Source organism: Misgurnus anguillicaudatus, chromosome 16 (genome assembly GCF_027580225.2).
Source record: "Misgurnus anguillicaudatus chromosome 16, ASM2758022v2, whole genome shotgun sequence".
Classification (NCBI taxonomy): Eukaryota; Metazoa; Chordata; class Actinopteri; order Cypriniformes; family Cobitidae; genus Misgurnus; species Misgurnus anguillicaudatus.
The window spans coordinates 34098141-34170229 of NC_073352.2; the positions used below are offsets into that span (position 1 = coordinate 34098141).

The 72089-nt window shown below is 37.9% G+C and overlaps 1 protein-coding gene and 1 long non-coding RNA gene across 2 annotated transcripts; one reads left to right on the top strand and one right to left on the bottom strand.

Moving 5' to 3' along the window:
• The first annotated feature begins 24331 nt into the window (after positions 1 to 24331).
• Positions 24332 to 25557, top strand: LOC141350086 (uncharacterized). The gene is made up of 3 exons (XR_012358047.1): positions 24332 to 24721; positions 24815 to 24969; positions 25112 to 25557. It is a non-coding gene; the product is annotated as an uncharacterized lncRNA (long non-coding RNA).
• Positions 24981 to 30156, bottom strand: LOC141350085 (uncharacterized). The gene is made up of 11 exons (XM_073854541.1): positions 29601 to 30156; positions 29034 to 29208; positions 28594 to 28843; positions 28238 to 28505; positions 27984 to 28161; positions 27757 to 27833; positions 26594 to 26774; positions 26082 to 26330; positions 25822 to 25993; positions 25565 to 25713; positions 24981 to 25433 (listed from the first exon to the last, which is right to left on the bottom strand). Exons 1-11 carry the CDS (start codon positions 29874 to 29876, stop codon positions 25177 to 25179), a joined length of 2232 nt encoding a protein of 743 aa, XP_073710642.1. The 5' UTR covers positions 29877 to 30156; the 3' UTR covers positions 24981 to 25176.
• Positions 30157 to 72089: the final 41933 nt, after the last annotated feature.

Here is a 72089-nt window from a genome sequence, read left to right on the forward strand (position 1 = left end):
TTATACAACAGTTCTTTCTGGTTCTCGAATCTGATTGGCTAAGAGCTATGCGATATTGTCCTGATAACGGCACTGTAACCGCTTCACCTTTCGTATCATTCCGACACCTAGTGAATGGAGGTCCTAAACAGGCTCATCTCTGAATGGAAAAACACAGACGCGCTGTTTTTAAACACTCTCTGTGTGTCTTATTAGTTCACTAGCTCATAAATCAGTCTGTGAATCCCTAATCGGAAGTTATTATTCCGTCAAAGATTAGCGCTCTTGGATGTTACGTTAAACTTAATGGGATTAATGTCTTGTTTACATTCCTGGAAAGAGGAATGTAAACACTCGGTTTTTCTTCTGGAGCTATATCTCTTACCAGAACGCAAAAACACTGTGGAACTGCAGGTAAGCACCGCAGCTTTTAAATGTGGACATTGATCATTTATTTAATCGCGACGTGACTATTTAAACATGTTATGAGAATATCGCCACTGGTATATTTCTAAGCAGCATGCAAAAACATCTCTCTGACACTTATAAAAAAACGTTTAATATAGTCCTGACAAGAACAAAGTTTAATAATAATAACCGAGTGCTCGTATCGCGTTAAGAGTAAATGGGAAACCAATAGTAACATTATATAAGTATAGTTTTATTAACTTTTACCTCGCGCCAAAACAATAACAACACAAAAGACACTAAATATGAATAAGAAAACAAGTAATAGTTTTATCATGACACCAAATACTGCTGATTTGATCTCATTTTGACCATCAAAAACAAACAAGGCGAATATCAGAGCCTGGGAATCCCTGTCAGAGATGTAGCCCAGAGAGGGCGGTGCTCAGCGGGGCGAGTGAACACTGACGTCCGCTCATGCTTTGGTTCTCATACATACCAAATCTCACTAAGCAAACGTTCAAACAGGTGCTATCTTTACTAATCGACTGCAGATTTAAATATAATAAATATATATTCTCGACTGAACTAATCTTAAAACTACACTTTGTGACAAAGAAACGGTAATATAAAGAAACGGCTTTTCCGTCCATTGAGTTATTATGAGCTTCAAAGCAGCCGAAAGTTTTACCTGTCATTCTGGCCGCCCTCAAATCCGTGGCGGAAGAAGTAGTTCTCAAACAAAGAGGCTTTTAAAATAACTCCGTTGTTGTTTTCTAGTTTTCGTTTTTCAAACGTGTGCCGTCGAACTGTTGTATAAAAGCAATATCGCTTAATATATATATATATATACATTAGGTGTTACTTAGGTGTTACCTATTGAAGTATTTTTTTAAAATTGATCCAACTTTTCACTTTTTACAGGTTATGTGAGTAATTGTAATAGTGATGTCTGCTTACTAGCAAACACCACATATTAATTTAGGTAAAGTAAATAGTTATTAATAGTTTGTCTCACATTTAATGACAAAATGTAAAAATATATTTGTTGGTCCAACTTAAAATTTTAAGGCTTACTTCTTACGAAAAATATTAGTTAACTATGGAGCCCCTAAGGGGACATGGAGCAAAAATTAAACAAAGTTAAGTTTCGCGTGCGCACATGAAACTAAACTTTTGATTTTCTTTACTCCAATGTCACATTAGGGGCTCCGTAGTTAACTGAAAAAAAACCCTAAAATAAAACAAAATTGTTGTGTATTTTAAGGAAACCAGGTAACTTACTTTTTAAATTTCAACCAACTTTTTATTCAGTGTAGTACTAAAAGTTGTGTTATTCATGCCTCCGCAATGAGCAGGCGCCATTACTGCACTATATTCATAAAACCCCAGCATTACATCATAGGACAGGATGAGAAATTACAACACGCTCAGTTTCTCCCTCGGTTTGACCGTCTGATTTATCGTCATCATCAATTATGCAGCGGTACATCCAACTGGGAGTCTCCACGGGTCTCTGCTCTCTATAGCACCAAATGATGCAGTGCATACCAGAAAGGGAGTAAAAAGACTTATCGGGATGATTTCTGCCACGTCAGAGTTTCTACTTTTAAGTTCCTGACAGAATCATTTAAAGAGTTGCAGATTTTGGTAATAAGTTCTCCGTATCTCTTTCTCTCTTTGGCCAGCGGCTAGGTCCAATACAATAATTGAAGATCTTGGTGGGGCGTCTTCATTTCAGAATGTGATGTGCTGTAACTGAAATATTAATGGTCACATTATTACTTAATTTTGTTGTGACTCGAAGGAATTAATATCCATCCATTAAACGCCGCTAATTCAGCCCCCGTCTGGTGGAAAGCTACCCGTGCTGAACGCTGAATTACATTAGGCCACGAATGATCTATGGCACCAGTATGGCGTCTATTGCTGCAAACCGATTTAGTGTTTTGAGCTGACAAACTGATGAGTTCATAAGCAGTTGCTGACCAAGGAAACGATTACTTTTAATGAGATATATTGTTGCACCATCACTTGAAGTGTAATGCTAGCAGTCGTCTGATACATAACCTGACTTCCATCTGCGGGGTCTGGCTCTAATTGCAACACACGCTGATAAATGGCACTTAAAGCACTTTATAAATACTAGTTTTCTCTTTTTTTCTATGTGTGGTGCAGTATTTTTATAAGAGTTTAATCATCACATTTAGCTCGGATGAGAGTTTGTTGCATTTGAGGTAAAACTTAAGCACGCAGCATTATGCGCTCAAGGGTTATACTGCGCCCTGTTTACTAATCAGGTGACCTGATCACAAGAGTCAGATGACCTTTAGTCTCTCCTACTGATGCTCTGGGAACCATTGCAGCTTTAAATGACTGCCCAAGAGGCCACATGACTGACACGTAAAGCGACCAATCACATTTTGCGTTGTACCGCAAACAACACTATTTCATGCAATCTGACTTATTAACACAGTTTAAAGCAACACTATGTAGTTTCCATGTAAACATGACTTACAGCTCCCCCATGTGGTTGAAAAGCGCAACAGTGCTTGGTATCAGACACTCTTCTGTAGGCAGGGGGAGGGGCGGGGCTGTGTGCTCTACCCTCCACCGCCACTTTCAGAGTGTGCTTGTAGCAGCTAGGAGGCTGCTCAGGTTGCAGCAACAGTACAATTTGTCCAGTTAAAAGTTGTTCTATCACTGAAATATTTGTAGAGACATTATTTTAAGGTAAAAAAACTACATAGTGTTGCTTTAAGAGTTGTAATCCTCATGCTAAACAAATGCAAAGTGTCAAAAAAGCAGTTGGACTTGTGACAGAATGGACTTCGCAGGGTTCATACAAGTTTTTATTAAGACTCAACAATGGCATGAAAGAAGAAGTGTGTTTTTGGATGTAAGGAGAAGTAGGCCAGCATTATGGAAACAATGGATAAAGTTTGTTTATCCGGGTTTAGCAGCGTGTGTGTTTGGTCCACTCTGGATTGAAGTCCAAACCGGGTGTATGCGGTAAGTAAGACTTCTGTGTTATGTTGGAAATAGGCGCATAAATATTATATAAAAGACACGGACATGTAGTAAATCACAAGTTATTCAGTGTTGTATACAGTGCTGCCGCTCCCATCACGTGCAACACACGCTGTGCGTAGGGCATAAAGTGCTGACTGGGCACTGAGCCTTATGAAAAAAAAATTATAATGCTGATATTATTTCATTAGCCTATGGAAATATTATTAGGCACTTTTTAGCCATGTATATGTAACAAAAAAGGGGGAACAAGATAATTTAATTGCTCTGGTCTAGAAAGTATGCCCCCCTCGCTTTGGATGGTCTGTGTTGGTTGATCGCGCAGGCGCCCGATGAAGTTTGACAGACAGTAGGCAACTTTTATGGAAATGGCCCCGAAAAGACAGCAGGAGTCGAGATCTGAAAAAAGGAAACAAGAAACTGCAAGATGATGCCCGTGCATCACTTCCAGGTAAGTCCCTGTTTAATCATGGGAAATGTGCTGCTGCTTCTCGTAATGCGCATCGAACTTGCTGACGTTAATGTTAACAAACTAAAATTTATAACTTTGGTGCAAGCAAAATTGAGATTTTACTGTTAAACATTACCTATGCATTTTACAAATTACTGATGCCAGATAGCTATTACTTTCTGTTACTGTTAAATTCTGTGCATTTTTGCACCTCATTCAATTATGCTTTTATATTATATTATATTATATTAGATGTTTGAGCTGTTCTACATAGCCTGTTGTGTTTACAAAGTAAGTAAAGTTGTGACTTTTAGTCCTTTAAATCTTTGTTTTATTTAAGAAGATTGGCTATTCTTGTTTGCAATTATTGATGAAGCTAAACTGGCAAAACAAGCATTTTTTTCCTCAGGGTCAATAAAGGAATTATGCTAGGGCACCAAAATGGCTAGCAGATAAAGTGTTGCATGACTCGTGACTCGCTCCTCCCGCAGCTCGTAACTCCTCCTTCCAAATTTTTCCGTAATTTATTGGAAAGAATCTGTAAAGCTAGTCTGTCTTTTATAAATCTGATAAAACTAAAGCCTCTTCGGAGATTTGAAGGATGTAATACTGCTCTCCACATCAGATACGCAGAAACAGCTTGTGTTATGGGAGCTTTAAAGATTTGTTCGCAGTCAAACTCTTGCAGATGTTAACAGGTGTAAACGGGTCATAAACAAACACAATGGCCACCATAAATTAATGTTTACTCTCAATGTCTGGTCATCCATTTAACTATTTCTCTCTCTCTTTTTCTCTCAGCACTCTCAGGCCATCCATCTCATTCTTGTATTGATCTGTGTGACGCTACAGATTAAGTCTAATCTCTGTTGGTTACATTATTGATTGCCAACATGAGGATGATTATGGGCCCTGTTTGATAGGGAAAATGTAATCTTTCTTTTTCTTCTTACCGTGTTTGTGCAGGGCTCTTCCGCTATCGCTCCGTCGTCGAATTCGATACTGTTTTGAGGATACTAACAGCATTCACTTTCAATACTAAGGCATAAAGTGATGTGCAAATGCATAAGTCTTCCATGCCATCATTAGATGCATTGTTTTATGGTGAACAAATATAATTATTTCTGTCTCTTTATTAGTATATACTATAGCTGGAAATACAGGAAATTAAATTTAGTGAACATATTTATTGTATTTTCTGTTGTATCTAAATAGACACAAAAATATATGGGTGGTCATTAAGATTTCAAAAAATAAAGCTGCATTTGCATCTGATCAGGCTTTGGCTTCTGGTGTTATTACTTTTGCAACATTATGCTTTGGACAAACCATTAAAGGGCACCTATTATGCAAAATCCACTTTTACAAAGTGTTTGGCCATAAATGTGCATTGGTAGTGTGTGAACACAACCACCCTACGATGAGAAAAATCCACCCACTCCTTCTTTTTTAATCCCCTATAAATCAAAGCAGCCTCATTATGCTGTTTTGATTCTCTTATCAATGTGAGGTCACACTGATAAAGCCCCACCCATTACCATAGCTTTCACCCTCAGCGAGTTGTATGCTGTCCTTCATATCTGATCAGTGATATACTATTGTATTGTTTTAGATTGTATTAACAGCAATCAGATCTCTTTTAACTGAAAATAATTGCTGTTTGTTGGTAAGCGAATGAGGAACTGTAGCTCATTTGCATTTAAAGATACAAACAAAAACAGCAAATTTTTTCTCCTACCCAAAAGAAGCATGCTATAACAAATAAGTGGTGGGGTATTTTGAGCTGAAACTTTACAGACACATTCTGGGCACACCTGAGACTAATATTACATCTTGTAAAAATGAGCTTAGGTGCCTTTTAAGGCATCCCAAAATCTTCCAGTTTGCCAGTATCCCTCGATTTCAGCTCCTAGATTTTTCAATGCATGCAGAAATGCGAGTTTGTGGCATGTGCCAAGACAGCCTTTATAATTTATACCTCACCTAAAGTAGCTGATGGCATTTCACTCTTATTTGTATCTAGCATAAATCAATTTCACAGCATAAACTAATGCATTTTTACAAATAGACACTTATTTCTATCCATATTGCTGGTCGTCTGTATTAGATCCGTTTTCTGCACCATCAAGTTGTTTGCCTGCAACATTAACTAGCTTAATTTATTAGACACCACTATTTGCCCATTGTTATACAGTAGTGTTTTCCCCAGAGATGTTACTTTGTCATATTGCATGGTTAGGTGTTGTTTTGCATTCATGTCATAAACTTCTATTGTTTTCAGGAAGCAAATAATTGCCAAGCGCAGACGTCTTTCAGCTTCTCTTATGTGTGGTTTTCTGGATTCACGCCGAGCTTTGCTATCATCTCAAAGTAAACAATAACCTAAAGCGCCCAGCAGAAAAGCCTTTGAGCGTTCAATAGGCAGCTCTTAGGGTATAGAAAAGAAAACAAAGAGTTACGTGTTTACAAATCCATCATTCTCCTTGTGCAAAAGGCAGCGGTTTACAGGGATAATGCAGTCATTATTTCACCCCCTTTCAAACCTGTGTACTGTTTTATTATATGGTTATTTATAGAGATAAACACAGAGAAATATAGTGCACAGGTATGGATATAAGTGGCTTAAAGATACAGTTTCCAATGAGAAAGTAAAGCAATATGGGTGAGTTAATAATGACAGAATTTATAGAGCAAAATGTTCTTCGTCTTGATATCAAAGCCCATCTGCAGTAAGATTGTTACAGAGTATTATCTCAATGCGAGAGAGAGAGAGAGAGATTTAAATCAAATGCAAACAAATAAATGACATGCACTGGCACAACCCCAATGTCTCGTTTGCTCATATCTAAAATAATTTGCCACGTTAAATTGCATATTAGCTCCTCAGATAGCCCTTTGTAATAGCATGTGCCTGTTCTGTGCATAACCGTGGTCTTGACTAAATAATCATAACTGTCTGGGTATGTATTAAATGTGGCCAATAAAGCAAGTGGGTCGATAATAACACACAAACACACACCATTTCATTATCACACAAATCACTGAGCCTGCACATATCGGCCACGTTATTTCACAAAACAATGAAAATGAGCCGCCGTTCTCGCATGGAGCCAAAGATTTATTCTGCCGTGTTTTTTTCTAATGTGAACATTATGATGCCGATGTATGTGATTGTTTTAAATGCAAAGGTTTTCATAGACGAGTAAAGCATTTTGGTTTTCATCTCTAATCGTGCATAAATTCAAACAACAGTCTTGCCTGCTGTACTGCGGATGTCCTTAAAAAAAAAACAGCGTTCTGCCAGTCTTCACCTTTTCAATCAGTACAAGTCTCTGTTACCTGCTGCAATACTCTGTTTCTGAGAGCACAGCCATATGTTCAATAAGTTAATTAAAATGTTACGAGCTTTCCCAGCACCACAATGAAATCAGATTCCATGTAATGAAGGCTATTAATATTCCAGCGTGGCAGGGAGAGAGAAGTTGCAGACCTGGGATCAGCCGAGGGAAGCGAATTGCTGCATTACATCGACATAATCATTCATCCTTATTTTTGCTTGTCTGTGTGTGTGTGTGCGCGCGTGTTGTCTGGCTCTTGTACTGTACGTAATTACACAACTAAATGTGATGAATTCCTCTCACGCCTCAAAGCAACAGGAAGATCTCCTCACATGTCAGGTATCAGAACAAAAGTGGGTCTCAGTTCGTGGAGAAATTAAGCATAATCCTTCCTGCTGTGTTCAGACCTGTTTCAGACTTCACCTGAAAATAACTCGCAGCTGGCCCAGTTGTGTCTCTGCGAAATGAACTGTATTTAAAAGCCTGCATGGCTATTAATATTCATACTGGGTTAGGAGTTCTATAACCAATAGTAAACACTTAAAGTAAAGGTGTTTAACTCTTGAAAGTTAGAGATTTACATTTATATTCATGCATTTGTCAGACACTTTTATTCAAAAAGACTTGCAGTGCATTCAAGCTATACATTTGTACAGCCTTTAAGTTGCTAGCACAATGCTTTACCAACTGAGCTACAGGAACACTAATGGTATATTCAAACGTCAGCTATATTGCTTGATGGAGGGGGTGTCTAAAGTGCAGAAAAACACAGTTTTTTTATGATTGTTGCGGGCAAAAATCCTTGATCTTGCGGCACGTTTTCTGCGATTGAATATGTGGGATATTTATGCAATTTTATGCAATGAAATTTCAGGAACTTGCAAAAATTGCGTGAACTTGCAAAAACTTTGCAGCTTTTCATTGATGTTCACGTCGCGTAATTACGTCACTTCCTAATCGTGCATTCACACCGCCACCGGCGAGAGCGTCAATGGCTGCCCTACTATCAACGCTATAGAAAAGGTGTAGTGGACGCTCTGACGCTCGAATGCATTCTCTGGAATCCTCTCAAGCGGAGGTTGCCGCCTTCCGATTGGTTGCCGCCGAACGTTTCCGCCTGGTTGGTTGCAGCCGAGCCGCGTCATAGCTCCTTACCATAGAGTTGAGCTGATTTCAACTCTCCTCGACGCTCACGCCATACATGAGGCGCTACGCCCCTGCTCGACAGCGCTCCCCGCCGGCTCTCATTGAAAATGAATGACTTCCGGCTACTTTGACGCTCTCGCCGGTGGCGGTGTGAAGGCACAGTAACATTCCCATGACAATAGGGCACATGGCTGCACTTGTGTGAAGTAAATGCAAAAAAATTTTTAACTTTCTGCTAAGATATATATGACTTTTTGCTACAAAAATGCGAGGATTATGAAATTGGCAAACCCTGCTTATTTTACGAGCAGAAATGTGCAATTTATGCGGTGAAAGTGCGGCATATTTTTAAAAATGCGGCCCCCGCATATATATGCGGATTTTAGCTGATTATGCATTGAATCATGCGGTCGCATAATCACGTTTTTCTGGAGTGGACCGCAAAACATGCTCCTCTGTTCTCCGGTCTTGCAATAACTTAATTGGCTAGCGTCTGCACTAGGTTATTTGCAAAAGGCAATCTGATGCCCGTCTTGGCGCTCAAAGTTAAGAAATGTTAACTTCTGCCATGAGCAACGGCAGTGATGCAATGCCGACCCTTGAACTGTGCCCAAGTGCGATTGTCCCCCCTCTCCACTGCGATTAACCAAACCACGCCTGGGCACGGTACGGAGCAATCACACTAGCCAAACCAACAAGAGTTTGGATTGGAATAGTGTAAGTGCACCCTAAAAGATATGAGCTCAAATATTTACAAATGTTTAAAGAGAAACAAAGTTGATGCATAAAAAACATTTTATTGGGGGCAGGATATAACCACCTAGCAACCACCCCAACACCCTAGCAACCACCCACTCCAGCATTAAGACAGCAAATCTTAACAGGGCCAAGCACCATTCACATTTTCTTCATTTATGAGCAGTTGCATTAATACAGTATGTGTTTGCAGTTAAACAAGTACTGTTGCTGTCAGGTCTAAATTAAACCGTAACATTTATCAAGAGGTTAAATGTAAAACTTTATTCTTTTGAGCTATGGCAAGCATCCAAGTAATCTAACATTCTTTAAAGCTCAGTGCGTTTTCTAATACTCTGTTGTCAAAGCTTCTTTAAAAAATGGCCCTTGCTGTTTTTCCCTCCTGCCTTCCTCTCTCTGCTGTCCTTTAATGCATTGTTTGAATTTGCTTCAGTTAAAGCCTCACAGGGCCGCCACAATGCACCTGACACTCTCACAATGGTGCTTTTGTTACCTTGGCTTACAGAGGGACGGCAGCTAACCTTTCTCCCCCTCAATGCTTTCATCTCTCCCCCCAGAAACACCTGAGCTCCGTGTCTGGCAGCATTCACTGAGGGTCCGCTGAGTATTTCTGTAGAGATGAGGAAAGATGGCATCACGCAGCTGGGCTGGACTGCAGAAAAAACATTTCATGGGAATGCCTGAATGTTAACATTTGATCAAATTTTATACTATTTTAATATGAAGTCATTCCCAGAGACTCCGAAATGTAGTGAGCTAGCAGCACTAAAAGCAGCCCAAGTCTTGGTATGCCAATCAAACCTATCAAACCTATAATACTCATTGAGGTTTCATGATGTTGTTGATGTAATGGTGATTGTATTGTAATGTAAGTATTTCATGTGTCTTGATTTTTGTATTTGTGTTTGTCTAGTGTATATGTCTTGCTGCATAACAAATTGCCCTAAGGGGACAAATAAAGGTTTAACTAACTAACTAACTAACTAACTATCCAGCTGGTACTATATAGTTTTGGTCACTTCTCAGGATAAGAAACCAATGTAGACCAACTAAAGCCATCTTAGGCTGGCCTAAGATTGCAATGTGCTCATAATGATTTAAAATGTTACCTGCAAACTGCCATGTTTATACTAAGGTGACCAGATGTCCCCGTTTTCCGGGGATAGTCACTTTTTTTGGTTGTTGTTTTGTTCTCCACAAATAAAGAACAATAAAAGACAAAAACATTCAAAAAGGTTTTATCCCTGTTTTTTAATTTATAAATTACTACAAATAAGATTTTATTTTGACCATTGAACTAGGAAATGTCCTTGCTTCTTTATTTTAAAAATGTGGTCACCTTAGTTTATACGTCACATTTTAGTATCGGTACGGCTTCCTTGGAACCTCAACCAAGGTGATACATAGAGAAATGTATTCTGACCCTAATTAAATTTAAAATTTGATGATTTAATCCATTACAATATCGTTTTTTTTGGTTTTAATGAAAAATATTAAGTGGTAGGCATGTATTTTAAGCCCGGGATAGACCATTACCGTATCACACTGTGCAACATGGATCATTTAAATTGGTCGACAAGCATGTAGACTGTATGATCATGACACCTATTGAGTCGAAAGCATCGACGGCTGTGACATCAACGGCACGTGGTACTGGTAAACAGGTCGTAGCAACAAATACAGTGTGCGTTGATCATGCTAAATTTCTGACACTGGCAGAAAATATTGACACTAGGTTTGGATGCAAGACCTGTAAAAAGTCCGTCTGTGAACCTCTCTCTCTCTGTGTACAACAGGACCACCGATGAAGAACCACGATCATAGAAATCGCCATGATTTTTTTCACGGTGGTAATCTTTTGTCTGGGACAGCCAAAATTTGTGTAGTGTATCCCAGGTTTAAATCAACCTATGTGAAATTGACTCATTTAAGTTTGGACTACACGAATAATTTATGTTGTATTAAAGGGATATTGCTAAAACTGGGCAGGGATTTCCAGTTCCCAGCATGCTTTGCATGAGACTGAATCATGTCATGAATCATTAAAAAGTTAAACTAAATTCATACATCTAAATGTTAATAATTTAATTGCGTGCACTGTAAAAAATACTTTGCTGCCTTAAAAGTTTTTGTTGAATCAACTCGGATTTGCAAGTCATTTCAACTTACTATTATTTATCTTGACTAGAGATGAGTTGTTATAACTACAGGTGAGTTGTTATAACTTATAAATTTAAGTTGACTTTTCTCAACTATATTTTATAAGTTGTGACAACTAATTTCTGTTGACATGACTTGTAAATCATTGTTGATTTAACAAAAAAATTTTAAGGCAGCAAAGTTTTTTTTACAGTGTGCAATCACTTAGCTTAAAAAATTGGAAACCCCCAAAAGTGAGCAGTACCGGGTCGTACTATCCATACTGGAAGTTACGTTTGGACTACAAAAAGCAGTTTGTTAATGTTGTTGCTGCCATCTATAATTAAGTTTAGGAGAAACATCTGAGACTAACTTGTTATTAAAAGACACCTATTATGGTGTTTTTATCAGGTGTGCCCAGAATGTGCAGCCCAGTCTCACGAATGTTATATAGTCATGTAAATTTTTGATTTTTTTGTGATATTATCATGAATTTCCGCGTTTTTCAGGATCGTATAACAAATTCCTGTTTTCGTGTGATTATCACGTATTGGTTACTCAACTGTTTTGTCCTATTTTCTTACCATCGTCGCTTCGGTTTAGGGTTAGATTTACATAAAATGACATCCCTACCCAAACCCAACTCTAACCCTAACGCCAGGCAACATGTAAAAAAAATGTATCCGAAAAAATAGTATAAACCAATACATAAAGTGACATTCTAATGCAAGCACCAAATGTAATCCCTAAAACGAAGCAGCAATGGTTTGAAAATAGGACAAAACAGTTTAGTAACCAATACGTGATAATCACACGAAAACAGGAATTCGTTATACAATCACGAAAAAACGCATTTAATTTGTGATAATATCACAAAAAAATAATAAAAAATTTACGTGACTATATGACGAAACCTTGTGAGACAAGGTAGGAATGTGTCTGTAAAGTTTCAGCTCAAAATACCCCACAGATCATTTATTATAGCATGCATCTGATTAATACAGTCTGAGATAATAGTATCTAGTGGACAGAGTGCAACTCGCTGAGGGTGTGCAGGATTGTAAGTGGGCAGGGTTTTATCAGTGTGACCTCACATTGATAAGAAAATCAAAACAGCATGTCTAAGGAGTGGGTTGTGTTTACACACTGCCAACACACATGTTGTCCAAACACCTTGTAAAAGTGGATTTTGTATGATAGGTGCCCTTTAAATGAAACACAACTGCGAACTCTGAGCTATGAAAGAGCATCCACTGAACAAAAACATTTTCCTCACCATCACATACACCCATGCACACACGCAGGTTTGTTTTAGTTGTGACTATAATTCTCTTAATTACTTTTGTAATCCAGCAGAGAGAAACCTGACCAGTCACCTTTCACCATCATTAGTGCTGTGAGCTGTGTTTCCATCCCTAGAGCGATAACATTTAGTTACCTCTGTGTGTGTTTCATGGGCGATGTTTTAATATGCCAGTTTCTTCTGAAATCTCCATAGAAAGAGTTATTGAGTGTGTTGTGCGGTGGAGTTGTGTGTGTACTGTATAGTTTGTGTGTGTGTGTAGAGGTAGACTGCAGCTGAGCTCCATACTCATCTCTCTCTCTAATGAGGACCTTTTCCAGATGAAAGCCCTGTTACCTCCGCTGTGGCTGTCATAAGCTATTCCACCTCTCTCTCTGCCAATCAAGGCTGACTGAAAGCTCTCCAGGGCTCTGACTGTCTAACTATAACCGTTCGATTGCTTTAGCAAGACCTGTATCCCACAGCATGACTGTATGCACATGTACTTACTAATGTGTACATACAAGCTGCATGTATAATGCGCATTCAGAATTATAGATGTGAAGGTTTATTCACATGACGTCTTTTCTGAGCTTCTTTGCAATTTATTCTGGCTGTGAAACCAGTGGCGTGTTTACCATTTTGGGGGCCCTAAGCAAAGTCCAAGAACCGGGGCCCCCCATGCCCCAGCATTGCCCAAGGTTTTTTATTTGATTTGCACAACAATAATATTCAGTATATAGAATTAAGTGAGATATATATAAACCAGGTTTATTTTGTTTGACACTACTTAAAATAACACTAAATTGTTACAGTTTGGTATGACAAAAATTCTTGGTTTAAAAAAATGTTTCACGCCCCTCTCAGATATATCTTTTGCTTCCAACTGTCTTAAAGGATGTATTTAAAACAATGTAATTAATAATGCAAATTCAGTGTCTGACATCATACTAAAAAAACTAAATGAGGAAAAAGAGGAAGCATTAGATTATCATTTCAGACTGATCTAACAAATTGAACTAACAAACACCAGCAAACAACATTGTAAGTTGGTCATTGCTTGAATTTATGGATGGGAATCACATAACTCATGTTCATATTGCAAAAACAAACTTACTGTAAGATACAACAAGCAACGCTCATTCCAGCACTTGTGTGGCTGCATTTGTGCGTGCGCTGTGCATAGGTACGCTTTCCCGTAAAGTTTCGCTCATATAGTAACCTATATGTGCCCTCGCGAGGATGTGTGCAAATATTATTCTGCGTGCCTACTCGCACATCTCTCGCTTGCGCATGCTTTATACGCACCTTAGATTTGGGTCTGAATAAACATAACATACTTTCGCACACCTTGTGGCCAGTAGGGGGCCCCCCTATCCCGTGGGGCCCCACGCAATTTCGTGGTTTGCGTGGTGGGTAAACACGCCACTGTGTGAAACACCAATTTATACATTGTTACTGACATGTGAAGCAACCAATGACTGATTGTCACCATCCTCTGAGCTTCAATTATAAAAATGAACGTCGAGCAATAAAATTATGCTTCAGGACAATTTAACAACAGGAGAACATTTTTTTTATTGACAAATCATAACCAAATTATTATTGGTATTCGGACACTGTGGACTTCATTGTCGGAATTGTAACTTAGTGTTGCAATTTTATTCTCAATACTTTTACTTTTACGAGAATGATTTCAATCTCATTTCTTTATATTTTACCATGGCACTAAAACCTTCAGAGCAGGCTGTATTTCTATCTGGTCCGTTTTCTTTATCTTTCACACCCGCATTATTCTCTCTCCTGTCGTTTCTTCACCTGAATCTCCTCGCTGTCCATCACTTGTTTCGCTCCATTTAACACAACTGACGTTTTCCCCAAACATCCTCTCTTTCTCCTCGCTCCAGCAGGGCTGAATGGCTTCATTTGCTGCTGTTTTGTGCCACAGTCGGCTGATGGCATAACCACATAAGTGGCTGAGTAACATTTGACTCTTTGAGCACCTTTGTACAAGCTGTTGTTCCCAGGGAGTGAAAGAAAACTCCCACCGTTCAAGCTAATTTACCCTTCCACCTTGTTTGCTAAAAGCTCAAAGCTGTAGTGGACAAAGCCCAGGGGTATTGGGTTCGGACCAGAGCTGTTATGGGGAGAACCCGATCCGCTCAGCCACCGGACGTTCTCAGGGACAGGTTAATGTTGCCGTGGGAAACAGCAGCTGTTTTCAGATGAAGGTTTTTTTAAGCGCTCTGCTCCCGCAGGGATGGTGGAGCCACCTGCACCCAAAGCTGTCAGCCTAAATGTCCACCGGGGTGCATGCATCACGTCCAATCAGCTCACGGTAAACCGGGCAGGGAAGATGGCCTTGTTAAGAAAATTTCGATCAGTGGTGTCGGTAATAGAGATCAGATTGGTCAGAGGTCAACGGTTTAGGAATCCATAGCAGTTAATTTCAATAAATGTTATTTACAACCACGTTCTAAGTAAAACACTCCGGGGTATGCTTTAGAAATGAATTTTTATACTTTTGTTGCAGTGCTTTAGGGTAAAACATTTGGGAAATACAATCAATCAAAAATAGATGGATGCAAAAGAGTCTAAAATTTGATTGAGTTGCATTATGAGACCTCAGCAGCGACGCTTGTCAGGATTTATTTGTATTTTTATATCAATGTGCCAACTCAAAGACCATTCATGCAGACTTCAAAATAAACCTCAAAATGTTAATACAAGCATACACAGGAAGGAAAATGATTAAGAAATGAAAGGACAGATTGATGCTGATCTTGGTTTCCATGCAGAGAATATTGTCTACACCTAAAAACAGATCCATCCTCAACATTGTCAACATTACGCAAACCCTAATAAATTCTCCATATCAATCATTCTGGGGATTACGGGATACTTCATTATCATAGATGGTGATAAGCGTGGCTTTGGGCAGGATAAACCTCATTATGAGCTTTAAGCTTCACGCAATTAATTTTCTATCCGCGAGGGAATGAAAATGCCACGTGTGAGGAGACGCGTCCTGTAATTAAACGTAACCCTGGCATTAATGCTCGGACTATCACAGGCAGCGCCAGAGATGTCCAACGGTCTGATAGATCATAATAATGCAAAAAGACAGCCAGCCAATAAATCGTTGTCTCAGATATTCATAAGAAAGGCCATTTCTCCAGGATGCTGCATGCATTGTAGACACATAACGGATGTTGTGTTTGTCTGTCAGCTGTGGCAAATATTTTGCAGATGCCATGTTAGATTAGAGAGTACCGGAAAGCTCGAGCATTGTATGATGCTGGACCCAATTTTATTCAGAGATGGTTTGTTTTTCCACTGTATTTGCCTTTTCTGACACACATTGTTTTAAACAACAAGGTTGGAAAATTGGATCGCTGAAAGGTTGCTTTTACAGTATATAGGGCTGGGGATCACATGTGTCTATTAAAAGTTTACAGGAAATTTTTTTTTTTGAAAGAGTATAACTATAAAATCAATAGAAAAGTGTATTGTATGTTATATAATATGTTAGCCCAGTGGTTCCCAAACTTTTTCAGCTTGCGGCCCCCCTTGTGTACGGCGCATTCCTTCGCGGCCCCCCAAAGAAAATGTTTGACAAAACTGTTCTAAAACTCAACATTTTAATAAAAAAACCCATTACATTATACAAAAAAGTAGTGCTTTTGGTTAGTAGCCTTATTTTTTTGTTTGTTTAATTACACAGAATTCATGATAAATAAATGTATGTCATAAAATGTCATAAAAGTGGGGCCCACCTAGCACCATCTCGCGGCCCCCAGTTTGAAAACCACTGTGTTAGCCAACACAATCTAATGGCAACTCATACATATTTAACAAGGTTAATTTGTATTATTTCGATGCACGTGTACATTTTTGTGCGATTTGATTTCTACCCTGTGATGTTAGGGGAGTTAGGGGCGTGGTTTATTATTGTTTTTTTATATTTGTTCATATTTGCACAATATACTTAGTAGGACTTCATACAAATTAGCCAACTGGAAAAATTTGTATAAATATTTGTGAGATCATGCTGGTGTAGCAGGATATTTGTCACTATAATTATGCGATCTTTACAAAAAATTAACTCTTTCCCCGCCATTGATGAGTTATCTCGTCAATTGACCTATGGCTAAGCCACGCCCCCTCCACTCACTCAGACAAACAATCAACATTCGGTGACAGGCGCTATGGCAGCTGTCACAGTAGGAGACATTTCACAGGAGGCAAAAGAAGATTTTTGGAGACAGAAAGACTATATATCATCTTAAAGTCACCAAAAGGGCCTCAACTATGCATTGGAGAGTTATATTAATAATTGTATTATTGAGAAGGTCAATGAAACGCTTCAGCTCCAGGCAGAAATGTACTGGTCACAGTGTAGACGCGATAAACCGCATCTTGTTGCCATCATGATTGAATTAAATATGTACAGGTCTAAGTTGCATACAGGACAAGCCTCTATACCAAGAGTACCTCTCCGTTAGTTTGGTGCTATACAGTATTTCCATGAATCATTCAGCACAACATTACTTTTACAAATAACATTTTGTTTTCTCGTTTATTTACAGATACATCAATGAAGCTAAGTGACATGAAGTACAACGGAGCTAGAAGCTAACGTTAACGTTTTCTAATATTAGGCTAACTTTACATTAACAAATCCGTTGTTGACTTAGCTTAGAACAGATGTAGACATCCTTGTTTAATTTATCCACGTTTAGTTGGTGTTGTGGTCTACGCATAACTTAATCCAGAATAGACACTTAACGTTATCTTGGTTGAAATGTGGCTCAGGAAAGGGTAAAAAATACACAATCTCGCCCAGCCTCTCAGGACACCCCGTCCCCATGCACACCGTTTGACTATTTTAAACTTAAAATGACAAGAAAATACATATAAAAACGAATGAAAACTGACTAACTGCAATGCATTTCAAGAGACGTGTAAGCAGAGAATATCCAAGTGTATTGGGTTAGCTACGCACACTGTGAATGGCTCATTGCGTTTGGGGGAATGGCTTAAGGGCGATTTATAGTCGTGCTATCCGTAGCCTGTGCGTAGCTCTGCGTAGCCTGACGTACACCTTGCAAAAATTTTAACAGCACGTCAGATCTACGTGGACCGCAAGCACCGTGATTGGTCCACAAGAACCCCTCCCGTCAGGTAAAAACCTGCGTCATAGGTATTTCCGTTTGTGACAGTGAAAACAAAGATGAGCCAAGTTGAGGAGTGATTTAACTCAAACTGCATCAAAAGTCACTGGCTATTTACTTCCATCATTGCTGGTCTTCTCAAATCATACACAACAAGTTGCTATTTCTTCTTCGTTTGTGGGTTAACTTGCCAAGCTTTTTCTTCTCTGACGGTCGCGCTGCTACTGTGGTTACACACGTGGATACTCCCAACCAGCGGTCTGCACGTGTGTTTGCACGTTAACGCAGAGGACGACGCTAAAGTATAAATGAAAACCGACGTGGAACCTACGCCGTCGCGGCTACGGCGTAGGACCTACGCACAATTATAACGAGCCCTTTAGCCATAGGTCAATTAAGAGAAAACTTTTGCATAAAAAAGTGTTCCTGATTTACCCAATTTATGAAAAAACTGATGCTTAAAGTTATTTACTAATTTTAGACTCTGTGTATGTTTTGATAATCATTCTGAATCTGATCTCTAACAAACTTCCTTCACAAAAATGCAAATAGGCTTTCTGCCCAGCTGCACTACTTCCAGAATTTCAGCCAGCTCCTTGTTACCTGTCTGCCATCATTGGACAAACTGATCAATCCAGGTGTGCCTGACCTCAGTAGTCACAACAACAATAATCAGACACACCTGGACTAATCAGCCCGTCCAACAATGGCAGACAGGAAACAAGGAGCTCGCTGAAGTTCAGGAAGTAGTGCAGCTGCGCATAAAGCCTATTATTTCAGCTTTTTGCTATTTTTTTAAAAGAAAATACCAATATTTAAGAGTTATAGCAGAAAAAAAATGAGTTAATCATGTTTTTTAATTAAGATATATTAGATATATTTTATGCAGATGTATTTATTGCTCAAACTGCAACATTAAAACACAACAGTTGAAATCACATAATAGGACCCCTTTTATGTTGGTTTTGATATCAACTATATATGAAGAGTTTCATTGCAAAACAAGATAAATCCGTTTTTGACATTTTTGTCATAACATGTTTATTATTATGTTATCATTTTATTATTTTGTTTTATTGTGCTACTTAGCTGTATTTTTTAAGTAATGAAGGTTTAATCAAAACAAACCAACTGCAGTTGAATTGATATTAATTGGAATGCACAACCAAGAGTTATCTCGTTTTGCAACAAAACTCTTCATATGCACAATCGGAGACATTGAGATCTCTTATTTTCTAAGTATTGCAGTCTCAGAAGAAACAGGTGTTTATAAACCATAATCTTTCCATTTAATCACATTACTGCCTTAGAGAAACAATAGCCATATTACATTTGTGATTATTTTTATCCTTATAGGCATGCATCTTGCAATCACCTTTATTGCAGCAATCTGTATATCTGTTACAAGCATTAAGCAACCATCTGCCTGGCCTTGATATTTACATGAAAATGTGTTCGACATGCGCTCATTAACGCAGGTTTAATTTCCTTAAGGGATACCAGATACCAGAACATGCATTAGTTCCACCAAAATAGCGAACAAGCACTCGGTCCGTGCTAGATTTGCTTGCGATGTTGGATAATCACAACGCATCAGTCAGGTGCTCAGAAATGACATGAAAGTTGCAGAGAAAGACAGGTGTGATCCATCATCAAGACTATAGCAGCTACTGCACTGGCTCTCATTTTAGACCTTTATTGCTGGGACTTGGATCTGATTTGCACAAATATTCCTTCCCGCTGTCCTTGATTCAGTTCTGTGCTTTCCCTCAGGGTCTCCTTTTTCCCCTCCATCTCTTTCTCTTTCACACACATAAGCTCTGTTCGAAAGCATGCACTGCTGAAGAGAAAACATTAGACCAGTCTAAGTTAGTTGGCTGGTCTTAAATCATCTCTAGTCTGGTTAGGCTGAGCTGGTTTGTTGGTTACAGGGAGACATGCGTTTGGGAGAAATATTTTAACTTGCACCGACCAGCAAACCAGTTAGGTTGGATGGACGTTTTTCTCAGCAGGGTGGAGATGCCTGCTATCTACATAGGGAACAGATTGCAAAGACAGAATCCTAACCAAGTTATTTCCCTTATGAAGATTAACTACACTGTAAAAGAAAAATAACTAATGGGGCGTGTTTAGATTAATACAGGCCTTAGTTATATTAAAGGTGCCGTAGAATGTAAATCTGTATTTACGTAGGCATAGATGAATGATAAGAGTTCAGTACATGGTAACGACATATCGTTAGCCTCAAACACGATTGTTTCCTCCTTATGTAAACCTCGTGCATGCAAAAGCCAACTGTGACGTTACAGTCAAGATGTACGACCCCAAAATTAACTCATTCCTCACCATTGACGAGCTATCTCGTCAATTAAGAGAAAACAGTTACCTGAAAAACCGTGTTCCTGATGAGTTTTTATGGTTATTTGAATTTATCCAATTTATAAAAAACTGAAGGAAAAAATTATTTATTAATTTTACACTACTCTAATTTCTAACAAAATTCTTTCACAAAAAAGCGATTATTTCATCTTTATGCTCAAAATTTTGTTTTTTTGAAGAAAAATACCCATATTTAAGAGTTTATAAACAGAGAATAAAGATAGGATGAAATGTTTTTTTTCCCCCGTTTTGTTTGCTTGTTTATTGTTTGTTTGAAATCAGAGGGTCTGTTCTTTCATTTGATATATTTGTATGTTTATACATTTATAGAAGAACATTTTCCTGGAAGGCATTTTGTGAAACATTGTGAAAATCACAAAAAAAATGCTGGCGGGCAACTTTGAAAAAAAAGTCTGGCAGGGAATGAGTTAATTACACATTAAATAAAGTGCTATGTTTTTAATATGCTAAAAACAAAGTTGTGACTGCTGAGTTAGCGCTTTATACTAGTTAATGCTATATTCCAGCGTTTAGGCTGAAGTTCTACTATTAACGTTTAATTTACATTTTGGGGGTCCATACTGAAAAACACAAACTTGCTCAGAAACGTCCATTAACAATCTCAAAACAACTGATTATTCCTCAAATTCCATATCTTTGTCTGATCCAGGCTCAAACATAGGGTGGCCATTGGTGCCAGTTCCGCCGGACACATCCTGAACACGTTTTCGGATGCGTTCCCCGGAAGTTGCGTTGGTCGACCACATACGTCATCAAGGTTTAATATTTCGGGTTCAATTTCAGAAAAGCAACCGTTACATTTCAAGGTAAGAATGAAACTACAATGATTGTATGTCTGAAAAGAAATAAATCTTAATTTTTTAATGTATTTTAAATGAAATGTAACGCGACTTGAATCGAAAACATGTTCGGGATGTGTCTGGTGGAACTGGCACGAATGGCCACCCTACTCAAACATAAGGTCTGTTTGCACACACACACAGAGCTACTTAAAAGAGCTGCTCTGTGAAACAGCCAATCAGAGCAGAGCTCAACATTATTATTCATGACCCTTTCAAATAAGGTAATAATAGACCTGTTATTCTAAAGGCAAATCCTAGAGCAGTAAATGGACATGTAAAATCTTCTCTGGATCATTTTTGCACTTAATAAAGCCACATACCTTCTATGTAGATATCAGAGAACAATTTAATTTATTATTTCAATGCATTCTTTGGCACCTTTAAGACAAGTAGTTTTTACAAACAAACTGTACTGAATCTTGATACAAAACAATGGCATTGATATATATTTTAAGATATGCCAGTACAAGGTGTTCTGAAATTAAGGCAGCAATATGCATCTTAGTCTAGGACTAGGATAAGCCCTGTACGTCCGGGAAACTGCCCCTAAAAGTGGTTCACTGGCTCATAATCATATAAGGGAACCAATATGTATATCACCTTGTAAAACCGTAAGTGGTGCTATAGCACGACTACAGCACCACTTATTGTTCTACATAGCACCATGCTATGTGCTTCCCCTATATGATTGTGAGCCAGTGAACCACTTTTACTGCTATTTAGCACCATTTTTTGTATGGTTTTACTACAAAACAAACAAACAAACAATTTATGGTTATTATAGTTAAACCATTGTTACAATAACTATGGCTTTACAAATAATAATAAATATGCTAAAGAACCCATGGTTACTACACTTTTACTATGATAAAACTATGGTTAATTTTTTATAAGGGTTGGAATGCACTACATAGGCAGCTCCACAAAACAGACTAGTAATGCACCTTGCACAACCTAGATGAAAAAGTACACTTCCATAATGTACTCTTATTTTTGAGCACTAATTTTGTACATAATATACAAAAAATCTTCTTTATTACATTTTAAGATAATTTTAAGAACATCTAGGTGTACTCAACTATTTTGAGACACAATGAGAGCGTGCTCGGGCCTCCCGGCACCCCGCCCGTCACCCTGCTGGCACCGAAGGGCGGAGTGAACTACAGGGGATGGCGGCATTAGCCGTAACACAAAACCCCGGTCCACTCCAACTGGCTGATCAGGTGGGCGAGGGGGCCTTGAACGATAGTTGATGGTTTAGGCGGCACTTGTAGTAAACTTTGTATAAAAGATGGGTTTAAGTTTACTATAAGTGGTAACTAAATACATTTTTTAATACAGAGATAGTATGTTAAAAGCACATTTTAGTTCATATTCATGGTTTCTCATATTCAACAGCACAGATAAGTACATGTAGATGTTCTTGAGATTATCTTAAAGATTACCTAAAGAAGAACCTTTAGTATACATCAGTGGTTCTCAAACTTTTTCAGCGTGCGGCCCCCTTTGTGTACGGTACATTCCTTCGCAGCCCCCCCAAGAAAATTGATGACAAAAAACAGTTCTAAAACTTCACATTTTAATTAAACAAAACATTAAATTATACAAAGTAGTGCTGCCTTATTTTTTTAGGTTTAATTTCACAGAATTCATGATAAATTAATGTATTTTATAAAATGTCATAAAACTGGGGCCCACCTGGCACCATCTCGCGGCCCCCCTGGGGGCCCCGGACCCCAGTTTGAGAACCACTGGTATACATTATAGAAGTGTACTTCTTTTTCACCTAGGAGATGCCGGTCACAATATCCATAAAACTATACAGCACACGCAACTATTGGGTAAAAATTATAGTATTTTTGGCAGATATCTAAAGCAATATATTTCATGTGTACCTGGAAAACAAAACCTTTGCACTCCTCATGCAAACTCACCAATAGAGCTACAGAAACTCTGATACCCGTCTGCCATTTTTCATCTTGTTATGCTCACCAGGATGCTTACAGTAGCAGTATGGTTTTCTTTCAGAAACTCCTGCTTTATCTGACCATCTCTTCTTGATTAAAGGCAGGTGGTAAATTCATGGTGTCCGTGTAGACCTAAAATCCATTTTCCTTCAAGTCGAACATGAAAATTAAAAACCCTTGCATATTTATTTTCCAGTGCAGCTCCAAAGATGAACCGCAGCCAAGCTGATTAATGAATTAGCTCATGCATATGTATGATCTCGCTAAATGGTCTCCTCTGACACCCGTTACCGCCGTTGCACCAATCGCGCCCAGCCTATTTGAGTAGATTTGCATGAGGACATTGGAATATTAATCACGTCTGACAGAAGCGCCAGCAGTAAGGTGAAAGATTGAACGAAGTAAAGTGGTCTGCGACCGACATCATTAAGAGCAAGTTTATGTACGTATCTAACCTCCTTTATATATCTCACCTCGAAGCCATCCATCTGGCCACATTTGGGGTTTGATGATATCTGTTATTTAGCAAACCCACATCATATGTATTTATAGCTTGTAATGCAGGAATGGTAGGTTAGGTGGGGTTAAAATTAGCATTGTAGAAAAAAGCTAAACTAGGTTGCTGTTTAGTTCTCTGTATTCGTTTATGTGTTTACCGATGTAGACTCTCTCCATTGACAGCCCTGTGGAATACAACACACTACATCACTCAAAGTGTACCCGTGTCTCACAGATGACCAAGTTTACTGAGAGCCATTAAAAGATGGATTCTGGGGCAGGAACCCAATTTATTCGATGCTACCACTGTTCTCCCCAGGTGACGAGAGACACACAGAGAGAGAAAGAGGTTCTGGGGGTGGTTGTGCTAAAATTAGCAACAGGCTACAGACTGGCAGGCTTGTATCAATCACACAAGCCTGTTTGACATGAAGGTACAGGGGTGAAAGAAAGAGAGAGAGAGAGAGAGAGAGAGAGACAGAGAGAGAGAAAGAGAGAGAGAAAGAGAGAGAGGCTGGATATGGATTAAAGGGGTCATATTACCTGGCTAAAAAGCACCTTATATTGTGTATTTGGTGTAATGCAGTGTTTTTAGGTGGTGTAAAGTTAATAAAACACATTATTTTCTACATACCGTACATTGTTGTTGCTTCATTTAGCCCCGCCTCTTTCAAACGCGCCGTTTTCTACAAAGCTCATAGTCATGAATAGCGTTGTGTGCCCCTATTGGCCAACTGTCAAATGCATTGTGATTGGCCGAGAGTGTTCGGGAACAGTTACGCCCCTTACCATATTTGTAATATCCGCTTCCAAAGCCTTACTGATGATTGTCATCGTGATTGATTGATGATTGATATTGATGATTATGTCGTCAATACTACCATATCAATTCGAGCCAGAATCTGATCCTGAAACTCAAGATGACCAAGCTGATGGAGTAACATTGCCATCGCGACTTGAGCAGAACGTAACAGATTGGTAAGAATTAATTTCACAATAAAAGTACTGTTTAATAAGCTAACTATTTTACCCTACAAAAACGATGTTATTCAGATATGTCTTCAATGCATTGGTAAGAATGTATTTCACAATAAAAGTAATGTTTAATAAGCTAACTATTTTACCCTACAAAAACGATGTTATACAGATATGTCTTCAATGGATTGACTTTGACATGAAATTATAAAATATTTTAAGTTTTAAAAACATACTGTTGTGTTCTTACTTTTTTGTGTGTTTAGGTGCAAATGTGAAAACTGTAATAAAATGCCCAGTGAAGCAGAAAACATATGCTGCTTGGAAATACGCAAGGTATTTCAAATTGTTACTTTTTCATATATACATAAATGTATACAAACACTCTTTTGACTGCTTTATAAACAGTTAGTAACTTGTCTTCCACAGGTTGTAAGACGAATGACTCAGGTTTCAGACCCTCTTAAATGTATTACGCACCACCCAGGTTTCCAAGCAAACTGCTTAAATCCGTACACCCTCCAAAACATTAATAATATTTACAGAGCTGATTTTGGACCAGTAAGGCGTAGAACAGAAGAAGAGTAAGTTTTTGTTTATCATATTTCTTTACTTTCAGAATCAAAACCAAAGAATAACCAGTTAATAATTGTAAATATTTAAAAATTTTGTTAATTAAAATATTTTAAAATATTGTAAAATTATTGTTTACAATCTTCTTTACAGGCGGTACCGATATCTCGCCTATCGAAGCTTTGTAAGTTGGTGCTGGGGCTATTTAGGAAAGAGCGTCAGAGTTGTTCTCCCATCCTGTGTTGTGCTTCGGATTCGGCTGGAGTTCCCTGATCCGGATGGACAGTATGTAGGCTTTCGACCACCCCTTGACTGAAGCGTGAGATGCGGCTGCCAATAACTTCCTCCTTTGAAGGCTTTTCAAACTGAGAGGACAGTGTGGTGGGAACTGGGATGCTTTTTAGCTCATCTACAAATGTAGCAGGGTCTGGAAACACCTCTTCAAAGACAAGCTTCATCAAGTCTGATACATAATCTGTAAATAGTATAGAGGGTTTTTTTATTTATGTTGTTGATCTAAACCAACAGGTTGAGAGACATATCTGATGCATCACTATGTGTACATTTCTTTTAAAAGTATATAAAAAATAAATGTTATATTATTACCATAAGTTGGGGCTGTTTTGATTGGCTTTGCAGTACATCCACCCTTCTTTGACTTAGGAAAAACAATCCTGAACATTGGTTGCCCTGACGTGGTTGTTGCCTGTTCACGGTCTCCGTTTTCGTTGTAGTGCATTGCTGCAAGGTACAACCTTCAGTACAAGAATAACATACAAGTAAAGACATTACAGACTTTCAGTAAATCTAGCATATACATACTGAGAAAAATATAATAATCCACCCCACATAACATGTTATACCTGCACAACATCCCAATGAAAGGGAAGACAACGTTTTTGGGTGCAAACCGCAGGATCACACTGTGGAAAGCCTCTAGTGAAGATGTCTGGTGATGGTGACTGAGCTTTTCAACATCCTTTAGGACTCGCTTGTTGTTAAGCATCTTTTCCACTTTGTGTAGAGGCATTGACCCTTGAATAACATAAAAGAAACATGACTAGTTGTAAGCGGTGTCTGAATTTACCAACATTATAAAGTACATGGAAATTCTGATACGTACCTGGTTCAAACCATTTTTTGGGATCTGTAGAGACTCTGTCTGGATGTACACATTTTGGGAATAGAGGGTTATCATGGGTGTGTACGTTTTGGATGTGGTCAATCAGGGATGTCCACTTGGCAACCTTCTCAGGACCAGTAGACGACGATGTAGCACTCCAGTACACATGGTTCTTTATGCTCCGCAACCACTTCTTCAATATTTCACACTCCTTTTTTTGTGAAAGTTTGTCCAATTTTTTAGACAAACCTGTAACATAGTATTAATGTGGTGTATGAGTATACATACAGAAATGTCATAAACCAATCCAATGTGCCAAAAAAAAAAGTGGTGTATGATATACATACAGAAATGTCATAAACCAATCCAATGTGCCAAAATAAAAATGTGGTGTATGAGTATACATACAGAAATGTCATAAACCAATCCAATGTGTACCAAAAAAAAACCCACACCAAGTTTATCATTACACAGCACCATGTGTCATAAAATACAAAAAGTATATTAGTTACCTTTTTCGAAGTGCCACACATCATAGTACTGTACGATGTTGCGTTCCCTAAGAAACTTCTGGATCTGTGGATGACGATCCGTTACAATGTAATCCAATGCCAAACTGTTAGACTCTAGATGATCAAGACAACGCTTCAAGCCCTCCTTCTCCATGTGGTAGCTACCACCTACCTCGTTACTCTGCGTATAAATTAAATTACAAAAAGGCACAAACCTACAAATGAATACTTCACAATCTAATAATATAATAATTGGATTAGTGCTTCACGATAAATTGCATGCGATTGTCATTGCACATCTCGTCAGTGAAGCTGGTTTCTTGATTAGTAATAAATCGCCATCACCTGCTTTCAGATGGAGCTGCATTTAATATACAAACCCGTAGTTCACTTATAATTACGACAATTTTGCAGTAATTAAAGGGGCCATAGCATGAAAATGTTAGCATTGCCACTTTGTAGGTGTGAGCAAAAATAGGTCATTGAAATTTGGCTTTCATTATGATGTCATAAGGATATCTAATTAGAATAATACCGCCCCCTTAATCTGCACTATCCAACCACAGCACTGCCATTTAGTTCAGCGAGAAAGAGAGAGAAAAGAAGGACTTGACAGCACAATTGAGTTTGAATTACAACAAACCACCATCATTGTGATCAGTGTTTGCACTTCATCAGCTCATTTGCATTTTAAAAGACACACCCAAAACGACACATTTTTGCTCAAACCTACAAAGTGGCAATGCTAAAATTTTCATGCAATGGCCCCTTTAACTCGTACATATCGTCTGCAATAATGTATACGATTCAGTGGTTTTCAATTCCGTCCTCGGCCCCCCCTCCCAGAATGTTTTAGATGTCTCCTTATATGAAACACCTGATTTCACTCATCGGCTCCTTAATTAACACACTAACGAGCTGATGATTGGAATCAGGTGTTTTTATAAATGGAGACATCTAAAATGTTCTGGGAGGGGAGGCCCGAGGACTGGAATTGAAAACCAGCTTATAAGTGAACTTGACTTAGTAATTGTCATCACCTGCTTTCAGAGAGCGGCATTTACTACACTAATCAAGAAACTGGCTTCACTGACGAGATGCACGTGATTATCGCATGCGATTTATTGTGCAGCCCTAAATTGTATGATTTAAAATAGGTTCACCTGAACAAGCTGCATGTCAAGAATGGTGTTGCTGTCCAGATGCATCAAGGTGTAGCTGCCATACTTTGCTGAGTGCCCTGGAAAAAAAAAAGTGTGACGATTGTCACATCGTATCAACACCAATAAACATTGTTGAGTCTCGCTAGATTGTTCGGTTTAGTGTATCACCAAAAATATAATCAAAAGAACCCAGATCAAGATATCAATACCTCTACATGAAAACTTACCCGGTGTATCAGCCCTCATATCTCCAGCAACTGCCACCTTTCCCTCTTCTTGGAGCTTACGGAAAAGATTGTTCTGATCCAATTTCCACTTGTGTACTATAGCAGGCTCTAGGTAATTCCTAGCATGCCTCCTAAACGCATCATAGCGAATGATCTGAAGCTGCATGGCTTTGCAAATCTAAAAAAGTTAAAGGATAACATCATAATCTACCAATAACTGAAAAGAAATATGAACAGAAATGTTAAAAAAGTACCTTTTGAAACTGAAAGAAAGACGCCCCACTAAAGTAAATAGCAGCAGACAACATTAGGTTTCCAACAGGGGTACTTCTAATGATCGGCTGACTCTCCCACTTTCTGTAGTAACTGCATCTTGGACATAGCTGAATGAATGACACATAGGTGCCCATTCGTCTACATTGAACCTCACACTTTGTTTTGCAAAGTGGACATGTCTCAAATAGCTCTCGGAGGCAGCTTTCAAAAACAATGTATTTTGAAACATTGTATGTTGTCTGTTCACTAAAACAAGACAGACATGACATTTAAATTTTTTAAAGTCATTTAAACATGCAAAGTAAAAAAAAAAACTAAAGAGAAAACAACTTACTGCACTACAGATGCCTCCAGTACAGACGCCTCCGTAACAGCAGAGTTGTCTGGGTTATACGTTGAATCAAGTGGTTCAGCAACGCTTTGTGAAATGTCTGTGTCTTCGTCCTCTTCATCCAACTCTAGACAAGACCTTTTACGTTGTGTGAAAGTAGGGGCTTTGATGGGAGTTGAAGAAAATGGTAATAAGTGGAAACTGGGAGTAGTTTCAGTACCAACATCAAAAGAAGAAACCTTAGCCTGCATGCCTGCAATAAAAAAGGACATTATTTGTATTTGTACTCAGTCTTGTAGTAATGTAATAAAAAATTATCTAACATAAAACATAAGATCTTAACGTTTAACTTGCAACACTGTAATATAATATTACATTGTGTTTTCCATTAATAAATTACTATACTTCATGGATTTAAAAAACTATTACTGCATGTGAAATACCTTTGCTCCGCGTATGCGTGACCTTTAGTGTACCCCAAGACAGCTGTGTGCCAATGGATCGCGTCTTTGGAGAGGCTGCAGGCAGTGTATCGGTACTGTCCGTTTGACATTCAACATCATAACTTCGTGATGAAGTGGATAATTGTTCTGAACTGCGGGCCTGATGATATGTACTCTGAAATAAGTCCAAAAAGTAGTTACATCTATTGAATGTAATTCCAACCTACAGCGTTACGATTACCTCTGACATATAACCGGCATATAAATGATATGATGTACGTGTAAAAGGTAAAGGGTCGAACCAAAGCTGCGTATTATATAATAATTCACGAGCGGTGAAATATGGTAATGTTAATGGTGAAACGTTAAACAATAGACACATTAAAATACACTATAAACGAGGCATTTTTTAAATCAATAACTACTGATTATAATGACGTATACAGTCTTTACACGTTGCATCGCGCTGCGTGGGAACACGATGCTATGTAGTTATACAAAAACACTTCTCTGCAGTGCTCAAAACTCGCGTTACAATAGTCAGTATCAATATAAAAATATACTTACATGCTGGGATTCAGAAGTGCCAGACTGTAGGGGTAAAGTTGGAACTGCTCCACTTTTAACACGAAGCCTGTGTGCACATCCAGCCCTGTATTCCCCAATGTTCAGAAAGCAATCCTCCGTAAAATGTGCAGCACACAATCGAACATTTAAGCTGTATTGGTCTGGAACAGCGTTGTAAAGAAAAACTGACCACTGGTTTCTTAATGATTCCTCTATTGGAAGGCCAAACAAAGTAGTTTGCCTTTCGCAACGAAACACGCAGCGTCTACTCGACATGGCGGCAACAACAATACTACAGCGTGATTGAAAGTTACACCCTCTATCGTTGCGTGTACATTAGGGCGGTGTTATGCTGATGTTCAAACCAGTATGACGTCTAACTGCATGGGCGTGTTAAACGAGCCGTTTTAGGTGGGCGTGGACCAGGCTTCCCTTTTAAAAAGATCTCTTTGGATTTTAAACTTTAATTTTTGCAACTTTACAGATCTTCTATGTGCACAGACATCTTTTAACACTCTAAAAACAAAGGAAAACATGAAATCGGGTCATATGACTCCTTTAAGACTTATGCAACACTGCAACTATATAGCAATATACCAATCCTTATTCTAATATCTTTTTGCGATCTCATGTATCAAAATGTAAAGCTATGGACAACTACCAAAATAGCTTATGAAACAAAATCTTCTACTCTTAAAAATGAGGCAAAATTATCCAGTGCTATAATCTAAAAAGGAAAACAAAATAAGATACATTTTAGCTTGTGTGTTTATGTGACCTTGGACCACAAAACCAGTTATAAGTCATAATCAGAGATGCACCGATCGACCGGCCAGAGACCGGAATTGGCCAATTTTACGCATGACCTTTTTTGTTGCCAGTGGTGCAAGCAATAACGTCACAGCCACACGCACAATCATTGGCACTGTCCCAAATGGCACACTCCAGACTTGTGGTCCCTTGACGAGAGTCATTGAGGGCGCACGGAGTCGTATTTTGGGAACAGACTTGAGGGTCGCTCCGGAAATAGGAAGAGAAGTTGCCCATCAGTGTGAGCCCCCCTTCCGTTGTCTTATTGGCCTGATTGCTCTTTCGGGGTGTTTCTGGGTTAGTAAAGTGCGCAAAGCCTGCTCGTAGACTAAGCAAGCACGTGCAATATAAGGCCATGAGACTGAAAGTCCACATGAAGTGCGCCATTTGGGACAGGGCCGTAGTGGAAGCAGCACCTGATCCATAATCCAACAGCAGCATTGTTGCTGCAATCTTTCGGTCTCGTGGCCTTAAAATGCACATGCTTGCTTGGCCTACGAGTCCGTAGGGTGTCCCATCTATCATTTTTACACTCCAAAGTGTGCTCATCAGCTCCCCCTTTGCACCCTTGATGCCGTCTTCGGTGCAGCCCCCAATGCTGCAGACATCACGCACTTTACCAACCCAAAAGTCCTTGCGAAAGAGCAATCACACCAATCAGACAGAAGGGAGGAATTAACACTGATGGGCAACTTCTCTTCCTATTTCCGTCATGTCAAGGGTAAGGTCTGCACTACATGTGTCATCAAAGTGTGGACTCTGAGGAAGTCCATAAGTCCTGAGTGTACCATTTGGGACAGGGACAATTTATTACTGTACCCGGAAACGTGATTTGTCTACGATAATTTTGAACTACACAATGTATTGTTGGCTATTGCTACAAATATACACGTGCGACTTAAGACTGGTTTTGTGTTCCAGGGTCACAAATTGAGATCCAACTCAAGCCAAGCCAAACCTGAAGTTTAAGTTGAAATTTGATTCATTATTTACATATATTCATTTAGCAGACACTTTTATCCAAAGCATTTGGTTAGATATTTGTTAAAATATGAAAGCCTTTTTACTAAACCGTTGTGAATTACAAATTAACCACTGAAATATGGTTATATTGGGCGGCAGCGGCTCAGTGGTTCATGTAGGTTGCCTACAAACCGGAAGGTTGATGGTTCAAACCCCGGCTCCACCGGACCAAGTGTCGAAGTGTCCTTGAGCAAGACATCTAACCCCAGCTGCTCCCGACGAGCTGGATGGTGCCTTGCATGGCTTGACACCACCGTCAGTGTATGAATGTGTGAGCGAATGGATGAATGTGAGGCAACCTGTAAAGTGCTTTGGATGGCCATTACCATATAAACTGAGATGACTACACAGGCATGTGAAAAATCCACCAGGCCTGATTTTTTCCTGTTCGCCTGCTCACCTGTTTTAAATGACCCAATCTGTGCAATTCCTTTTCATTTTCACAAGGTGAAACGGGTCGAACTGGTTATTTGGACCTCCAGAAAGGTCAGAGAAGAAAGGAGCACATTGTGCCCTCACATTGATTTTGCTGATACAGACTTCTGTTCTGTCTGCAGTCGCAGTTTCGTTTAATTTACTGGTGAAGAAAGACACTGGACAAAGTAATATTAGATTTAAATACACAATCACTGGCAAGATTATAAATCCGCAAAGCCGGTTTTACCCAATTTTCCTTCAGGCTTTCACAGTGAAGTAGCCAGACAGATGGGATAGACAGACAGACAGACTCTGCAGGTGTTTGACCTCATCTTGAGTCCATTAACTGAGGATTAACATCACTTTGGCGCTTTCTGCATGTACAGCTTTCAAGCGTCCATCGTCCGCCCAACAGGAAAAGAGAGGATGTCCACTGGCCTCTTTAGTTTGATTTCGTACGTCTGTTGTTGAGCGTGATGAATGAACAGACCCAAGCAAACCAACCCTTTCGCCCCAGGGGGCGGCGTTTGATCTCTGACCAGAAGGGCTGATCGGGGAACAGGGGCATGTCAGGAGCACTGGGCCGAAGTGACAGCAGAGCATCCTGGGACCCCTAAGCCCGATTTATCCCCCGTTCTGAGGCATGTAGTCCTTGAAGGGATTGAGCATCTTAAAGTCAGTTTAAGTTGTTTTATTTCTTTGTTTGAAGGAGGAAATGAAACTGGTTTCGGGGGCGACCAAGCAGCAGGGAGTCTTTTGGGATCCTTCTGTTCGGAAAGCAATTTGAATTAGACACAAATTAGACAGCAACGTGAAAAGGCTTCCGTTTAAAACAGAAAATTTGTTTACTCCCTGAATGTTTCAAAGTATATAAAAACGTAACATCATCTCGCCCTAAGCTATTAAACTCAACTCGTCTCCAGCGAGAGCCGTTTTAGCACAAACCTGCCTGCCGCACGTATGTCTGCAATGAACTGCGGCTGTGCTTATGGAAAATCATTTGGGGTTTTTGCAGTGATCCATAACAATTTGGCAAGTTGCCATGGTTACCAAGGGGGTCTTTGTCCAAAATAGACACTCAGCAGATTTACAGAGATGACTATGGCCCTGTAATCAGTAAGGTGAATCGGTTTCTTTCTTTGCTGCAAGTAATCAGGTCAGAGACAGAAGATATGTTGGATTTAAGTTAGACGACTACACACGAAAAATGCTGGGGGGTTTTCAACCCAGCGTTGGGCGAAAAAATGATAAACCCAACCTGTTGGGTTATAATTTCACCTATGCTGGTTTGTTTTAACCCATTGTTGGATCAAAAATAAACATTTTGACCCAACGCCAGGAAATAACCCAGCGGTTTTTGAAGGATGGGATTTTGTTTTAATTTTCATTTTGTTGCATTTAATGAGTTTGTAGCGTTTATTAATATAAATTGGCCATGCTGCATTGATTGACACATATGGAGAGAGAGAGAGAGAGAGAGAGAGGGAGAGAGAATTTGTTTATTAATACGATCGACTTGCTCATGCAGTGCACATTCAATGTCACATCTGCACACATTTACCTAATCATGTCTCCAAGGTGACTATTTGCATATGTTAATTACAGAATATAAAGTAGGAGGGAAGGGCAATTCAGCGTCGAACAAAAGCCTAATCTGAATAACTCCAACACACAAAACGGGAAATGATTGTAATTTAGGGGACTGTGTGGATGGAAAGGAATTACATGCATTTGTTAACATCTGTGGGATGCTGTTTCATTCGAATCAGATGGATTTTAATATTTGTTACTAAATGCCTGAAATGACTATTAGAAATATAAAACTGATGCGCTTTACATGCATTTACAATAAAATGCAATGAATATTGATCACTCTTCAACAGAGATTCGTCAGATTAAATGGAGAGGAAATAAATTATTTTACAAAATGGTCTCTTATTGCGGTTTATGGTAGATATTAGGGCTGTGCAATTAATCGTTTTTCAATTTCACATTTTTATTTAAACAATTACAAAAACAAGATAATCGAGGTAAAACAATTATTGTGCGATTAAAATAAAAATTGCATGCTGCTGGACCATTGTGTTTGTGAAGGCACCACTGCTTTGACACGTGTAGCCTATTGCAACATTTAAATGCGTGTTTTCAAAGAGTAAACGTGTTAAATAACCGTAATTATGATTTTGCCCACAATCGAGTAGCCCTACAAGATAGTTTTCTTGAATCTCAAACCTTAATTTTTAAGGGTGCAGATTTTACTGCTTATCTTCAGTCTCTATTTACATAAGTGTCGCTGTGGTCGTTTATTCTGTGTGTTTACTGAGATGTGCTGTAACAGTTTTAACTTCAGGCCTTATCCAATCAGCTCTCTCGGTTAGGTAAGCACCTTTCATCTTATCACGCTCCTTTCTTTCAGCCTCATTGTTTGCTTCGGTGCTGTTGCCATGGCGACATGGCCCAGGGCCTCTGTTGATGGGACGTACCATTATAGATGGGGGTGGTGGAGACGTATGCATGCACTCAGCTGTCTCGGGCAATAATGGGCTCGTGTGTCCGGGGTTATAAATCCAGAGGTAGGAATATGTGCTGACAGAGGGTTTGTTATGGTACAATAGATGGTCAAAATCTGCTGTAATGCTGCAGCACTGTGCACAGGTGTGAACTATGCAGGTGTGAGGCCAAATCTCATTCTTTACCTGTCACTCTGCCTTTCTCTCTGTCTCGCTTTTTACATGAAATCTCAGCTATATTTTCTTTTTTTTTCTTCAAGCCATTATAGTGCTAGATGTATGTGTATTCTGGGTGGTTTCCACTGCGAGGCATCATGGTGTTAAGGTGTTTTGAGTGCTTGTTAGCATATTTCTGTGTGGTTTCTAGGTTTTTGATACACTCTCAAAAGAAAAAAAAAAAACTTTAAAAAGGTCTTAATATGTACCATTTAGGAACAGATATGTGCACTTTTTAGGTATACCTTTTATAAAGGGTACAGCATTTAAACCTTCTCTTCTGTGAGTGTACAGTAGATGGTTATTTACTGTACTAGACCAAGTAAGCCCCATCTTCATTCCCTTTGTGATATTTTGGTCTCTTTATTTTCTTTTCCCTTTTACATTTACCATACAATGTTTGGAATGAGAAGGTTTAGTAAACATTTCTACAAGATAGAAAGGATGTGTTGGAATCTGAGGTAACACTTTACTTAAAGGGGTGTTCATAAGATTGACATGACACATTCATAATCATCATGACATGACATGGCTATGAACATGAAGGAGATTTTATGCACGTTTATGATTTTTAATGCAAAGATGACATTGTTTGAGATGTCTTTGTTATGACAACTTGACATAAACCAATACAACATAACTTCTTGTATTGCTTCCTAACATAGCTTCCTAATTCTTTCCACCGAGAGCAGAGACTACAGCTGTGTCCCAATTCAAGGGCTGCGACCTCATAAGGATGCGACCTTAAAAGGTGAGCACTCGGTCTTTCGGGGTGGCAGCCTCAGAAGTTCGCGAAGAGAACTGAAATATGATGTCTAATCTTCGGAAGACACATCATTTGCGTCACCTGCTGCACGTGCCCACCGAGCCTGTCAGCAGGACACAGCGGAGACGTTTCTGACTTATTTAAAAAAAAAAAAATTATTTTAGAAAACATGACACGTTGATGTAGATTAAACTATTCAACAGTATATCAAATGAATCCACCTAAATATATGCAACATAATAAAAAGAGTAATGTTAACACAAAACATAACTTATAATAGGCTACTAAAACAAATGACAAATTTTTTTTTCCTGATAAATACACTTTTTTTAATAAAGGTTTTTAATTGTTTATTTTAGAATATCCAGTCGTTATATGCAGCCGTTTCAGGCTCGCAATAAATCTTGGGATATCCTCGGCTTTTAAGGATCCATTCGTACCCTTAACAGGGCGGAGAAATAAGGATGCATTTTGAGGCTTCATTCTAAGCATCCTTTGAATTGGGACGGCGTTACTAACCTCAAGTCACGCTGCACATATGGTCTTTGTGTTATGTTAAAGTTTTTTTCAAGCTAGTTTTAGTATTTAACCATGTTGAAAATTTTACTTGCATACCTATCTTTTGCACATTTTAAATATGTTCAATAGCTCTTTACAGTAGCTCTTTCTAAGGGTATTTTTTTCAAAATCCTTTTGCACATTTTATTTATGTTCAGTAGCTATTTCTAGCTCAAGCAAATCCACAAACTAATAAAATAATTTATTATTTTTTTACAAGGTCATCTGTTGACTGCTGTATATAAAACCCCTTCAATAGTTGTCGTTACCTCAGACGAGGAGTCGAGTCAGCAAAAAAAATTAAAATAAAAAAATAATAAGAGCACTGTATCTTTACAGAATAAAAAACAGACTCTTGCAATGCATTCTGGGAAGCAAAATCTGAAGGACAAAACAGTAAAAGGTTGATGAGGATTTTGGTTCCCAGAATGATTTGCATTAGTTATTTTACCGTTTTATTCTGTAAAGACAAAGAATTGTCAATGTTCAATCTTCATTAAATAACAAATTGTTGCCAGTAAATAACATTTACACTACATTTATATCTACAGTAAGTTACTGGCAAACAGCTGCATACAGCAATTTTTACAGGATACTAATATTAATAAATACCCATATTGGATTCGAATATAAAAGCCACGCACAGTCTAATGTCACAGTCTGTTTAGTTCAGGAAAACCTTTCAAGGTGTGTCATTTCCAGCCCTTTTAACCACTTGACTTGAAAGGTCTCATGTTTAGACCCCACCTCTTTTCGATTGTGAATAGCATCTCCTCAGAGTCTCTAAATCAGCCTGTGTTGATTGACCCCAGATTCAGGACACACCTCCCCCTTTCTGCTGCTTTTAATCATGTGCTATTCTCTTCCTCCACCCCTGCCACACGCACCCAGGCACTGTTTCAAGTGCAGCTGGTAAAGAGACCTGCAATTTGTTTCAATAAAGCCTGTCGGGTTGGGGGGTGCGAGAGATATTTCGCTTCTGGTTCCGCATGTGGAGATGCTGACAGGAATACTGATGGGTCCAGAGTTGTCTCTACGGGGTCTCTCTCTCTCTCTCTCTCTCTCGCTCTCAGTCCAGATGGTTAAATGGCCATTAGGTTTGCAGAGTGTCCTCTTAACACACACTGATCTGCATAGACTGCCCTCCGCTCATTCCCAGTGCGATGACTGTGTGATTGGGCCCTGCGGGACCTGAGTCATTTCCATCTGAGTCAGAACCTCAGCTTAACAGACCACGGGTCCTGAGCTGCGATAATAGACAGCAGGTTAGTGGACTGACAGAAATATAATCATTCATTAGCCCCTGTGGGTCTTCAGCTGGGTGCCTTTGAGTTTCATTTTATGTAAGAAAAATACATTAAAGATACATGAAATGATAAAGGCCTGATGACCAGGCAATCAGTCCAAAATGATCCAGTAACAAAACATTTTATCATGGATAAATATATTTGGAATTTTGCATGTGCATTGCCGCAAATTGCACCACCCAAAGGTCTGTTATGCTGTATACACACCAAAAGCAAAGCATCACGTTACTCCCTGTAGACTACTCGCGGGATTTAACTTCGCGTCATGCAAATTTTCTGCTTGAGTTAAATTTTTTGACTAGGGGTGTCACGATTCTCCAAATCCTCGATTCAATTACATTTTCGATTCAAGGGTCACGATTCGATTCTCGATTTTTACAAAAAAATGCTATGCCATTATTATTTATTAGTTTCACATTAACATGCACATTGTGTGCTTTTCCTCGCATGGGGGTTTGTGGGCTTCACTTTACCCGAGAGAGCTTGTAGAGAGAGGATTCCTTCTTGCACGCACATGGACTTAATGCGTCTTGGACTCCTCCTAGACCATCTGAAATAAATCCGGCGCGTCATAAGCAGCTGCGCTTCTCTCTGTCTCGCGTGCATTCACTCTCGCATTTGTACAGAGTCTAAATATGAACTAAAGTAGTAATCCTTACTTATTTGTTCAGTTTTATGCGTTTCATGCGAGCTAAGGCAAACTATCCCGTTTGTTGAAAATATAACCCGCTTCATCTTGGCGCCTCTCTCACTTTCGCTCTCTCCGAAGTCAGATCACTAGGTAGAAATCGTGTTTATGATATGGATTTCAAGGAGTTTAAAATATAAATCGCATTTTTTAAAGGCACCTCTAAAAGCCGACCGAATGTGACATGGGGGCGTGGCATAATCGCTCCCATTTTTTTATTCGAAGTTCGAGATTGTGACTTAATCTCGATCGATTTCGATTTAAAATCAAAATGTGTGACACCCTAAATTTTGACGCATTTGAGGCGAATGGCACCCAATTTTTATCCACCTGCTCGAATTCACATCTATTCACGACTTTACATGACTTTGTATGTAATCGACGCAAATAACTCAATTTTAGGGGTGTCAAAAGATAAATTGCAATTAATCGCATACAAAATAACACTGTGTGTTTGCATAATATATTTTTTGTTCTAAATGTTTCTTAAATACATGCACGTGTGTTTATTTATATATACAAAATAATTACACATAGTGCACACAAACATTATGTAAAAAACTTATTTTTTTATGCGATTAATCATGATCAATCTTTTGAAAGCACTAATTAAATCTTTAGTGGCAAATTGTACATATGCAAATAAAATAAACAAACGTTTTCAGGCATGTAATAGTAGTAGTAATAGTAATAGTAATAGTAGTAGTATAATAGATCACAGTAGTGTTCGGCTTTGGTAAAATAATATTAGTATAAGCATTAGTTGGGCTTTCAGTCAAGATTAATAGATTTGGTGCTTTTTAAGGTAGGCTATTACACACTTAAACCAGCTAAACTTTAGCTTGACCAGACTGGGAAACCAGAATAGACCAGTAAACTACCTTTGGCTTCAAAATAACATAAAACAAATATCTAATCTTGTCGGTCAATTCTCTCTCTCCTGGTCTTCGGCTCACCAAATTCCAGACTGGAAGAGCCTCCAGTGCCATTCATTTTAAATGTATGATGTATTATTCACTGTATTTATTCTGTTCCTGCCTTCAATTCCCTGTTCTCCCATATTCAGAGGGGTTATCTAAATGCTAATACGCCAATGCATTAAATCGGAGAGGAATAGTGGATACAGTGCCGACCCTTTTGTGATGGAAAAGAAAGACGGATAAAAATAACCCCAGGATTTTTATAAGAAAGGGTGGGGGTGGAAAGGATTGCCTCTCTCATTTCTTAAGTGTCACCCTGATAGGAAATGCTGGAAGGGTTCACCAGAGACGCCAGATCTTTCCGATAGTCTTGGGTTTCTCAATGAAGTCAAAATGACACGCGTTTACTTTGCAGGGGCTTTGAATGGCACAACAGATCCTCCTCTGTTAAAAGCATTTCTCTCAGGAAACACACACAGCTGCTGGAGATATCAATGAAAGAAGTGATGTGTAAACATTCATTAAACTCAGCCTGAGTGTCTCCAACACTAAAATATTAAGTTACGTTGTGACTTTTAAAGCAGTGATAGCTGGAAATCTTGTTTGTTGGCTGTGTGAAAACAAATAGATTAGAATGTGTTTTTGTTAAAGTCGTACAGCTTTTCATTTGTAAGAAATGAATGTTGGCGTATTTTCTGACTTTCAGTGAAGTTCTCTTTCACTTCATCTGTCATCCTGAATGGCTGCTATGCAGACAACCGACTCGGTTTTAAAACACAGCACACATTTAAGTGAAGTAAATAGTTTAAGAGGTTTGAGGTGCGTGTGTGTCTTCATACTCAGATTAACTTTGATGTTTTGTTCTTGGTGATATACATTACGTTGCATTCCAGAAGGAGAGGATTATGTTTCTGTTCTGAATGGAAGCTGCATATTGCCGTTCACTAAGCATAATACCCGTATGTCCACTGTCAAGTTTACAATGGGCAGAAATGTAGTTGAGGGGCCTGTAGCTAAAATGAAGGCATCGGGTTCCCGTCAGCTTCAGACTAAGGCTCATTGGTCTCAAACAACCTGAAACGAATCTGAACTCGAGGAAAAATGTTCTCACAGAAAATCTTGGAGACAAAGATAAATCTCCACCCTTCTCTTCTGATAGTTTCACAAGTTTAAGTTTTGACCTTCAAAATTCCTGCGATCTTGCCTTGCAGCTGTTTTCTGGGATCATGGAGTGTACAATGAAGTTTTTTTGCCTGCTAATGCGATGGTTCATGGCACAGTGCAGGTCAGAACTGTAAGTCAGTGTTATCGTATGTGGCCTGGAGGCTGTAGCCCGTCTTTAAGTTTATGGCACGCTGTATATGCTGAGCATTTCTCATTTCACCCTCACTGTATATGGGTACTGTATATACACACACAAACTCATTTCTATTGCAAACACACTCTTATTTTCCCATTACCATTGTTCCAGTAACTAGAAATGTATGCTCCTACATATATAGTATATACTGTATACATATGTGACCCATGCTGGAAAAATGAATCAGAATCCGCACAGTGTAGTGAATTACAGCCAAAAGAAAGTATAAATGTTGATTTTGGTTGAAATTGAGGTTTTCATAAAAATAAGTTAAACCCTCATCTACCGATCTAAATAGTCATTAAACATGTACCGTCCTAAATGCTTTATCTAATACAAAGATGCGTGTTCATCCACAATCACATCTGACATTTTGGTTTCAGGTTTAAAACCTGCAGGAATTCGAAAATAAAGTGCAGGACTTGCTTGATGAAAAATAATAATTAAGAGAGATAAAGTTCAGGATGTAATGTTAACACATAACGCTAGCTAGTTTCTTAAGTTTGATAATTATCCTGCTATGTCATGTTTATGACAGATTTATAACAAGCTATGATGTTATAAGTTGTCATAAAGACAATTCAAACAATATCATCTTGGCATTAAAAATCACATAATTGAACAAATGACACTTAATGACAGTTACATAAAATCTCCTTTAGGCTATGTCATGATTATGAAGGTGTCATGTCAGTCTTACGAACACCCCTTCAAAATCTTTAACTAGATTTTTCTCAAAATTGACTTTGCTAACTCTATTAACTTTAAAAAGGTGTAGCTTTGACTTTTTTGCCAGAATTAAACAATCATACGTCGTTTTGAATTTATTTTTTAATATTGTCACCTTCCTAAAACAATTGCCGACGTCATTTTTTGACAATTTTTTTTTTTTTTTGCATAAGTCATCTCCTCATGATCCTGGCCATGTCTGGTAAAATTGCCCACATCCTCATTTGAACAAATCATGCTATTCTACCCCTGTAGTATAATGGCCTAAGTCATGTTTTATTTTGCTATTTTGTGAGAAACCTGAAAAAATGACTTATTTTAGCAAGGTGACGATATAGAATGTCAAAATATAAATAAATCACTTTTGAATATTTGCTCATTCGGACTCATTTTGCCAGCATGGGTCACATATATAGTAATGCCAATTTGACCATGTACAAATAAAATATACAAACAAAATACAAATAAAATATACATCATAGAAAATAATTTAATAATGTTTATTTGAAAATGCAAAAATGCAGAAAATGTTAGGGTTAGGGTTAGGGGATCAAATATACAGTTTGTTTGTTGCTGTAAGTCATTTCAACTATTGATGTCCCTATAAAACATTTATGTGCGTGTGTGTGTGTGTATCACAAAACCAGTCAAATCTCAAATATACCAGAATGGGCTCATACTTAGGTCCTTAAGTCCTTTATGAGTGTCGCATGACTCGAAGTGGCTTTGGATAAAAGTGTTTGCCAAATACATAAGTGTATGTATCTCTTTTTGCTTAATCCATTACACTTGAAACAGGAGGTTGAGTGCACTGGACAGGGATTTGGTCATTTTGTGCATTCAAAATATCACATACTGTTTATGCATACTACTGTCTTTTAAAAATAGTAAGTAGCATGCCATTCAACCATAAAATATAATCTGTCACTTGTCATTTAGTTTTTTCTGTCTGTCTCCTGCTCCATCAGTCCAGAAAAAACACATGTAGGAAATATACCTATAATTTCATTCCGCTAGGTGGAACTCACATTTACGTGACATCATCTGCATACATCCATTTGTCAATTCTATAATGTCATTACAATTTACATGATCTAAACTTATTTACACTGAAGCGTTTGGAATGCGTATGATATCAGTAAACCACTTATGATGTTACATATATGAACAAGCAGAGGAATCTGATTGGCTGGGACAGTTAGACGAGCTAAATGTAGGAAATCATCAGCTTCCATACAGCTGATTCCTTTGTTCATGTTGCAGCCGAACAAAGAGACATTGATGCATTCCTGAGAAAAGATCTGAATCTACAACTCTACATCCAAGAAACCCACATAACATTAATGATGTCCTTTTGAAGAAGAATAACATTCTCTAGAGAGACAAATCATGTCAAAGAGTGCATTGATAATTTAAAAAAAGGGTTTGATATAGACACAAATTTTGCCGGAAATTAGGTTTACAGTCTGTTACTCTCTCAGGGCTGTGCAAGTAATAGTTTTTGATTTTTAATTTTTAATTTTTATTCGAACAATTACAAAAACAAGATAATCGAGGTTAAACAATTATTGTGTGATTTAAAATATAAATTGCATGGACCGGTGTGTTTCTAAGGCACCACTGCTTTGACACATGTAGCCTATTGCACCACTTACTTAATAAAAAGGCTTAATAAATGCATGTTTTCAAAATCACGGAGTAATCGTGATTATGATTTTTACCAAAATAATCATGTTTATGATTTTGCCCATAATCGAGCAGCCCTACACTCTCGCGGCCAGCAGTGGTTGCTCGTGACTGCTCTTCTGACGCGCCAAACACATATTTTGAAATTACGAACCACACATGACGGGCTACATACATGTTGTGACGAACTTTGCATCGAGCATCCTCGAAAAAAGAAGTCACCGGCTGCCACTGGCGCCCAGATCTGCAAGCATTGTCTTCAAGCATTTGTGTCATTAGTAGCGATTTACTTCCGCAATTTAGTTAAATTTTGTTCATATCAGCAGTGTACCCCAGATCACCCTTTTTAGGCGGACCCGTGGGCTGGTGCGGTTCGCAGGTGCGTACCCCAATTTGGAAGACAGTGTTCACATCATCCAAACGAACTGAACTCTGAAGTAAAATGGACCCGGATGTGCACCAAAAGTGCTAATGTGAAACCCCCCTTAGCAATATCCATAAACTAATAAATATAAATAAAAGCTGTAAAATTAAAGCTTTAAAAATGCACTTTACTTGGAGAATATTGATCTGTTTATATGGCTAATACAAACAGCTAGCATTTCTATAATAACACTTTATCCATCTGTTTCCCACTAAGACTAAACCTGAAATCAAATACATACTGTATGGTTATATATATTTTTATATTTTCAGGTTTGGCATTAGTTGATGTTGAGGAGGTATAATCTTAGTAGTATCCACTACTTGTAATGTTATATAATAGGACTGCATGATATTGCAGAGAAAAAATGCGATATGCGATTCTGCTGTTGGTTCTGCGGTTTGGTTCCAAAATACAATAAATCCATTTTAACTACTTTGGGTAAAAATGTGGTTTTTTATACCAAGAAAGTACAAAAAACACTATTTTCTGTTACAAACTTTCACATAGCATCTTAAGGTTATAATAACATTAAAAATTCAAATCCATATTTTGACTTTCAAAGATTTATTATTTTTTCAAAATGCTATAAATCTATTGAATCAATATATAAATGTGCATTCATCTTTGCCATGTTATATTCATTTAGTAGACTAGTGGTATACACTGATTAAAAACATAAACATTAATGGCATTAATCGAAACACTTACTTTGTCATTTTAAGAAACTGCAGTTATACTTAGGATGTGGTCAATTAACTTTATTGACAGCGATCAGCTGTAAAATGTTTTGGTCCTTCTCGATTTTTGTTGACTTCGAGTAAAATAATGGAAAGTTTTTCATAAGATCCTCTGGTGTCAATGTGTTAGCATGACAGAAGCTTGATGCTGTCGGGAGAACAAGCAACAGCTGGCATTTTTCCTTTGTCCGATTGTTGAGTTTCTTGTTTTGTTTGTTTGTTTGTTGATCATCACAGAGTACAAAGTAGATGAAAACTACGATTCTGTGTGTATTCAAAGCATAGCCATAATTGTTTACAATGTGTAAAACAGTGTGCTGTGATTGGTTAGGCGAATTTATTGCATTCTGCACAGAAGAAGGACCAGATACTATTGTGATTTTGGTGATACATTTTTTTTTTTATTTTTTTTTATTAAAACCAAACTCTTCACATATTCTTCTGATGTAATTAAATCTATTCAGGCAAACACACACACACACACACACACACACACACACACACACACACACACACACACACACACACACTAATAGGTACTGAGGTACTAATATACTGTAAACTGATTAGGTGCAAATGTGTACTTTTCGAAAGGGTAACGTCCCAGGGACGGTGAAGTCTTGACTATTTCTACATTTTCTTTTATAGAGAACGAGCTGTCAACATTTTAACAGCAAATTTCTCCTTTTTGTGTTTCACAGAGATAATAATGGAGAGTGAGCATAAAATGACATAAAAAGTAATTTTTAATAAAACTTCCTTTAATGTAGCAAAAAACTGTCAATGAGCAAACAAACAAACTGTCGTATCATACGAGTATGAATCATTTATGAGTATGAAGAGGTTTGTTATGTGTTGATAAAGAGCTTGGCACAGTTGGAGATTAATGAAACTTTATGTAATATTGGTAGCGAGATTAAAGTTGTTTTTTTCCACACCGATCACAACATTCCTGCGGGTTCAGCCTCGCCTTCGGATTCCTGGAGAAACGCACTGCTTTTCCGGACACACATCATCGCTGTTCAGGTTATTAAATTCCATCACAGTCTGTCTAGGTGAATCAAATTACCATGTCGAGCTGCTCCAGGCGGAGCTCAATGCTCTTTTGTGAGTTTTGTCAATGCTCTTCGTAATCCAACGTGAAGCTAATGTATAAATCGCATTTTACAGAGCTGAACGTGTTAAATGAACCTGTAACACAACTTTTTTTTTTTAAAGCGTTTAGATGATGGAAGAGGTGATTAAATGTAAATTATAATCATCATTTTCTAAATAAATCATCACTGAAATTTAACTTATTGATGTAATCTAAATGTTCTGCAGCTTTATTCCAACCGTTACTCCTTGTTGAAAGCTTATCTTCGTAAATGATTAGTTTTTGTTTTGGGGTGAATAGTCACTTTTGGCTATTTAAAAACAATTCCTTTAATAAGCTTTTGCAACTACTAGCTTGTTTCCTTCACATTACAACATCGTGGCAGAAAGTATATAATAACATAAAGGCCAAATGCCATGTGCCTGCGGTCTGTCACCTTTACTCCATCCTATCATCACAATGCAATCGCCAGAGCCCGGGGTTCTTCATTACGTCTTTGATTAAAGTGCAGAATGAAAGAAAAACGGCACTTGGCCAACAGAAATGAGATATGACAGAAGACCTGGGCTAAACGTCACCTTTCATACTCAATATTACAGACACACCCACTCTCAAAGCACAAAGCGGTTAGCAAACAGCGGGCCATTATACAATTTTTGCACTGTGATCTTGGATTGCATTTAACTGGGTCTTGCGCTCCAGGTTATATATCGTAGGTGACAGTCAGCGTTCTGCTCTCCATAAAGTCCTAAACACAACCACCTGATGCTAAATGAAGAAATGGTTTTGGGGAACAGAAATAACTGACCCGGTTGTGTTTCTGATCTTTGAGTTTGAATAGGATCAAGTTTCATCTGAGTGGCTCAGTTAGAAGAAAACTGCAGTAATGCAATTTGGTCGTTTAACCTTTTTAATTGAATACTTGTGCTAGTGAAATTTCAATATGTAGTTTTATTATAGCAGTAGAATTATGGTATGTAATTGAACAGGATGAACAACAGAATCCTTGAGTTGTAGTTTTGATTTCAACATAACATGATTGCAGAAACGCTATCCATTCAGTCGTGAATGCTATTCCGATGGGGTGCAAATTCAAAGTATGTGTTCAGAGTGTCATGTGTGTTACTCGTGTTTTCAAAATATGTTTGTTGTGTCATGTGAACCATGTGCATCACGTGTTTTGTCAAAATAAGTGCCTTTTGCACACGCTTATGATAAAAGAGACGCTCACAGATGCAAAGCCTTCCCAGGTGAAAAAGTGGTACACTTACATAGTTTACTTAAAGTGCTTTATTTTCGCACACTAATTTTTTACTTAATATACTAAAAATTCATCTTTAGTACTTCTAAAGATGTTCTTAAGATCATCTAAGTGTACTTCACTGTGCTATTTTGAGACACCCTAAATATGTACTTAAATGTGCTAAAAATTTGATTTATTTAGGTACCACTTGTAGTAAACTTGAACCCATCTTTGTATGAAAGCTAGGTTTAAATTTAATACAAGTGTTAACTAAATACATTTTTTAATACAGAGATAGTATGTTAAAAGTGCATTTTAGTTAAAATTCATGGTGTCTCAAATAGCACAGTGAAGTACACTTAGATGATCTTAAGAACATCTTAAGAAGTACTAAAGGTGAATTTTTAGTATATTAAGTACAAAATTAGTGTGTGAAAATAAAGCACTTTAAGTACACTAAGTGTACTACTTTTTCACAAGGCTGTGCATCTGTAAGCGTCTCTTTTATCCTACCCGTTCTCACCAAGATGCGTACAAATGACACGCAGTGTCACCATCGTGCAATAGACACGCCAAATTCCGATTTTGCGTGCATATGATACGCCAGTCCTTCCCATTCACTTATATGGCGAATCGTTTCGTGACGTTTTATTTTTTTGTTTTCTCATTTGTTTTCTGTTTTTTAAACCATTTCGCCTGGGTTTAGGGCCAGATTTCAGATTTGTTTAAGCAGGTTATTTAATATACAGGTTTCTCTATGTTTTTATCTATATTTAAGCCATGGTCGCTTGGAGTTGGGGTTAGAGTTGGGGTTTTGGTTAGGATGTCATTTTTATATGACAAAAAGTTGTTCTAACCCTAAACCCAAGCGAAAATGGTAAAAAAAAACAGAAAACAAATGAGAAAACAATAAATAAAACGTCACGAAACGATTCGCCATATAAGTGAATGGGAAGGACTGGCGTATCATATGCACGCAAAATCGGAATTTGGTGTATCTATTGCACGATAATGACACTGCGTTTCATTTGTACGCTTTTTGGTGAGAACGGGTTGCTTTTATCATAAGCGATTTTGACGCGTGTGCAGAAGGCACTTATTTTGACAAAACACGTGATGCACATGTTACTACTTTTTCACATGGGTTGCAAACGCAAAGCATCGTGTAATTGAATCGTGCATGTACTAAGACTTTCAAAGCATGCACATTGCAACAAAATGCAATGCATGTTGTGAGCTGCATACAATACAGTACTCCTATACTGTACGTGAAAAATGCACGTTACAAAAATCTGGCAGTGCGAGTAGTGCGCACATACAATTCTGATGATAATTTGCGTCACATACACTGTACACGGACCCTTTCATACACTGTAAAAAATACACAGCATTTTTGTCAAATCAACATAATTTTTATTTTACTCAACTTGATTTTATAAGTTTAAAGTCAATTTTTCACAGCCAGAACTTTAAAAAGCAGGTTGAATTGACTCGCAAAACCAAGTTGTTTTAACTTCATGCTGCATATTTTTTTCATTGTATGCATTAAAACTCAACTACACTAGCTTTACTAGATTTGCTTACAGTAGGCCTGAGACAAAACAATATCATGACATCATTTTATTATGCAGAAGAAACCCAGCATGCAATTTCGGCTAAAACAAGGCTAAATTTGGGCTGTCAGTGAAAATCTAATAGACGTCTACCATAGCCCAAAAATGGATGATACGTATACGCTTAAAACAAATGAAACCAAACACCTTAAACACCTGTTGACTTTGCTAACATGTTGGAATATCATACTTCTTCAAATTATTTTGGCAAAAATGGGTTACTCATAGCCGGACTATATTGGGTCTATAGTTAGCCGTCATTTCCACATCTCCGTTTTTGCTTGCTGGGAAATATCTCTCTCAACTCTTGTGTCTGGTAACAAAAGATTGCTTGTGTGTGGACAAACATTTTTCACATCATTTCTTTTCTTTCCCTTGGCTCGACCACCAATCTAGCAGGTGTTACTTTGAGTCATCGATGCTTGAGAAGAGACAGGAGCTCATGATGTGTCCGCTACAGCAGTCTGCTCATAATTAGCGTGGTCATTAGCTGGATTATCAGACCACTGGACGGTGTGACTCTCTCTCATTCTTCACTGCTATTTTCTAGTCATTGGTTTCCCAAAAGCTCTTTGTGTTCAACAGCCCCTGACAAATAAGACAATCAGAGCATGACGAGAGAGAGAGAGAGAGAGAGAGAGAGAGAGAGAGAGAGAGAGAGAGAGAGAATTTTTTATGTCATTTTTTCCATCTCCTCCTAAAACATTTCCTTTCTATGCACACACAGAAACTCCTAAAAATACAATGATAATTTGTCCCGGGGTTTGTGACCATGGAACATCGACTGGCCAATGCCCAACTTTACAGCAGAAATACACATGTTTACAGGCTGGTAAAAAGATTATTTTTGATCTATGTAGCTAATTTAGCCTTTAATGACAACTGTGAGAGGGGTGAATTTTTCAAAACTCATCCGTTTAAATTATATTAAGTCTTAGAGGTCTGCATAATTAAGGGCGTGGCCACTTGAGTGACGGGTGAACTGCCACTGCTGTCACGATCGTCCAGCTAGGCGGGCATGGTTTCAGCAACCAACCACCTCAGCTCTACCCACGTCCTGCCTTTTACAATTCCGTTTATTCGCAAGATATGCGAAGTAACGCACAGCCAAGATGGTGATGGCAGGCTCAACCACCTATTGATCTTCACCAATCTATGGGTTACTATCAGTGATGCCACAGTTACTTTGAAAAAGTAATCTGATTACTGATTACTGATTACTCCTTTAAAAAGTAACTAAGTTACTTTACAGATTACTTGATTTTAAAAGTAACTAAGTTAGATTACAAGTTACTTTGTTAGTTACATTCCAGTAGCTGCCAACACCCCCACTGCCTCAACATTAAAAATGACAACTGGTTTTGCCAACACTCACTTTATTGGAAGTGCATTTTTAACAGTAACGTCAACAATGTATCTCCTGACATTTTAAGTTGAACTGTTGTGTTTTAAAAAACTAAAATATATATATATATATATATGAGTCTTTCTTGACTTCACTTAACATAAATAGGGGTGAGCAGGGGCCATTTTCAGAAAAACTTAATTTTAAAAGTTAATGTTTTAGACAGAGATATATTTTTGCTGTGGTCAATAATTCACAAGTGTGGTCTAACAAAACATGATAGATTTTTGTGTTACACTTGTTTTTATTAAATATATATTACTATGACCTCTTTAATATGTAACTGCAAACTTATTTTGTCATTTATCTTTGTAAAAAATAATTACATTACATTTTTATTTTAAATTTCAGTTTTATCAAATGTTTCAAAGGCAACCAACAGTACAAACTTAAATTGCTGAGACTAAAAAAAATTCAATAGTTTGAACACTATGAAAATAAAATTAAATCAAATTAGAATAATATCAATTTTTACCATATTATACACAGTATTAGCAGCGGGACAAAACTAACAAGTGTTACTTTTGACCCGACAGGATCTACTTACTCTATAAACTCGACTTACTTTTATTTTGAAAAACTGAGAAGTCTTCAGGATCTTATATACCTTGTAGATTTATCAGTATTGTAACACATGAAACGAGAAAACAACGCGTTGTAAGAAAAAAAGACCGCTTTTGGAATGTACTTATCATGGTTGAAAACACAGTTCTGGATCTACACGTGGAAATCGGTGAGTAAATAACGCGATATTTGTCAACTCTTTCAGATGTTATGTGCTAATATGCTGTCATAGTGAGATTTAGATGTTATCAGGGCTCGGAGAAAATCGTTTTGTTACTTTCGTTCTTCAACTCTCCCACACTTACTGGTTTTGCACTGAAGTCCAGCTGTTGTTGTTTGGGTAGTGGATGAACTCCTGCTCACTGCTTCGCATCACCGGGTGGGACTTGCTCTTAGTTTCATTGTCTGCGCCGTGCCGCGACTCCAAATGTTTTTTTTTTTTTTTTAATTTGACGTAGTGTTTTTGTAGCTGCATCTCTCTTCTCTCTCCATTGTACGTTGTTTACGTTTGTGTCGCTTACACGTGACCTGAATTGTCATCGTGCTGAAAACGTGACTTGTCGCACACCTGACTTCACTTCCCGAGACGCAAGAAGAAATATACAAGAAAATATATATTTTACTAAGGAAAATTTCAAAAATAGTAACGCACAGTGACTTGGATAAGTAACTTTAATCTGATTACTGGTTTGGAAATATTAACGCGTTAGATGACTCGTTACTAAAAAAAGTGGTAAAATTAGAGTAACGCGTTACTATGTAACGCGTTACCGGCATCACTGGTTACTATATAGACACTACATCCATATTTTTTACAGTCTATGGTTTACACACATCCCTTAGGGGTTGTGCACACCAAAACTTTTAAAACGCCTGGAAAATGCCGAATGCCAGCTGTTTTTTCAGCTGACTGCCAGCTTTCTTCAGCTGAGCGCTTTGGTAGCTGTGATACTTTAGCTGTGTGCCGGTTGGTTGCTGTTTTAATGTCCCACCCCTCCTCCACTGTGATTGGACAGCCGTGTAAGAACTGACATTGACGAGCGGAGCTTTTAACCCAAAGTTGAATATTTTTCAACTCTCGGCGTTCAGTGCGGAAAAACCTCAGAGCGCCAGTTTTCAGCGTGGAAGAAAACTGCTAGCTGCTGGCTTATTTGAAAAACGCACAGCTTCCATTAGAAACAATTGAAAACGTGCACCGGCCGCGGGCGTAAAAGCTTTGGTGTGCACGCCCCCTTAAAGACATGTGACAATCAGGTTGTGAATGTAATTGTAAACATAATGTAATTGTAATATTTTCAGAAGCTTCTAGTCTGCTTGTGATTTGCATTTACTCTTTCGAAAAACCATACAAATCGTCTGATTTGAACATAGCATATTGCATACTTTTCTTATTAAGGTGACAAATGATCTCAGCTTCCCTGATCTCTGCTTTATTCCAGTTTACAGACATTTTCGTTAAAAATGTTAGTCTGCATTTGAAGGTCCCATTGTTCTTGTGTTTTTGAAGCTTTTGTTGTTTTTACGGTGCGCAATATAGCGTGTTGTTTTCACTGTCCTAAAAATAGGCTGATGTCTTCCTTATTCTATGAAGTTCCTCCTTCAGAAATACGTAACAGGGGCGTAGCCACGAGGGGGCCTGGGTGGGCCTTGGCCCCCTGATTTACATGTCCGCCCCCTCAGATTTCCAATTGCTTAAAAATAAAATATATAAAATAAGAAAATGTTGATATCTTAGTCTGATTGACAGCTGTTTTCAAACTTAATTAGATTAGCTCATGTCATGTGTTGTTGTGCGCAACTTCGTAACTTATGCTGTCATCTTTGCATGAGAGTTATATATTTGGTGACAAGGGCAGCTGGCGCGCAAAGTACAATATTACGCTTTTTCAAAAAAAGCACGTAAAGATGAGCGAGAAGAAGAAAATGTGCCATCCATATCATCTGAGTCTACTTCATGTTCTGCTGAAACGGTGAAGTAAATATGCTGTTTAAAATGTGTACAGGTGTTAAGCTGTTTTATTTATAGGTGTTAAGTAATATGTTGCCCCCTCATTTTAAGATGGGACCCCCCCAAAAATAAAATTCTAGCTACGCCCCTGATACGTAACGAGTTCTAATTGTGTAGTTTGTTTAGTGTTGAGTTGTTTAGTTGTGATTCGACAGCAGCTTAGCTTAGCAGAGCCGTTTGAGCTTAGCTGGTGACTGACGTATTCCTGTGGGTGGAGTTTAGTCAAACACTCTTGCTTTGACATCATTCAACCGGGAAGTAGAGGGCTGTAGTCCAACCCGGCCTTTCGCTGTAGGTTTTGAAAGGGGAATTCTGTTAAAGAAAATATATCACCCAGTAGCGGAGTGGCCATCGGGAGAGTCGGGACATTTCCCGGTGGGCCGGTAGTGTTTTGAGGCTGCGAGGGTCTGATAATGGATACATTGCAAGTTATATAGCAACCCCGTCTGGCGGCCTGATGTGCGGCCGCTTCCCGCTGGTCAAACTATGCAAGCCTCTTTGCTCAACACAGTAAAAGTGCTCAACCTGTTCGGCAAATCCAACCATGTTTAGGATTTTTAAAAAGGGGGATTATTGAACGGCCCCTCTCCAAATTGCATAGCCTGTCGCCCTTTGATGTGAAAAGCCGCGTCGCCGAATACCTGTTTATTTCAGTACATACGCGGTCGGATTGATCCATCAAGCGGAGACTATTTGATAGAAAGTGTGGATTAAGGATGTTTAAAATCTCTAGCCTGGTGGTCAGTACTTGAATGGATAAAATCAGCACATTTGCAAAGGTTTATCTCCATATGGCTATATATAATAAATACAATTTAGAAGGGTAACTTTGCAGTATCACATTTTATATTTCCTACGATTAGATTTCTATTAGATTTCCATATTAATAAATGAGAGTATTCAACTGAAATATATAAATATCCTCACAACATTTTTATTCCTAAAAACTTTGACAAAAGTTATTGTCAAATGAACTTTATTCTCACAGTTATTCAAAGATGCACACAATATTCCGGATATGATTTGAATATTAGACGAGATAATATAACGGCAATGAACGTCTCATATGCCATTAAATAGCCACATATTAATTAACATTACAGCATAATGAAATGAATAAAAAGACAAGGAAGCAGGATTGGCATGTAAATTGTATTATTATTAGCGGGAAAAAAGCAATATTAGGCCTACTGAAATAAACTCTGAGGTAATGCGCCAAACACGTAAAAATAAATAAGCAATAACCGTGGAAAAAACATTATTATCTCTCAAAACTTTATATGACAAAATTATATTTAAAGGAAATATTCTTACAGTTATTCAAAGATGGACAAATTATTCCATATTACTCCGTTTATGAGCACATTCATCTCTGGTCTCGCTCTGTTATGTAATAGCTGATTGAGGTGCGCATCTCCATCTTTCAACCAGCTCATTTTTTATAGTTACTCATTTAGGAAAATTAGCCATGATTTTATTAATATTATGAAAATTTTTTTTTTTTATTTTTATTTTTTGGGGCAAATTGATTACGATTTGTATTACACTAGTTTTACTACAAATAGGCTACGAGACATTTTTTTTTACCACGGAAGGCCGGTGGTATACGAAATTTCCCGGTAGATTTTTTGGTCCCACTCCGCCCCTGATATCGCCTGTCAGTGAACTTTGAGCTTTATCATTTTGCAGGTATTATTTATTCTCTAACTGCAACATTACACACCAACTAAAGTTTGAAAAATAGGACCAGGAAAAAAAACATGACCTTTAAATCCCTCAGTAAAAGAGTTGCAGGATAACTGTCATTGCGCCAACAGATGCATCATCATCATCATCACTATGACACACCCCTTACAGCATTGTTCCTAGCTTTTGTTTACACACAGCAAGTTGTGGGACTGATCCTAACAATTACTACGTCCCATCTTGGGATCCTGGGATTTAAGTGTTTGTGGTCACACAAAAAGCACTCTAGCAATTATATGGCAATTTTTCTGAAATCAACGCTCTGTGTGAACGGTGTTAAAAAATCGGCACCTTTTGGAACCGGACACAATTATGAATGCAGCATATAAAAGGATTACATACAAGGTTAAGCGGTTTATTCTTAAGAAATACATTTAAAAGCATTCATCTTGATTGAAGTGGATAACCTGTCATGCAAATGCATTAATTTCCTTTTAACCTGCTAGTTTCCTGTTATATAACTTTTTTTCTATCATTCCCTATTGGAAGATCCCTCTTTACAATTTAGAAAATGTTAACTATGATCATGACAAATTGGTCACAACAAATTGGACATGTGCTGTTTAATTTTTCACTACCTGACAGGGACACAAAAAGTTTGTGCTTTAGGTATATAAATGAAGCCTTATGTATTTCATCATTATCATGCTACCACAAAAAAGTGCATTTGTGGGAAATGACAAGCAAGTCTGATTAGTATTAGTAATGTGTGATATTCTTTAAAAACGGCACAGAAAATGACTGCAAACTAGATTGTACCGTTGACAATGTTTCTTACAATGGACGTTTTGATGTGCACTCACAATCATATTGACATGATATAAAGACAGCGTTATTAAAAGCTGTGCAGTTGATATTTACAGATCGATTTTTCACTCTTGCTGAAGTAACCTTGCTCATGTCTGAATGACAGCGTTTTTTTCAAGGGCTGTTTTTCCTCTTGATTTTTTGACAACTTCTTCCCGCTGTCAGTCAAAACAATGAAATATTTTCACCAGGCTTTAATGAAATCATCCATCCCAGATAACATCTTTTATTGTGACTCTGGGCAACACAACAGGCCCAGATTTCAACTTAATTTAAAGGCATTCGGTCCCTGTGTTGAATCTGCAGTGTTCTGATTTGAAGGTCAATTCTTGCGTTTTGCATTTTTATATTCATTAGAGTTTCATAGTTAATTGGATTTTTAATTAAGCTGCCACTTTAATTAAATATGTCAATTTGATGACGGCTTAATACTCCCATGCCTCGGGTTTCATTAAGAGCAATAAAACTGTCAAACATGGAAATCCAGAGGACATGCACCTCATATCTCTCTCTGTGCACATTACCATTGGTTATTATTACCCACAAGCATTTCATTATAATGCTGGTAGTAAATGTGTGCGTGTGTTTATCAACATAATCTCTCCTCAGACTCTGTTTCGGTACATAAATGAGCTCCCGGCAGTCGACGCAAAATGATTCATACAGACATGTGCTTGTGTGCACCTACATGACATAACAGATTAGAGGAAATCAAGACAGGTCAGTCACTTTGTTTATTTTGTTCTTGTAGTATAAACAAAAAAAAGAGCTCTGTGTGTTACAATAGTTTTGGTCCTGCTTTAGTAAATAAAACTTAAATGTTTATTATTATGTTTTTTTTGTTATTTTTAATACATAAGTGTGTCAGCAGTGAACAGTGATTCTCTGTTAACTGGATAACATAGATCACAAAAAGTAAGTATTAAGTAGCATGGGTATATTTGTACCAAAAGCCAAAAATACATTGTATGGGTCAAAATTGTAGATTTTTCTTTTATGCCAAAAATCATTAGGATTTAATGTAAAGATCATGTACCATGAAGATATTATGTACATTTTGTACAGTAAATATATAACAAACCATACATCAATGGAAGGCTTATTTATTTAACTGTATTATTTATATGACTGTTTTGGTGTCCATACATAAACACAATTGTTGGCAAAATAGCCAAGATGCCACAAGAAAGCTATAAAACAGAATGAAAGTAGTGAAGTAATGTTTGTCAGAGGTTGTTAATCTTTGTTATGTATTATACTGTATAAACCTTTTTTTTACTTTGACACCAAGGACCCCCAAATATAAGGGACCCTTTTTGTGAGGGTTCCCTTCAAGTATATCCATTTATATTTCGATGTATAAACAAACATTAAATAGTCTAATTTTATAAAGACAACATATTGTTTTAACAAACTAATTGTAATAATTGTCAACACTTAGAGTAATGCTGATGTATACTCTCAGAAGAAAATGTACAAAAGTTGTACCTTACTGTACATTCACACGGGGCGTAAGTGTTAACGCTTCCCATTCACTTTTAAAGGGTGTCATCATGTGTTGCCGAACTGAATTGTGGATCCGTCGGCACTGCACCAGTGCCGTTGCTCGCGGTAAAAGTTTAACATTTCTCAACTTTTCAAGCGGCAACACATGCATCAGCCAATCAGATTACTGTATGCAAATAACCTTCATGGAAGACCGGAGCATGTGTTGTGGCCACTGTGATTGGATGTTGGCCATGCTTCAGCCAAGCCTTCCGTCAAGTGTTAACGCTTTCGCCCAGTGCGAATGTACCATTATTGTCACTGGGACAGTATAGCTTTTAAAAAAGTCTTAATATGTACAATTTAGGTACAGATGTGTACCTCTAAGGTACCAGAGTACAGCAAGGTCCTGCGGTAGAGGCAGCAAAAAGGTGCTATTCATGCATAGTTGGATGCTTGAACATTTGAGTTTATTTGCTTCATTCGTGTGTGAAAGCCGCATGTGAAATTCTAGTCATTCGAGACATTCACGTGGAAATTCGCTTTCTGTAATCACGCCACTACTACAGCGCTGTAGGATGCCTAACCGTGTCTTTGCATTGACTTAACATGTAAATCACTCGCGCTTTCCGCCTCTATCGCGTCTGATGTGAACCCTGCATCATGGTGCATTCGCACCAACTGCGGTAGAGGCGGCAAAAAAGTGCCATTCACGCATAGTTGGACGCTTGAACATTTGAGGTTATTTGCTTATGCGTGTGAAAGCCGCGCATGAAATTCTAGTCATTCGAGGCATTCACGCGGAAAATCGCGTCATGGGAGGAGCTTCTGCAACTCCACTGAGACTCTGCTTGCTTTCTGTAATCACATCACTACTACAGCAAGGTCCTGATTTGTTGACGCAGCGCGGAAATCCGCCGCAGTTCAGATTTTTCAACTCGCACGTTTCCCACGGCAACGCTCAATTCGCTGTGCGTACCATGCCGCAAGATGCCTAATTGCGTCTTGTCTATCGCGTCTGGTGTGAACCCTGCATTAGAGGTACCAATATCTACCCTTCAGGTAGAAAAGTGTACTTTTTTAAATGGTACCGCCCCAGTGACCTTCATGTACCTGAGAGTGTATAAACCTGAAAAGAAACATTCAATTGAAATTCATTAATGCTGCAGAAACATTCATAATAATTCTTCTTTCTTTCATAGCAGCTTTACAAAGTATACTGGCTGACAAACCCTTAGTGAGATAAAGGGCACTGCTGTGAAAGGAAAAAACAAAAGGAGATACAAACGCTTAAACTTTTTAAACAATTTTCCTTTGTTTTACACCATTAAAATTTTATGAACCCCAGTTGAAAAAACCTTGATATAAACATGTGATATAAACACAACAATATAGCTCTGTTGTTGAGGTGGGAGTTTTGCGATATTCTTGTATTGCAAATAAATAGCACGTACGATTCCCTCTTCCCACCCAAAACAAAAGACTCTCCAAGTAAACTTTCTGTCCAATCAGGTGACTGAGTAAGTTCAGTATAATATCCACTGTATCATATGTAACACGATAAAGTGGAACAGGAAAACGTTAGTAAATTCCTAGAAGTTGGATCTTAAAGTGTTGTCGGTAAGAATCTCCTGTGCAGTTTCATCTGTATCCTGTGGGTAAAGTGACTTCCGATCCCCCAGAGGTGTCAAGGCTTCTCTATTCACCTAAAAACAACTTTCTCAGGTCTCAAAAGCAGAACAAATTTTCTCATTTTCTAAATGAGTCTCTGTCTCCAGCAGCTGGCAGACGGGCAGCCGAACACGAATGGCAGCTCTGTTTGTTTGCTCTTCGCTGCTGTAAGTTCAGTATAATAAAGTTTGGACCAAAGCGTGTCCATTTGGCTTTTACAAGCGACCATTAAACATTACACAGATGTTCACTTTATAAACCTTGTTGGTCATCTATAAAACATGAGAAATTCTGCTCTGTGTGTGAACTGTGAGTATAATTACTTTTGTAAAAAGGTGCAAAGTTAAAGTAATTTCTGAGAATTGTTTCTAAATGCTAAAACACGTTACAAAGACTGCAGTACTGAATTGTGGAGTTACACCATCAAACAGTTTTTCCACAGTTCTGTGTTCAGGATTATTTGGGCGGGCCTAAAACGGTGGCCTCGATGATGCAGCGGAGCCACCGAGCTTGGCCCCGCCCCTAACACAATCAGGTTTCGGCTCAATTTGAGAATATTTTGTGTCATTCTCACAGATCTCCGCATTTTTCCGTGATTGTACCACAGACTTTATTTTCCGTGTCAGTTTCACGTATTGGTTACTCAATTGTTTTTCCTATTTTTAAACCATTGTCGCTTGGGTTTGGGTTTAGACTTGGGGTTTGGGTTAGAATGTTTAATACTATTACTATTATAAAAAAAAATTCCAGATTTGTAAACAATTGTCGCCTGACGCTAGGGTTAGAGTTGGGTTTGGGTTAGGATGTCATTTTATGTAACAAAAAGTCGTTCTAACCCCAAACTCAAGCGACCAATACGTGAAACTGACACGGAAAAGAAAGTCTGGGGTATGGACACAGACAAATGCGGAGATCCATGACAATGACACGGATAAATGAGCAAAACATTCCGTGACTATAACACGAAAATTTGTAAGATCTGGGCCGGGTTTCCCAAAAGCATCGTAAGGCTAAGTAGATCGTAAAAATGATCGTACGAATCATCTTAGAATTACGGGCCGTTTCCCAAAACCTTCGTAACTCAAATAGCACTTGAAAATGATCGTAGATCTACGAGTGCTCTGGAGTAATCGTTCATTCATAAGTGCATCGTAAGACAACAGAGTTACAAGGTCACCTTCTTTGTTTATTTGTTTAAATTACTTTAATATAATACATTTAAAATTCAAGTGAGAAATCATATTTAAATGACTAAACATAAATTAATAAAGAAGGAAAACGTGTTTGGTACAATTTTGGTAAAAGTTGGTACTAGCAAATTGATCAATTGTTCCTACCAATCGCTGCTATAATTCATCTACAGTAAAAAAAAAATGTTTTGAAGGGAAATGGCATCTGATTAAAGAAACCAAATAAATATTTACGGTACAATGCAATAATTCATAATAATAAATAAATAATAAATTAATAGATAATAAACAACAAATAATAATAATAATCTAAACTATAATATAAAATGCAGAATGAATTTCGGAGTGGGACGAGTCCCAAATAAATATGAAAAAAGAATATTGCATTATGCACAAATTATTAAAACATTTGAACAATAATGAAAAATATTATAAAAAAATAATATGAAGATCATTAGCCTAAACAAGCTTCTGCTACAAATTCGAGTCAATCTATTGGTGACATTTCAGCACATGACAAAGGATAGCGACTCGTAAGTAGCACTTAAAACCCAGTTGCGAGCGATCCTTTTACTTGCATCTTTGAGAAACGCACGGAAATGACCAACGAATGTTCATAAAGTAGCTTGTAGAAAGCAGGTGCAGTGTGTAATTTTTAGAAGGATCTCTTGACAGAAATGCAAAATAATATACAAAATTATATTATCAGGGGTGTATAAAGACCTTTCATAATGAACCGTGATGTGTTTATTACCTTAGAATGGGGCATTTTTATCTACATACACTGAGGGTCCCCTTACATGGAAGTCGCCATTTTGTGCCACCATGTTTCTACAGAAGCTCTTAATGGACAAACTTTTTTATTAAGTTGTCTCAGACGATGACATGTTTGTCCTGTGGCGGCTACCGTAGCTTCTCTATGCATTTCGAAAGTAAGGGGTGAGCTGTGAACTGAGCCGTTGGTTGCAATTTGCAACCTCACCACTAGATGCCGCTAAAATTTACACACTGCACCTTTAGGTGCTAAGTTCAATCGTTATCAGGAAACCCAGCCCAGGCTGTTTATAACTAATTTTATTTACTTGCCATTTTTTTATCATTCAAATTTGGCTGGGTGGTTAATAACACATTTTCTGTGGTGTGACAAACTGAGAACCAATTATTAGACTTTACACAGACTTTAAGAAGCGACATATTTGAACTACTGTATATTTTGGTAGTCGTTCATCAGTTTTAAACAATGTTTTCAAGCTAAAATGCTACATTGCAATTGCAATTTCACAGCAATTTGTACGTATTTTATGAGGTAGCCATTTCCTTATCATTTACAACCAGACTTTTGGTGTGACCCCCTTCATTCTAGTAAATTGGATGATAAATGAACAGATTGCTATTTTAAATGAAAGTAGCTTTTTAACTACAAATTGCAGATAGCTTTGCAAGAAAGATTCCCCACACTGAAAAGATTTATTAGTGTCTACTGGCATCTGTCTTGCTCTCTAGTTCCCAATCTGTTCATCAAACTGACACCGTTGTGAGCCTTGATCAGAAATCTGTAGGCAAAATCTGATGGGATGATACCAGAACCTTGATCCTAATTTGCTCATGACTCTAAAGGCATCACTCATAGAGACAGTTTGTTATATGATCTACATATAAACTGAGGTTGTAACGCTAAACCTGGGAAAATCTCAGTTGGTTTGATCTTTCTAGAATGCGATAGGTGTACAGATGGTGGCAGACCGCCGCGGCTGGTGGTCAGTGAGATGTTGCCGTACGGTAAGGTGGAAGCAGCTGTCCGCCGCCTGCGTCTGCTGGACAGAATTCCAGAGATTCCCGCATCGGAGCGCTGGCGTTGTGTGCCATGAGCGCAGGCCGGACTGGCAGAGCATGAATAGAGTCAGTTAGATTTCAAATATCTGCTGATGAAAAGGGACATAACTGAACCCATGACACAGACACAAAGACACGCTTTCAGAGAGAAAGAAAGGAGAACAAAGAGGGAGAAAGATAGTATGACTGGAGACTGTAAAACAAAGAGGAGCATAGATTAGCATTTTTTAACATTAGAAATGGTATACCTTGCCTTTGTTGCATTTTGTTGGTTAATGCCAACAATTATTGTCATTTTTGTCTTAAAATATAAAACTCCATCATAAAAAGATAGTAAAACAAATGTGTCCTGTTGTTGAAGCACCCAAACTGTATATGAGCTGCAGTAAAATGCTTGTAAGATCAACCTAACAGGTGTTAGATGGTGTAATGTTTCGGCAGCAGGGAGGAAGATATATAAATAAATAGTAAAGATATGTTGATCTTCACGGTTGAGAAAATCAAACAGGTCATGGTTTGCTTTTCTAGAGGGAAATATGTTGGCAACGCTCAGCCTTGCAAGAACGGTGGAAAACTCATTTGTGGATATGGATTTAGCCGTTTCACATCCAGCCTTCATTTTGATATGCTACGGCTCAAAATGTGCAAAGACTGCAAGCAAAATAATACAAAATATTTCCCTGGAGAAGATCTAGTGTCATCATTGCAAAGGTGTTGCGATGTGTTTGCCGAGATGTTTTGACAGTTTATAGGGCATTGCTAGGTGGTTTCATAGGGGGTTTACTGACTGAAATCAAAACAGCTCACCCCCAACTCCTAATCTGATCTGGCTTTGGTCCCTTCTTCAATGGCGCTTATAGGATTTTTTTAAAGGGCACCTATTATTCAAAATCCACTTTTACAAGGTGTTTGGACATAATGTCTATTGGCAGTGTGTGAACACAAGCACCCTACGTTGACAAAAAAATTCACCTGTTCTTTGTTTTTTGATTCCCATTGAACCAAAGCAGTTTCATTAGACATGCCGTTTTGATTATCTTATCAATGTGAGGTCAGTTACTTAAGTAATTGGTAGAAAAATTGTCAAGAAATCGTTCCTAGCTGTCACTTGGGAGGTACCCTTTCTAAAAAGAGTTTAAATTAGTACCTCAAAGGTATATATTGGTAGCAAAGATTGCATATTGGTTCCTAAAAGATACATGTGACCCGTCAAGGAAACCATTGACACAAGTCGGCAGCACAAATTCCGAGATAATATATATATATATATTTTTTGCAGAATCTGTTTGTTGAGATCATGAAGAAGCCTCTCCATGTTTGAGATAGCAGTTTTTGTATATTTAAAAGCGTCCATTTTGCTGTTGAAATTGGCTTGCTTTTCCGGAGATTCCAGCGGGTGGGGGGGGGGGGGGGTCATTGACTGTGTATATTTACATACTGGATAACCGGCTTTTTTGCTATTCAAGAAATCTTACGGAGTAGTCTAATTTCGACTCACTCTCGCGGTTACTTTGACGTCATCTGTCTGTCAGTTCTTGCAGCGCAGCATGAAGTCGAACACACACAAAAAAGTCACACAAAGATTGATGAATTCTTTATATAATTGGCTACATATTTTGTCTATCAATATTTTCCATGAAATCATTGGCTGATGAAGGAACAAGTGAGCGATTGGAAAGACGTCACATTTTCGACGGCACTGTTTGATTTATCTATTATACCACCTCCCTATTTTAAATACAAACTTTAAAGGCGGGTTCATGTGTTTACCGGAACCTAAAGTGTAATCTCATATACAGTGTTACGATGTAAATAGTCCTCAGATTGTATATTATATGCTATTACCAGACGTTCATGCGAAATCTGATGTAAACAATAGACTATATATCTATATTTCACGGATTATACAGATTTGTGGACAAAAATGGTCATTGGATGATTCACACATCTGAAACAGACTGGATTGGACTTGTGATCAACACAAAGGTAAAAGGTCCTGTTTATTTTTACATTTTGTCATCTAGACTTCAGTGACAAAATACTACATATGATGTTAGAACATCTGTATCTCAAAATGGCTTTACAGGGGGTATGGCTCAGCTAAATTAGATGTAAATGAGCCCTATTGTCTCTCCCAGCAGGAGAAAATTATAACTTTTAAAGTCTATTTTCTTGGCTTTGAGTTTTTTTTTAGTTCCTACATTCAAATAGCCACAACTTCTCCAAATGTTATCAGATTTCCATGTGTTACACATTGTTGGAAAGCTTAGAGAGTACACTTTCAGAATATGTGAATAACTCAAAATGCCCCAGATCTGACTTGTGTCCCTACTTTCCGTGATTGGTCACATATTAGTTAGTGCCCCGGTGACAGCTTGGGACTATTTTTTGACACCTTTGCAAAAAACAAAGTATTTTATTATTTGTTTCAGCCAAAAACATTATTGTATGTATTTAGTGTAATTTGCTGGTTTATGCCGTTGACCACTGGTCTTTTTCAGATGAATACGCCACACAGTTGGCCAAATAAACTTTATTCTGAAATAAGCACGTATATAGTAACTGGAATCCGTTTTATAAGGTCTCTAATGTGATTACAGTTTCTCACAAACAGATGAGGGAATGCCTAAACAAAAAGGTACAAGAAGCAGTAGAGGGCAGTGTGATGGGTTATATGAGAGAGAGAGAGAGAGAGAGAGAGAGAGAGAGAGAGAGAGAGAGAGAGAGCAGTAATTATGTTTTGAGGGCTGTAGCTGCATCTTCACTACAAACATCGGAATTAAAGCAACACACACACACACACACACACACACACACACACACACACACACACACAAAGACGACTCTCAGTCCCAGATCAGTACTTTTCCTCTTTCCGGACAGACGGACACACACACAGAGAGAGAGAGAGAGAGCAGATGGGCCGGTCGGAAGATCAGAGTCCAGCTGGCCATGAAATCAGACTGATGATTCAGCAAACACAAGATGACGTTTCTGCTTCTAGGGGCAAAAAACCCAGAGTTTCCTCTTGCATGCGCTTTCATCAGTGGGTCATTAGACCGCTGGAGCTGAAGGTGTCTGGAGAGCTCATTCTTTATGCATGCTGTTACTGTCCTCATGGGACACACCACAATTCTGCCTTTGTACATTTTAGGCCATCATGCTCAACAATAAAGGAATTAACTAGGCTGTGCATTACAGCGAGTTTACTGCGGATAAGAGATTGTTTAGTACTTTGCAGTGGTTGGAAAAATGTGGTAAAGTCACACTGATGCACACTACAAAAACAAGCTGTGTATTGCTTGTATGAGGCAATATGATGCCATAAGCAATGTATGCTAAAAATACAGAACATTCGTTATTTTAAAGTAATCTTTAAAAACTTATACCAATTAATATTATTTAGTGGCGTAGCTAGTGGTAAACCATATGGTTTTCTAATGGCCGATGCCAATACTGATATTGAGAACGCAATGTGGGTGACATGAGGCCGATAACACAAATGTAATTATAGTAAATGAGAGACAAACAAAAAATTAATGATACTATTTATGCATAATATTTAATTATATTGTTTCTAACTTTTTCCCCGTCATTGACAAGTTATCTCATATAAACATTTGCATAAAAAACGTATTCCTGATTAAAAATGTATCCTAATCTGCAATACTGCGATTACCGAATTTATCAAAAAAACTAAAGCAAAAAATGATTTACTAATTTTAAACTCTGTGTATGTTTTGATAATTGTTCTGAATCTGATCTCTAACAAACTTCCTTCATAAAAATGCAATTATTTCAGCTTTAAGCAAAAAATATATATTTTTCAAGAAAAAATACCAATATTTAAGAGTTTATAATTTTTAGAAGAAATTTTTCCTGGAATGCATTTTTTGAAAGATTTATTGGTTCATTGAAAATATTTTTCGTTCAATGCTGATAATCCCAAAATATATTGGTCGATATTTTGAAACATGTCGCTCCATCACTATGCCTATGCTGTTTATAGTTTTTTAACTGTTAGAATGAGTTTACATCTTACATCTAACTTTTAGAGTTATGTATTAACTTAGATTTAGATGTTGGTTTGTTTTATTTAAATGCTCCATTGTTGGTATCAGTGTTTGTTTTAGTTGGACTCTTAATTTTAGCTTGTTCATTTTTTTTCTGGCTGGCACAGTGTTACCTTTTAACACTCTGTAGTGTGGACCTATAAAAACACTAAGTTGTGTTAATTTAACACAGGGAATTTTGCTGTGTATTTGCACTGTAACAAATCTTAGATTTACAAGTCATGTCCAGTTACTATTATTTATCATGACTAGAGATGAGTTGCTACAACTTATAAAATATAGTTGAAAAAAGTCAACATAAGTTTATAAGTTATAACAACTAATGTGTAGATATAACAATTCATCTGTAGTCAAGATAAATAACAGTAAGTTTAAATAACTTGTAAATCTGGGCTGATTCAACAAAATGAAAGAATGAAAGAATTCTCTATTGATGTATTTCTAAGGATTTAAACAAATTGCGTTTTCGCTAAGTAAGGCAACACCTGCATTAAACTCACTGAACTCCAGCTGTTCATGTCATCCAATGTTGTATCAAGCGGAAAAAGCCGTAAGCCCTTGCAAGTAAGCTCGGTCACCTGAGAGAAATGCATGATCGCTTTGACGTCCGAAAGACTTGGCAAGCTAGGAATGCCCCTACAAAATTACCCAGTACCTCCTCAATTTAGGCACTGCATCCTGGGAAAGAGCGAACACATTCACACATGCAGCGAGTCTTAGAAAGATCAAAGGTGCCTGTTGACACTGATGCAGATCTGATGGATTACCACCAAATTAAACCACTGAAGAATTCTCAATCCCATTGACCTGACAGAGGGCTTTTATTGGGGATTATGAGATAACAATATATTCGAAATTTATACATATTCTACATTTATACATATTTGTATTGTAGAATGTGCATCTACAAAACAACATTTGTGTTTGGTGACACTTGGGGCATATAAATTACCCACATTATCGTGAGATGGAACATTGAATATTGCGTGCATGTATTTTCTTTTGTTGTAATACCTTTAGGTGATTGGGTCATATATAAAAGTGAGAAAGTTAATGTCAAGATCCTGCCAAAGAGTCTTGTTTGGTATGTATGTCTAGTCATGATGGTGGGGTTCTGGCAGTCCCATGTTCTATGTGCAGGCTCATGGCCTTGCGTATCGGGTCATATGCCTCCGTTGTGTCGTCTCTTGTCCCCGCCCCCCTCGTTCTCCTGCTTATTGTTAATCATTAGTTTATTCCCATTACCTGTTTTTTTCCCCATTGTTACCTTGTTTAGATTTCCTTATTTAATGTCATTGTGTCCTTGGTTCTGTGCAGGATCGTTTTGTACTATTGTGTGTTTGTTAGTCGTGTGTATTCCAGTCAAGAAGTCTAGTCTAGTCTAGTCTAGTCTATTTGTCAAGCTGTTAGTCAAGTTTAGTGTTCAGTCTCTGTTAGTGTATATATCTTGTTGATGTGTTTTGTCCCCACGTGGGCTTATTGTTTTGTTTTGTGTTCATAATTAAAGTCTTTTGTTTAACCCTTTATCGTTGCACTTCATCTGTCCAAACCCTGACAGTTAAGCCCGAAGTATATAGTCTGTTTTTTTACATGTACACAAATGTACATGCACAATCTAATGCATAATGTTGCATAGGAAAGGTAGTTTATTTAACTCGTACACAGACATTCAATGCATTGCAAAATACAACATTCTCCTGTAGGCACATTTGTGACCTATGCATACAATATGCTGTGTTTCAAAAATCCTCTTCTGATGATGAAAATTGCACCATGCACACTACACTATACATGGACCCTCTTGTACACAGAAAACAGTTTACCATACTTTGGCTTTTATGCTACAAATATAGCTGCAACAACATAAACAAACTGCTTTTGCAGACCACAATTAACTCTCGGTAGACTTCTGCATAGAATCAATAACATAAGAGTCTTTCTAGAGTAGTTTATTTTTGATAACAAGCTAAACAAGAGTATCTTTTTGCTGGTTGGGTGCTTGCTGGTTTGCCGGCTTCCCTCGTCTTTAGGACAACAACAACAAAAATCCGACCAGGTATTTGTTCCAGAGGTCAGTTCAGTCAGTAGTCAGCACCTCAGGTATTGCTCTTCAATAGAGATCTTGCCATACCGGATGCTTAAATATGTGTTTTCAGCCTATATTTACTCAGAATTACACCTTTTTTTCATGCATATTATTCTATCTTTACAGCAAAGAAGCTTTTGTAAGCATAAGCACATTTCTTTCAAACACAGGCGGTTGATCATTTTTAAGGAGACAGTAGCATGTCTGTTGTTTGATGGGCCAGTAAGCGACCACTGCAGCATTGAGGAGAACTTTTGCAAGATTCTTCACTAAGATAAAGAAAGTCTAGATGTGTTATTATAATCTTTAGTAATTACATATTATAGGGTCAGATACTTCACCATGAGATGTTGCAGCTTTGTGTGATTATTCCCAAATCTAAACCCCATCCTCGACATATCGAGAGCCTGTTGATCCGTGAGCTGACAGGACTCTGGTGGTTGGCCAAACGGATGGGATGCGGTCCCCTGTGCTCCACTGGTTCTTTTACATGTTGTGACAGGCCCTAATAGTTGAACCCTTCAGGGGCCTGTGGATATTTATCAGAGCCTTTCTGCTCGTTGACCAGCCTAGACAAACACCATGCCAGGAGCTTGGAGAAGTGCTGACCAAGTGAATACTTTTCCAGGTTGGAATAAAAGCCTAACATACACACGCTGGCCTGAGGATACGGTGCCAGGTGTATTGAGATATTCCTACAGCTCCAGAGTTCGTTGGCCTTGCAGAGGTGAGCGTTGACTTAAACACACGCTCACAGTTTTTCCGGTTGACTTGAAGTGCAGTCAGTTGCAGAGTAAATGGTTGAGAGAGACACACAGACACAGAGAGAGAGAGTATGGTGTCAGCTACTAAAAAGAAAAGGAGAGGTAATGAGTGGGGAAAAGTCGGCGGTGCATTCTGGGAGAAGACAGTGCAGTTATTTTAGAGATATGACTGCTGTACAAGATTTTCTTCCTGTGACTCATTTTTTATTTAAGCCTCAAAAAGAAAGCTTTAGATGACAACTTGACATAGCAGTGTCCATACAGTAGTTCTCTGAAAATCTGTATTTTTAGATTTCTTTATTAACCTCCTAAGACCCGAGTTTTGGTTTTGCTTGCATTACAGATTTCTTCCAGCTATTTGGTGTTAGGAAGAACCAATAAATATAACCACCAAATATTTTTCTTTGAACACAAAGCAGTGTGTTTTGTGTACAACAGGTTCCAGTTAAACAAAATTAATTATTATGGTGCAAACAACAAAAAAATTGATGTCCACGTATAAGGACACACCAGGCAGGAGGTTAATGCTTTGTCATCCAAACACCGTTCAGCCCCGTTTACTCCTACAATACTATTAAAATCTGTCTTGGGTGATCCGATTACAAATGGTCTGCCAAGACACATTGTTTACACCTGGTTTTAACATGCTTGTCAAATGCGTCTTGTGTGACCACTGATCAGATTTCAAGGGGAGCGTCTTCTGCCAGCTAGACCAGCAGCAGACAATCACTTACTAAAATAAACAAAACATTCATGCTTGTTCGAGCTAGTCTTTTAGAAGGGTATAAAGTTAAAATAAAATGTCCTACAATGTTCTTTGTCTGAACTTTTTACATGCACAGAGCACTGCTGTTGTACAAAATGTTTTTTGTATAGTGAAGAAAGATTACAGACTATACACATGAAAATAACCCAGTATTTTTTAAACCCAGCATTGGGTCAGAAAGGGATAAACCCAGACGTTGGGTTAAATTGACCCAGAAAATGTTTATCTTTGACCCAACAATGGGTTAAGACAAGCATAGGTTAAATTACAACCCAACTAGTTGGGTTCATCCCTTTTTGACCCAACATTTTTATAAAAAATTATATGACATGTGTATAAGTTATTCTATGACATCACTGCAAATCCTATTTAAGAATAAACTTTAAAATATTAAAAATGGCCAAAAAATATATTTGCTGAAATATATTTTGGAATATGTAATTTAGTACATTTTGAAATATAATTATTATTAATTTATTTTTTATTAATTCATTTATATATTTTAAACCAAAGAAATATATTCATGTCGCATTGGAAGATAAACTTTGTTACAAAAAGATTAAAAATAACAGGTTTAAATTAAATATATTTTTGATTTCAAAAATATAATTTTTAAAATTAACTTGTATTTATCATATATTTAAAATAAATTTTAGCCAATAATATTTTTTTGCCAAGAAAATGAAATGTATTTGCATGCACTTGAAATAAATTTTAAAATATATGTCGATGATATATGAAGTTTAAAGGTGCAGTGTGTAATTTTAAGAAGGATCTTTTGACAGAAATGCAAAATAATATACAAAATGATATTATCAGGGGTGTATAAAGACCTTTCATAATGATCCGTTATGTGTTTATTACCTTAGAATGAGACGTTTATCTACATACACCGAGGGTCCCCTTACATGGAAGTCGCCATTTTGGGTCGCCATGTTTCTACAGAAGCCCTTAACAGACATACTTTTTTTACTAAGTTGTTTCCAACAATGACATGTTTGTCCGGTGGCGGCTACAGTAGCTTCTCTATGTATTTCAAAAGCGAGGGGTGAGCAGTGGACTGAGCCATTGGTTGCAATTCACAACCTCACCACTAGATTCTGTTAAAATTTACACACTGCACCTTTAAAGGTGCATTGTGTGTATTGTTTAACTTTTAGAAGGATTTCTTAACAGAAATGCAATATAATATACATACCTTTATTATCAGTGGTGTATAAAGGCCTTACATAATGAACTGTATTGTTTTTATTACCTTAGAATGAGCAGTTTTTATCTACATACATACACTGCATGTTCCCTTAAATGAAAGTCAGCGTCATGTTTTTACAGTAGCCCTAAACGGATAAACTGCTTTACATATCACGTTTTACCCCTACGTTGTCTCAGACGATGAGCAGTGTGTCCTGTGGCGGCTACCGTATGCAATTTGAAATTGAAATTGAGGGGAGAGCTGTTGGTTGCAATTCGCAACCACTAGATGCCATGAAAATGTTTACTTTCTAGCATATATTTTAAACATATTTTTGGCCAAATCATTTTTTTGCCTTTAGTTTAGTTTAAAATTGCATGGTTCCAAAATGTATTTACTTTCCTCAGAGCATGCTTTCAGCGTAGGAGTGCAGGGCTCTCGTGGAGGTTCTGGTGATGGAGCGTCTGTGTCGGGGGAAGTGAATGTTGAGAGAATTCAGCTGAATTCAATCTTCGGATCAGGAGGTCAAGACCCCTGGTTGAGAAGATACCTCAGAAAGGGAAGCAGATGATTGGCCACCCCACAAAGTTCTTCCCCTAGAGCGACATCCAGAGCAGAGGGGGTTAATCGCTTCTTCAGCCCTCCTACAGCACTCCACTTTCTCTCTCTAACACTTCTCTCATTCTCTCCTTTCTGCATCCAGCATTTTTTTCTCTCTTTTCTTTGTTCGTCTTCCTCCCACTGTCATCCTCACTTCATCATTTTTCCTGTCACTCTTTAACCTCCCCCCATCTCTGTGTCTATCTCAGGCCAGTCCAGTTAGTCAAAAAATGGAGTCAGAGTCTTCGTGTAGTGCATGTGTACGCGTTAGGTTCAGCAACATTGTGGGGATAAAATCATAGTAATGTGGGTAAATCTGATATTTAATACATTGTGAGGACATCAAATGTCATTGCAATTTGAACTGCAGAGAAGTGTATGTGTGTGTGGTCTCTCTCTCTCTCTCTCTCTCTCTCTCTCTCTCTTTTCTATCCATTAGCAGGTCAACGCGGAAAATTGCCAAGGGCACCTTTATCTACATGTCTTTGCATATCTAGGTTTAAAAAGGTTGTGCAAGTGAAACACACACTCACACACCCTTCTGGATGCATATTTTGCATTTGTTAAAGATTATGCTTGCAACAACAGGCCGAATGTGCAATATATAATTTGATCATGCCAACGGTGTATTATTTAAGGTGAAGGATTTTCTTCTGTGTTCTGAATGCTGTGTGGGTGGTGACGTTTAATATTTCAATACAAAGTTAATGGACAATGCCTAAGCATGCACAACTAAGGATACTAATGCAAAAATGATTCATATAATGAACAGTAAAAATTACCAACATTTATCTACCAGAATTAAACAAGCTGAAGCGATGGTAGCATGTGATTGTTTTTGCAGACAACCCCAGCATGATCACAGCACCCGTCTAAAATTCAGATAGTTTGTTGGCGGTTCATTTATAAATTCTGTGAAGGACAGGGAGATCACAAACACCTGCAGGCTTTAATTCAGCTCACAGCACACAACTTCATCTCTCTATACGGCTCAGATCTAAAATTCACAGCAGTTCTGTACATGCCAGGAATGATTTGCGAATACACTGAAAAGGGGAGAGGGGAAGAGAGAGAGAGAAGATGAAAATGTGAATTCGGCTGTAAGGCCGCCTGCGCCCGTTCCACATGTGGAGCTTATTATATCCAATAGCTTTTCTCTTGCAATTCAGCTTCATCTTAGATAATCTCTACAAAATCACTGTCTTTACCATTTCCTCCTGCTCTCTCTCATTCACACACTCTCTCTCTCCACAAGTTTTATCTGAATCTCGATCATGAGTTTATGGCACAGCCAGGACAAGTTTTTTTTACTTTAACAATGCTCAGCTGTGCCATCAGACAGGCAGAAGAAATCTTTGTCTGAGGCTTTAATCAACATTCGTCCCTTTGTGCCACCCAGAGACACCAGCAGGAATATGGGAAAGGGACATTGTTCCCAGCAGCGTGGTTTTATATTAAGCATGTAGGCTATGGAGTGCTATACAATCAATAACATTAGTGCATGTTGGCTCTTGTATTTCTTTATAAGACTCACAACGTTCTCTACACCGGCATATGAATGTAAACACTTTTATCCAACACCAGTGTAATTTCAAAAACGTCTTTGTGTGGAAATGTGTCTGAACGAATGCATTAAAGCATTCGCATCGAAAATCCATTTGCATAAACTCTCTTAGTTGTCTAACTATTGTCAACAGCTTAAGAAGAATTCTGCAAAGGTTAGTTGAAGCCGGCACGTTTATTACTATGCACCCAAATAACACATCTAGTTTTAAAGTGCATGTAAACGTACATGTAAGAAATGAATTAATAAAAAATTAATTAATAAATTAATACAATTTTTTATTAATAATAATAATTATATTTCAACATATACTAAATATTGCCCAAAAATATAGTGGTGAAATCTTTTTTTACATATTCCAAAATATATTTCAGCAAATACATTTTCTGGCCATTTTTATATTTTAAAGTTCAGGGTCTTACTGAGAACTAAACAGTCGTTTTACAAACAAAAAGTGTGTTTTAGTTTGCAAAATGTTTAGGGATTTAAAGTATTTTAAAGAAATCGTTCCTCCAAGTCCTTATGCTTCTTGTGACTAGTCATATGCATGTTTCATCACATGACATGCAAGAACCAATGAGATTCAATGCTGCCACATTTTAACTTACAGCGCTGAACTCTGCTGCTAT

Bases quoted from the DNA above. Each gene is read 5' to 3' on its own strand.
- LOC141350085 (XM_073854541.1), bottom strand. From the start codon at position 29,876: ATGTCGAGTAGACGCTGCGTGTTTCGTTGCGAAAGGCAAACTACTTTG. The intron at 29,209-29,600 runs GTAAGTATATTT...GACTTATTTCAG, and splicing joins GCACTTCTGAATCCCAGCAT to AGTACATATCATCAGGCCCG. The intron at 26,775-27,756 runs GTGAACCTATTT...ATTTATACGCAG, and splicing joins TTGACATGCAGCTTGTTCAG to AGTAACGAGGTAGGTGGTAG.